At 39.6% G+C, this 50,935-nt stretch overlaps 1 protein-coding gene across 1 annotated transcript; it reads left to right on the top strand.

Annotated features, from left to right (window-relative positions):
- Positions 1 to 18,075: 18,075 nt before the first annotated feature.
- LOC108707171 (transmembrane protein 116) lies at positions 18,076 to 50,211 on the top strand. Its single transcript, XM_018244221.2, has 11 exons — positions 18,076 to 18,369; positions 25,030 to 25,076; positions 27,351 to 27,414; positions 28,618 to 28,749; positions 32,944 to 33,036; positions 35,069 to 35,118; positions 35,857 to 35,940; positions 36,515 to 36,650; positions 37,250 to 37,394; positions 45,882 to 45,958; positions 49,581 to 50,211. Exons 1-11 carry the CDS (start codon positions 18,292 to 18,294, stop codon positions 49,776 to 49,778), a joined length of 1,104 nt encoding a protein of 367 aa, XP_018099710.2. The 5' UTR covers positions 18,076 to 18,291; the 3' UTR covers positions 49,779 to 50,211.
- Positions 50,212 to 50,935: the final 724 nt, after the last annotated feature.

The following is a 50,935-nucleotide window of genomic DNA, read 5'->3' as shown; positions in this document are numbered from 1 at the left end:
TTTATTGGTTCGTAAATTATAGTATCACTATAGCCTTGGATATTATGCTTGTCCAAGAAATCATCCAAGCCACTGTCAAGGGTGGCGGCAGATGGGGAGATTAGTTGCCCAGCGACAAAACTTCTCTACTGCGGGCGACTAATCTCCCCGTAATGCCTTCCCGCCAGCAAGAATATGAAGCGCTAGCAGGATGGCATACAAATCCCCTAGGATTTCCGAAGTTGCCTAATAAGGAATTTAATGACAAATTATTTAATGGAGAATTGCATATAAAGTTACTATTAGTCTGTTTTTCTTGTAACAGATGAATTTCCGTAGCTGGTAAATTGTATGCCCCCTCTCTCCTACCCCATGATCCCTTAATGATCCCACTGCGCAGTCTACCCTAGCTTCCCCAGAATACTCTGTCTAGCCCTGCCTCTTAGCCATTCTTTTCCATAGCATAGTGGACCCCCTTCCATTGAGGTTCAATCCGTCATGACAATGTAGGGACCTATAGGATCTGTTAGGCTCCTATAGCTTTAAATCCCTACCTTTCTCCTTTATTTGCATAACCAGTAGTTATTGGCCATAGGGTGTAATGACCACTTCCTGCCACACTTCCAATTAGTGTTTGGAAAGGGGTGGTTCTTCCTCTTTGGCTCCTGGTGTCCTTCCAGCTAGGTGTTTCCCATTGAGCCTGGGTACACCAAGGTAAATAGTTGGGATTCTGCTATGGGTGCTTTTTCACATCTGTGCCAAAATCAAAGCTTATTGGCCTCTATGCTCCTATGGCATGTCATTTAGCAGGGCCATATTTTCAGTGTGGCACCTCTAAGGCTGCCTTTACCTGTACCCCTATATGTACCCCTATATATAGAAACCCAAATGGTACTGTGGAGGGCACTTGTTGCAGTAATTGTTGTGCCCAAAGCAACATCCCAGTTGAATTTCCATAGTGAAGCTGTTCTGTGGCTGCACATCTCAGGAGTTGATCCTTGCACTAAGCTTAGCTCTGGTGTAAGAATGGGGTAGATCATAGCACAGTGGGAGATGCTAATAGTTATTGACCCTGACGAAACCCACAGGACGGCAGATTCTGAATGACATTTGGGTGATCATAGAAGATTGGGGTTGGGTGGGTCAGACTGAGCAAGTATACTCCTCCTCTGCTCCGAAATATTCCCAGGAATAGAGAGAAGCAGGTACAGGTTGGTGCAGGTCCTACCCTGGCAACATTTTATTGGTTCGTATAATGAGACTTGGAGTGCTGGCTCCTTTGTTGTTTCCCCTGCTGTTTGCCTGCACTGAGTGGAAAGCAATTGGTATATGCTTTTGAATGTGCATAAAAATGGACACAAACTTGCATGTAATGATGCAATCGTATCAACTCGCTGGGACCACAGAATCAGGGGCATAACTACAGAGGAAGCAGACTCTGCAGTTGCAGGGGGTCCCAGAAGGTATAGGGGCCCCATGAGGCCGAAATAATGAGCAAGTTCAATCTCTATTGGTAGAACAGGACAACCTCCCGATATGTTTGAGGCCCTAACATTAATATGCTGTGGGGCCCAGTAACATCTAGTTACTCCACTGCCCAGAACAGACCAAAAACTGTTTAACCAGCACTTGGTTATCAATTTCAGTCTTGTTTCTTAGACTCCTTCCATGTAATCCAGAGTTTCTACTACTCAGTCCTCTGGCCTTTCTCAAATGCTTTGTTCCTGTTGCTGCCATCAGACAAGCCTCCAGCTAGTGTGAGGTGCTTGTGGGTTTTGATTTGTCCAAGAACTGGCTTGACAGTTAATGGTATGGTTTAAGATTTTTGCAGTTAGGGTTGGGTACGGGTTAAGTATTTCCTGACCCATACATCACTAAGAGATGCCACTTAAAGCACATGCCTGCCTTTTATCTAAAGTTATAAATGACTGCCAGAAACAGGCAGCTTCAATCATTAATAATGCCATTCTCCTCTGCTAGGTTTACACACTTCTCCAGCAGCTGAAAAACAACAGCAGAAAATATGTCCCATGTGCCAAACTGAGATTTTTTCAGCACAAGTAAGCAGAGCTGATGAGCAATTTGGCCAAATATTTGCGTGCATTGTAGTGGGTCGGGCAGAGTACCAAAGAATAACTTTTTTGTGGTTTTCAACTGAAACATACCAAAAAAAACATTGTGAATGTTTCCTTTTAGAGTTTACCTCAGGTGACTTATCGTTGACTTTTCAAATAGATAAAAAATTTTTTATAAAATGCTGGAAAATTTGTTCTAAGTTAGCAATAGATGAATTACATCATCTCAGAGCAGCTGGGCACAAGAGGTATAAAAAGTGTTTGAGCAGACTTCAAGGAAGCAACAGTGGGAAATTATATTCTTTTATGAAAATATATGAGAAAGGAGGTTTGTCCCAAACTCAAATTTTCTTTTGATAAAAATATAAGCTGTAGTTCGAATTTTTTCCTTGAATCTGCACATAGAAATCACATATAAGTATGACATCACTTACCCGGAACCTAATATACAGAAATAGCTGTATTACAGGAAGGACATCTTCATTACAGTCAATTTAAGCAAATTACTACATTTTTAAAAATGTTGCACTGGGGAAGAATGATACTTCAGGGAACAGATTTATCAAAGGTCGAGGTGAATTTTCTGATGAAAAAAATTCAAATTTCGAGCTATTTTTTGTGTACTTCGACTAGGGAATAGTCCAAATTCGATTTGAATTTGAAAAAAAATTAGAAAATTCTAATATCGAAATTTACCATGTACTGTCTCTTTAAAAATTCAACTTTGACTATTCGCCATCTAAAACCTGGTGAATTGCTGTTTTAGCCTATGTAGGACATCCTAGAACCTATTGGAGTCAATTGGTGGACTTTGAAAAATTAAATGTTTTTTTGGGAAAAACATTGAATCAAATTCGATCTTATGTGTTATTCCTTCGATTCGTACGATTCTAATTTGCCAGAATACGGACTTATTCAATCAAAAATGGACCTATTCGACCAAAAAAACCTTTGACTTGACTTTTTTAATTCGAATTTCGAAGTTTTTTCAATTCGAAATTCGACCATAAATGAAAAAAACTGCAATGCTTGCATAATTAACACCACTTATCGCAAGACAAATTTGTCTCATTGCACTTTAGTAAACATGCGAGCAGCGTTAATTTTGTCGCAAGAATATTCTCAGAGATAATGTGCAATGGGTTATAGACAATTTTTTAATAAACTGACACCTAAGGCTTATGTTACAGGGAAAGTGTTCTCCACCAATCGTTGTCTGCACTATTGGTATGGAGCGCTGTTGAATTTTTTCCTTTGGGGAAAAAACATGCTTAGTTATGTTAGCCATGGGGTAATTGGTGCAAAAGGCTGCATTATGAAATAGTGTGAATTCATGATAAAGAGTAAATTGATGTTTTACCAAATTCAGGTTGACAATTCAATTTTTTTTTCTCAAGCCTCCTACTTTTATGCACTTACTCATAAGATATAGTGTGCATTATTTAAATAACTTTAGGTAGGTCTTGCCTCTTGATTGTCTAAAAGTTTAGATATGTTAACTATTATAGTATCTGCAATGCTAGGGACATAGGCTTTACCAGATAAGGGCAAGGCTACACTCCTTACTCTCCATAATTTCTTGGAATTTGTCCTTTTTTTTCCCCCCGCTCACCAAATCACCTGCAATAACAGCCCAGTCACCCACTATCAAAAATGTTTCTGAAGCACCAATGAGGCTAAGACACTAGTTTATAAAACAACCAAGTTGGTGTCTCTGGGACAACAAGTTATTATTGCCATATAGCGATTGTCAAAATGCCACTACCTGCACTAGAGAACTGTGGATTGCACTGCACAGGTTATTATTGGTGGGGATTGTGGTGGGATGTGGCCATGTGTACTTCGGCCTTTCTTTTTATTGGGGCCTCATTCTGTTTGTCGGCTGGACCCATCACCCAGGGCACCACCTGACACATGGGCTAACAATTTGGGTGCCCTGGGGGTGGCAGGCCTGCATTCATCCTGTTGATATTTTTAGTCCCCTGACTACTCATAGTTCAGTAGACTTCTTTATGTGACATTGTCATTTTAATCTAATCAGAGACATGTCAGATATTCACTCCTCTAAAGTTAAAGTTAAAGTGTGGGTACATAAAGCAAATAATTTTTTAACATATATGGAGAAAGCTGCCAGAAAATTAACAACAATCTGTAGACAAGGCATTTTGTATTTCTACTAAGTACTTTAAAAAGATGAGCTTGCAAATAGGGTGAGACAAAAAAAGTTGGCCTAATAAGATTGGCATCAGCAGGTTTTTGGAGACTAATAATCCTTTGTTTTTACAGAGATGGAGGAAACAAAGGACAGTGTGTGGCTATTCAGAAGCAATTAGAGTGAAGTGAGTGCCTTGCTGTCCAAATGTGCAACCTTAATAATAATATTGCTGGGCATTGCTAATGAGTTGTAAACGTGAAATAAGCAGAGCCATCAATATAAAAAGAATTAGTGGTTAATTATCCTTTAATGAACAGAAACATATTCTCATCAGGTTGGTCAGTTTGGTGATTTTTCACCTAAGAGGAGCATTAGTCTGGGGTTTAAAGTAAGTGGTTTTATACAATGGGGGTTGTCTAAGAAATTAGCACTGCATATGATTTTCCTTCTCCTTCAACTTATGCCTTATTGATCGACAACACTCTAGAGTGAAGACTAAAAGGGTCGTTTAAGAATGGGTGTGGTGTTTGAGGTGCTGCACATGCATTAAAATCAGGTAACGGTTGTGGGTAACATTTTAAGAGTAGCAAATGTGTTACTTTCAGTGTGAGCCATTAAAACTGCAGAAGAGATTTGGCAGAAGACGCATCCAGTGGTGCTGCTTAACACAATGGAAGTGCAAGAAGTGTGTTGCAAGTAACAAATCAAATAAGTGTAACATTTTTGTCCATTTTAGCGTAACCACAATAGCAGCTGTAATATTAGTGACCCTTTATGTGTCAATCTTTGTGTGGCTTGTCCGACTTAGGCAAAGCGTTTCCCACAACCTTCTATGGAAATTGGTGAAAGGCAAATTCTCTTGCTATCTTGCTACCTAGCCCACAAACCATTAACCTGCACTACCCTCACCAGCAGGTTGCCATTGTAGGACCCATGCCCAACCTGTATCTGCATCTTCCCACTCAGTACAACTACGTCTGTGCATGCCTCTGGTTCTAAGATAGGGAATCTTTGGGAACAGGGAGGAGTGTACATCCCCATTCTGACATTCACACTCAATGGTCACCCAAATTTCAACCCAAACCTGCCAAACCCACGGGTTTCAACCTGCACATCACTGGTTCAGATGTCTCATATATTTGAAACAACAAATTGTGTGCATACTGTGACTACTGTTGATATTAGGAGGAAGCTTGTTGGTATGTTTTCCTTGAAGTCACATGCTTTTAACAGGTGAGTCATTTGTATAGAACAAATATATCTGATTGACTTAGTGTGGCAGGACTTTCCGCACTTTCATATTTTCATTTATTAACCAGTTTTATGTACAAGTCAGTTGGGTGTAGCACGGAATTTACACCTTTGCCATTTTTATTCTTTGTTTCCTTAGGGTATTTCTTTTTACACTGCTAATACCAGCAGCTAAGACATCCTCAGAGGTCCTTCCATCTTTTGTCTTTATAAGATCATTCAATGGATAAGGATAAGGAATATCCTTATATTTGACATTTGATTATCTTTTACTATGGAAGTAATCAGAATATCACTATCTCTACTTAAATGTGATGATTGGTGGATGTGGAAAGACTAGGTAGCATTCTAATTGCTCAAGAGTAGAACAAAAGAAATAGAAGCCCCTTTTGTCACACAACAGTATGATGTTTAGGACCTATAATTGCTCCTGCTCTGTTCACACATGGAAAACAATGAATACATACACGTATTACATAGTTGCTGTGTTGCACACCAAGCATAATATAAATAATATGATGATATATATATATAATGGCATGATGTTATTTCAGTGACAACAGCACATTGTAAGCTAATTTTCAAATCATCACCACAAGAGATGCAATAACAGGAGGTGCAATCCTTGTGGCTGCTAGGTCTCTATTGTTGAGTAATATGTCCCCTTGGGAACCCTACAAAAAATGTAGCTGCCACTTTCTAATTTTTCTAATTGCACCACCACTGCAAGTTTATATAAGGGTCCAGTGCTGTGACTTTGTCATTATGTTCCACTGCATGGGATCAAATGAGTAAGTGAAGTGAGTGAAGTGAGTAAGTGAAGCCTATTTTTTTCTATTGTGCCTGAACTCATGTCATGGCACCTCGCTGAACTGCCGAATGCAGGTGAGATGCAGTGTGTTGCCTTTCACTGAACATGAAAGACCAGGTGTGACATTCTAAATAGCAGAAAAAATGTCTGAAAAATTCACAGTTATTAGTGTTGAGGGAATACACAGGAACTGTAGATCATTTGAGGTAGAAAGTCAAAGTTTATTGAAATGACCTGCATGGATTCTGCATTCTCAAGACTCAGAATACAGAATAAAGAACAGGTTGGGGGGTTTTATACCTCTTTCTATGCAGAAAAACTATGCAGAAAAACAACATTGTGGGAGCCATACGTAGGCTGAGAGAAACCTTAAACACCTCCCAATAAAGCCCCACAACAATTACACCATAAGGGTGGTGTCTCTACTGCGGGTGACTAATCTCCCCGAAATGCCTTCCCGCCGGCAAGAATACAAATTACCGGTGGGATGGCATACAAATCTCTTTGTATTTACATGTGTAGTATTAAAGTAACTGCTATGTCACCTTAAATAAACAACTTATTTTTGGTGTTAATGGTATTTTTATGTTTATTTTCTATACAGCACATTCCATATTAATGATGTGGACTGGAGGGGATTCCAGACTTGTGTTCTCCCTTCCCCCATTACGTTTGCCTTTGTGTTCTTTGCATTTCCCTTCTTCTGGGTCACTGGTAAAAGTCAGAGAACAACCTCTAAATTAAACACTGGCATGTGCAGAACACACTGAGGATGATAAATAATATTCTTTTTTAAAATTATCTGACCTAATTTTTTATTATAGACGAAGGCTATGAAATACCTATAAGATATATCCCTATATATAAAAACTCAAATAAAACAACTTCCCCAAAGTGCAAGTAAAGAGAATACAAGAGTATAAGGAAGTGTATTAATGCTAAGTACACAGGCAGATAAATGGGTATTCAGAATAGTTGTCAGCTATAATGGACAACATCCTATGGTCCTGACATGTTGGTCAAGTCCAATTTCCAATTGGAATCATTTCCTAACTGAGCATACTCTGATTAGATCTTTTGGTAAATGTATTTGGTCAATGATCTGATCAAGAGTGTGTGTGTATAAACATTGACCAAGCAGAGAACTTGGCTCCACTGACAAATCCAGTTGTTATGAAGACTGAAAGAAAATATCTGGTCTGCCAATCTGACCCACCTTATGTATGGTCATTCTGCCCAATAATGCTTCTACCTAACTGCTTTCCATACAAAGGATAGGTGGGCATGCTTTCTCAGGGCACTTATTTAAAAGATGTTTGTCCTATTTGGCCTCTCAAGTGGTGGGCCAATATACTCCTGATACCATCGTTAGGCCCCAGGGTAAACATTTCTCATGTGGCCCCTTTGCAGAACTTTAGGGAATGGACCATGAGATAGGGATTTGTGTCCTCCCAATCAATATGTTATTCTTCTTCTTCAGAAATCAATTGGGAGGCCATCATTACTTACCAGTATATAACGTACTATTTGCTAAAACAAGCTAAGCACTGGAAACTGGGACTGGGGCAAATCATCATGTCACAATATCAGTCTAAAATTATAAGATAACTGCCTAGAACTTTCCTTTGGCCAATAGTAATTTTCATTACAAGGAAGTGGTTATCTGATATCTACATCTTTGTTTATCTTTGTTTGCACATACTGCCTTCAAAGTTACTGTATATCAACAGCTATTAAACAAAATCAGCAGTAAATTGTCCAGAAAATTATCTGATTACTACTTTGGGGCCAGAATAATTTCCTCTTGGGGTTTTAAATGGATCGCTGAATTTATATTCACTAAATTAAAAAAAAGATAGAACATATATTTTTCTTATCTTTTTCTCTTGCAATCTGAATTTTAGAGGGGGTGTAACTTTAGATGATAATGAAAGCCTGCTTAGTAGATTGATCCACTGCAGAGGCCTTCCTCCTGCCTGCTGAGCCACAGTGGGGGAGTGGGGAGCAATTAACTGCACCATTTGCAGTACCTGCAAATTTGAACAATCTAAAGCAGCTTCAGCTCCTCTTCTCTGCAATTGCTGACCCAGAACTAGGTCCAGATCAGCTCAAGCTGCACATAAACCTGGTAGAATTTCACAGATAATCTCCCAGCAAGAGATGGCAGCTTTTCACCAAAGATATTGACTCCACATACAGATATGTGGAGCCAATGTACAGGGGCTACCATGAGACAAGATCAGAATCTTGCCATAGGCAGCACCCTGTATGTTATTAGGGGCAGCAAAAAGCAGCTCCTTGTAACTTTCAGAGAGAGAATCCCAGTAATTCACCTGGAAATTAGGCTCTTCTAGTGCAAAGAGCACAATGTGACCACCCCCAAACCCCTACAATACTGAATTTATGAGGTGGGGGTAGCATCGGGACTGCAATCTAAGGGTGGCCTGTGGTTCAGAATTGACCCTGTCAATGTATGTATGAATGTGGCCAATGTGAACTAAATACATGCATTTATAAAAGTTATTTGCAAATGTAATTGTTCTTGAAAGCAGTGTTCGATAGTCTCTGCACTTCTGGTTCTGACTCCTAAACAAAGTGCATCAATACTGGCAGGATGGAAATGAACTTCATTGTTTCAAGGCTAAAATAAACACTCCTTTTAATTGCAATTACATATACAAATGACTTTAAGGGTCAGGGCACATGCTCAGGTTCGGGGAGATTAGTCACCAGGTGACAAATCTTCTTCGGGCGATAAATCTCCCCAAACTGCCTCCCGTCTGCTAGAATGTAAGTCGCCGGCACTTCGTTTTCCGAAGTCGCCTGAAGTTTCTTTGTGAGGCAACTTCGGGCAGGGTTCCATCCCACTGATGATTTACATTCTAGCCTGGCAGGAAGGCATTTAGGGGAGATTAGGTGCCTGAAGAAGAGGCGATTTGTCGATGGGCGATTATCTACCCAGAATCTTAGCATGTGTCACCACCCTAAAACCACTGAATTTATTTTAATTGTATATGCTGTAGAACTGCAATTTCTTTCAATGTGTAAAGAAATAGTTTTTGGGTGGAGATCCTCTTTTTTTTTTTTTTTTTTTTTTTTTAAATTTGTTTTTATTAACTTTTTTCAAAAAGACATACAAAGTACAGAAGAAAAGAGAGTCTTACAATTGTCTACCAAAGGTTACATAGTAGGTACTACAAAACAATATACATGCATTAGCTTCAAGAGGAGCAATATCACCATGCCTAAGTCAATGCTTGAAATGAGTGAGTAGCAGTGTCAGGCAACTCAAGCCAAGGGCCCCATATCTTTAGGAATTTTTCCGGGCACCCTCTAGCCAAATACACTGCCTTCTGCAGGGGGAGAATTTCGTTTATCAGTCGTTTCCATCGACTTAAAGAGGGAGGGGAAGTATCCTTCCAAGTCAACAAGATGGCTTTCTTAGCATAATAAAGTAATTGCAAATAAAACAATCTCTGGCACTGGGGGAAAGTAAGTGGTTCAGTGTGACCCATTAGGCATAGCTCCGGGGAGCGAATATTCGGTAAGTCAAAACTAGACTGAATAAAATCTAGTACTCTCCCCCAGTAACCTTGAATACTAGGGCATTCCCAAAACACATGGAAGAGAGTACCAACCTCTACCCCACATTTGTAGCAGGTGTCTGGCGTTCCCGGGTAGATCTTGGCAAGCCGTTGGGGAGTAAGATACACCCTGTTGAAAAATTTTAACTGTATCAGTCTATCCCTATTAGACATGAAAAGTTCTGGAATCTGCTCTATGACACCCGTCCAGGCCTCCTCATCCAGACCTGGGATATCCACTTCCCATTTTAGGCGTAAACGGTCTATATGTGAGCCCAAGGATTTCTGTAAAATAGCATAAAACCAAGATATGGCTTTTTGCAGCCCTGGCTGCCTGAGGTATCGTTCCAACGAGCATTGGTTTAAGTTTAAAGGACGAACCCGAAACTGGGCCTGGAAGGCATGACTCAATTGCAGATAGCGAAATATCATATTAGTAGGGAGCTGGTGCTCTGTTCTCAAGGTCTGGAAGGGTTTAAGCTGCCCTCTCTCTACAATTTGGGTCAAGTATTTGATTCCCAGAGACGCCCAAAGCCCAGAATCGGGAAGCCCCCTAAAGTGCTGGAGGTTGGGATTTTCCCATAAGGGGGTGCCAGGTGACCAGGTGTCTTGGTGGGGGTACATGTGCTTAATATATAGATTAAAAATTTTCATCACTGGGGTCATAGATGAAGTCTGAGGAAAAACAGAGTTCCCTCCTCTGTACAAATGATTTGCCAGAGCCTCAAGTGAGGTGGCACATGCCGCTTCCGCCAAAAGGGCATGATTATTCAAATCAAACGTCAGCCACCAGTGGGCATAAACCAGTTGTGAGGCGTGGTAATAGAGTAAAAAATTTGGCAACGCCAGGCCTCCCCCTGATACAGGGGCCTGGAGGGTTGTCAAACTGATGCGGGGGGCTCGATTCTCCCAGAGAAAGGAGCTGGTGATTTTGTCCAGTTGTTTAAACCAGCTTTGGGGTATATATGCTGGGGCATTATGAAGCTTATACAAGAATTTAGGCAGGAATACCATCTTAACAAGGTTCGCCCTTCCCACTAGGGAAAGCGGAAGGTTGGCCCAGGTGGTGGTTTTCCTGCGGTACTCTTGTAAGACAGGGTCTAAGTTGTTAGATATGTATTCTTTGGGGTCTCTATGAATAATCACACCTAGGTACTTAAAGGAGCAAGTCCATTGCAGTGGGGAAGGAGTTCGAGCCAGGGGAGGTATCTGATCTATTGGAAATATTGTAGATTTCTCCCAATTTACCCTAAGCCCAGAGTGAATACCGAACTGGTCAACCACTTGCAGGAGCCTAGTTAGCGAGGCCCCCGGATCTGCCAGGTATACCAGCATATCATCGGCATACAAGGACACCTTCTCCTCCAGCTGACCTAATCTAAGACCCACTATGCCCGGATCTCTGCGAATCCGAATGGCCAGTGGTTCTATCGCTAACGCGAACAAAAGGGGGGAAAGAGGGCAGCCCTGTCTTGTGCCTCGATGAAGCTCAAACGGGTCCGAGAGGTAGTTGTTGACTTTTACCTGCCCTGTCGGGGATTTATACAGAGCTTTTATCCACATGACAAATCTGTCACCCAGACCAAAGCGGGCCAGGACCTCCCACAGATAAGGCCACTGGACAGTATCAAAGGCCTTGGCCGTGTCTAATGAGACCACAACCCTCTCGCCCCCATTGTCATGGTTGGCTTGAATATTTGTATACAGACGCCTAATATTGATATCTGTCGCTCTACCTGGCATGAAGCCCGTCTGATCCGGGCAAATCAGATGGGTGGAGATCCTCTTTAAACAGAAACTTTGGGAGAGGGAATGATCATGAAACAAATCACATGTGGCAAATCATAATAAATCTCATGACAAATGGCATCCTTTCAAAACTATAGAAACCTGTTACCTTGCTTGAAACAGAGACTCCTTATTCCTTATCTGTCAATAAAAATGACTCATATAGCAAGGCTTTGTACAATACAACTGAAATACTGTGTCACATGTGCATACAGCCAGGATTTATGCTCAAAGCACCATAAAAGTTTTATAGGTCATAAAAATGCCTTTATAGACTGCTGCAGCCACTAAGTAAAAGCAGCAGATACCCTCCCCTGAACTACTCATCCAAGTGTGTCATAGCTCTGTTATTTTACTACTCTAAAATATTCCTATACTGTAGGTGTCTTCATTAGTTTCATGATGTAGAACTAAGGGAATTCTATGCCCATTTATAGATGTTTGGCAAGGAGATTATCTAATACACAAGGTCACCTCATACTTGTCATTGTAGTTTATTTTCGATGCAAAACAGAATCTAAAGGAAATTCTCCTGGGGTAACCAATATTCTTCTGCCACTTCTATTCCCTATGGCATCCAGCATGAGATACAATGATACACTTTGCTCATAGTGAAGGATGACAATCACAGTGAATAATTTATTAAAACTAGGATATTCTGTATAAAAATAATAATGAGACCTTCCTTAGTGATACGTTAGCAAACTGCTGCCAGTTGCAACTTGATTTGAAAATTCACTTTGCACAGCACACTTGCTTGATATTTAGTTTGTTTATTATTAAAGCTTCAGCACATGCATAAATACCAATGTATATACATGTGCATAAGTATGTCTGTGGAATAACTTATGCCTGTGTATTTTCTGTACATTAGTGGCTTACTGGTATGCTGTTGTGCTCACAGGGTCTTTAAGTCACTGAATGAAGAGCTACTGAGACCTGGGATTAATTCCACGTTATCATCATTATAACAACTATTTATTGTCATATCAAATCACTTGTGCTTTCTATAATTTAATTTTGCATATCTAATGCCAGACACGCATGCAATTAGCAGAGCTATAAAATATGTGACCCATTCTTATAAATAGGTTATACCTTCCACAAATCTCTTCCACTAACGAATGAATGAATGGAAAGCATAAAATGGCAGGTCGCAACACTTGGTGCATTTATGGTAATGGGAAGCAGGCATTTGACAGGCATTTTGATGGTCAGACAGATTTGAAAATCCCATCAAGTGGGGTTAGCATCAGCAAAGTGATGGGATCCTTTTCCAGTGGGCCTGCGAATGCATCTATTATAAAGGTGGTGTAATGTATGGTTCCAAACGAGCAGATCTTTCCCTGATATGCCCATCAAAGGCAGGGGGATATCGGGCTTATCTGATCATTAGTCCAGGGTAGGACTGGAGCACAGTGGGCCCACTGGTTCCACACTTCCGGGGCCCTCCTGCGTGCATGCGCGAACACCGTCAAAAACGCCAGCGTGCAGGCGCAAACACTTTTGTCTTGGGGCTAAACAGATTAGGAGAGAGGGCCTGGGCCCACCGGGTTTTTTCGGTCAATTTACCAGTGCTTTGGGCCCTAAATTAAATCTGCTGTGGGGCCCAGTAACATCTAGTTACGTCACTGTCCCAAATATACAGTAGGTGTCCAAATCACATAAAGATCCACTCATGAGTGGTTCTTAATGTGCATAGCTACCTTAACAATATGATTATAGCCTGCACTACAAAAGGATATTTGCAAGTCCAGTTTTCTTAGGGTTTACATGGAAGTTCGGTGCCTGAGGTGCTGGGAGATTAACTATCTTGACAAAGGCTACAAGTAATTGATGAAGCAATTTCCTCCTCTACCCCATTACCAGAATTGTGGAAGAGCTTAATAAACCTATTGTCTCCACACACAGACCTACTAATGGTTTCTTTTGTTCAGCTTACAGGTCCAGTTGTTAGATATGGGAAATGATCACATAAGTGGATGGCCACATTTTACCAAATCAATGGTTTTAGCCATGGCACAGACAATTAGATTGCTACAAAGATGCAGGCCATTCCTACTCCAGGTTAGTTGATACAAAACACATGCAGTTGGTCGGATCAGCATGACACCATGCGGGTCATTTCTAAACACTGGGCAGTAATTCATGGCAACCAATCAGATGACTGCTTTTACTGTTCAACATGCAGCTATATGTAAAAAATATCAAAATATCAAAAAAATGTTTTAATAGAGATGCACCATTAACTGTTACAAATCTATTTTTAACAGCCAAAGACTAGAAGTGCACAGTCAGCTTGATGAGCAGTGGTTTATCTGCAGCTGATTGCATTCATGTTCACCAGTGCATAAGTGATGCTTAGGGGCTCACCTGCCTAAGTTACCCCGGGGCTAATAGTATGCTGGCTATTAAAGGCTATGGTTCACTAGCCCTATGACCTGTGATAAGTTCCTTCCTACTGACATGATTGGAAATCTGCCACCAAGTCATATCATTTTAATTGTCCCTTCAATTAAGGTGCCATTTGCTCACTAGTAGAACATTTATAGATACACATAGAAGGACATGAATTAGACTATAGTTTAGCAATTCTGACTGAACTGTATAACTATTCGGCCCATATATCACACCTGATGTGATGATGAAATACTGGCAAAATGGTACCACAAATTGGAAAACCAAACCCAACAATGACACCCCTCTCCCCTTTACCATGTGTGTATTATAGTCATTAGGTGATCAAGAACTGTACAAGGCCACACCTCTGCACAAATCTACCTTTATGGTGATCATATATCAGACTCTGTGTGGTCAGCTTTAATAACAGATACAAGACTTTATAATTTGAATCTGATAACATTCTTCACACTTCTTTATGGCTAATGTCAAATAAGATGACTACTAGTTACCAGGGTCAGACTGCTGGGTGCAGGGCCCACTGGGGATGCACACCCCTCCCCCCAAGGGCCACCGCCACCCGCCCTCCCCCAAGCAAGTGTAAATTAAACCTACCCTCAGTGTTTCTGGGGAGGGGGTTCAGCAGCCTGGGGGAGGGCCGGCAGGGCCCCACAGGACTTTTTACCAGTGTCCGGCTGGCCCATTCCGACCCTGCTGAAATACCAACGGCTCACTTTAAATAGATCCGCAAAAAAGGCAAGTCATTTCTTTATTAGTGACATTAATTTATGCGAGGTGTTTTATTGCCAGTTGTTGGCTCAGTCTGCTTCCCATTATTTGTTTTATATGTCTGTAAATCACTGTGTAATTAATGGCAAATAGAGTAGGATTTTTAGCAACAAGGTGAAAACACATGGTGTAATCACCACCTTTATGAGAGATAAACAAGCAGTAGTAGCAGCCTGTAATGTTAATCTACTAACGTTGACTTCTTTTTAAGGGAAGTGGCACCTGGTTAACAATTCCTATGGCAACCTACAACAGTTCTAATCTTTAAATTAAACAGCTGGGCACAGTTTTAATGACTGTTAGGGATTGTGTTAAAGCGGGGAACCAGCTAATTAAGCCAGGGCTGGGAGAAAGTAAAATAGCCAGGAGACTGTTTACTCTATGGCTAGAATGCAAATAGAGGCAGAATATAGTTGGGATTGGCACATGCCACTCAAGTAGCTTAGTACAGAAATAAGTCTATATGTATGTGTTGGGGAGGCCCCTTGGAAGACACTCTGTTGCCAGCTTTTATCGGCCACCTTTACTTGCTAAAAGGAGTAACTGCATAGTTTTTTATCCTGGTGTCCCGTCGGCACAGTCCGACGCTTCTCCTTCTATATTATAGCACAGCTGTCACTTAGTACTTAGCAGTCTTTAGCACTTTTGACTCACTTTCAAAGCACTGGTGTAAATAGATTTTACTGTGCCAACATTGAATACAATTTAAGGTTCCAAAACATTGGTAAATTGACTTATTCTACCAATATTGAAACTGCCCGGTCTCTGTACACTCATAGGTGCCTCTACAATTGCAGGGTCTGCTTCCTCTGTATTTATGCCCCTGTTTAAAAGTAAGGACACCCAGTTTTATAGCAAACTAGTATTGTGAATAGTTGCAGTCTGCTAGGGGGAAATGGCAAGTGTTTTTTAGATTAAAAGAGAAGGCTTCATTTCCACAGCTCTAAGTCAGGGCAATATTGATGGCCATGGACCCTAAAACTTTTTGGATTTGGTTAAATTGAATCTGAAATGTATATCAAAAATCATCATTTTTACCAGCTAGGCCGGTAAAATACCAGCCAGGTGGCAACCATATGTGGGTCCCGAGGAGGTGCAGGCCCTGGTGCAATCGCACCCCCTGCTCAGCTGGTAGTTCCGCCATTGCTGGACAAATGTACACCTATTAGATTAACTTCATATATCTGTATTCATTATATTAGGAATACATTAGGCATGGGAGCTGCAGCTGAACACGATCTTCAGAACAGCAGGTTGAATGTGAGTGTTTTTGGGGGTGGGGTGTTTGTGTATTTGAGGGGTGGGTGTGCGTTTCTATAGCCTGTAGACCTAATTTGATTTTCAGGCTTCTTGGTGATTTCCAACTTTTGTTTTAATACACAGCATCATAACATTCTGTGAACTATAATCTTATCAACAGTGCCCAGTGAGGTCATCCATTTTTATGGGCACTCAGTGTATCACTTACTGAAACTTGTTATAAAAAAACAAAGTAGCTCCTACTGTACATAGTACATTTACATGGTCATAGAAGTTTACTTATAAACAGTCATTACCCCTAATCTATTTTATAAAAGAGGGTACACTATGCCCTATAATAAACAAAAGGCCATGGCAATCCTTTTGAAATATTTTCTTTATAGACAAGGCAGTGCGATCAATCATACTTGTGTATACGAGCCAGGGTTACCAGGTTGGCAGTTTTACAGCCAAATTGGGCTACTAATTTAAAGCTTAGGCGAGTTTTAAAAGTACAAACTAGCCTAGGTGCATATTTAGGCTAATTTTTGGCTGTGTTGTACTTTGGAAACCAACCAAAGTTTTTTTTTTTTTTTCTTGCCCAAATGTGCCAAGCCTGTCTCCCAATGCATGTTGGGTAGTGTCGTTCTTATTTATAAATTTGCCAACTGCCAAGTTTAATGTATGACTACAATACCCAGCATGCAATGGGACTGACTTGTGTAGAAGTCGGGAGTTACCAGATTTTGGGGCTCTGTTCCCCAGTCTCCCGTCACTATTAAGCATGCTCGCATTTTTCTGAGACTTTCCTCAATTTCAGAAAGTTTTGGGGCAAAAATTTGCTGGCCACCAAAATGTCAAGAGGTTGACCAGTTTTACCAATATTTATTGAAATTATATATGTATTGGAGCCTTATGGGGCCCCTATACCTCCTGGACTCCCCTCTGTAGTTATGCCCCTGATGGGCGAATCTGTCCCATTTTGCTTCAGGGAAAAATTTGCGAAACAGTAAAAATTTGGTGTTTTTTTCACATATATTAATTTAATTTTTTTAGACTTTTTTTCCACTGCGCATCTTGTGCTATTTTCGGGCTACTTTTGAAGTGCCTCTTTGCTAGTGTTTTGGACTGGTTTTGTAGCTGACTTTGGCTGGTTTTGAAAATGAAGCTGGCCATAGATGTAAAGATTTTTAAAAGATCTTTTCGTTATCGTGAGACCGCGATCATCTCGAAACGCTCGTTTAAATGTACGATTTGTCCATCAACTAAAAAGACTGTTTCGGGTGATATTGCCAGGAAAACTGAGGGTAGCTGTCTGCTCGGCCTGCAAACATAGATAGTTTGCACTGGGACCAATAAAAATGTTTTAACCTGCCCGATTAATTTTCTGACAGATGTCAGACGAAAAACCATAAAACTGGCCATAGACACCCAGATCCTATCGAGGATTCATACGATTTTCAGATCGTGTGTGGTGAGTGCCGACATCTTTCGTCCGGCAGAGATCGGTCGATAGGACAGATTTGATTTTGACCCGACCAATCCCGCCGGAGCCCATTGCGCATCGTAATCGTATGTTCAGATTACCCCGATATAGCCATCCTTGTTAATGGCGATGACGCCCAACGAGCGGATCTTTGCGTCTATGGCCACCAAGTTGTATGATCGTTCGATTCCCACTAGCTTCACACTAATTTGACGGATTGGTCAGATTTTGCTAAAATCGGTCGTTCACGAAAGAAAAATCTGGTATGGTATGAACATTGTCAGGACAATAATTCGGAGCCCACACAAAGTCCGTCATATGGAGTCACAAAGTCCCCGGGAGACGTTAGGGTCGCTGTGGCTGACAGAACACATGGCTAGAGAGAGACAGAGCGAGAGTGCAGTGTCCGTGCGACAGGGAAGCTGAGGGTGTAACACGAGAAACTTTATTATGATATTCAGTCAGGAGGCGGCCAGAGAAACAAAGGATTTTTCCTCTCACGCTGCCTATGGGCATTACCACCACGTTTTGCAGTGTGGGGCGAGCTCTAATAAACGCACAACCTTGTCCCCTCCCACTTGATAAATATAACACACTCGCAGCATCACTGCCACAAGCCGCTGCCCAGCTGCCGGGCACTGACACAACTTGCACTCGCTGCTCTCACTCTAGTGGCGCTTGGAAACCCAACTGTCGCGCTGCCGCATTTTTTTAGCAACTTCAGCTCTACCGACATGGACTTTCTAGCGACTGCGACCGGGGCGCCCTATATTGTGCCTATCAATGATTCCTCCGCAGATAACATGTATGGGGTGAGTACAGCTGACAGAGGAGCTTTTATAGTGGGACAGAGGGGCTGCCAACTCCTTCCTTTCAGCAACATGTTCTCTAGCTATTGTTTCTCTGTCTGTCTGTGTATCTGTATGTATGTATGTATGGTAATATATAGTGAATAAAGTACCCCCTCTTGTAAAATATAAGGATATTATTAGTTACCGAGGAGTTTCATGACCATATAAAAACACGAGGCCGAAGGCCGAGTATTTTTATACAGGTCATGGAACTCCGAGGTAACTTCTAATATCCTCATATTTTACAATTGGGGGTACTTTATTTATTATAATACACAAATTTTAGTAAGTCATGTGACAGAAATGACATCACTACTCACCGTTTATAACTGATGACATCACTACTCACCGTTTATAAGGATATAATTTACAGGATATTCATGGCTTTTGTGTATTATATGTGCATGATGTATGTATATAAGTATGTATAGTTTAATTTCTATTGCACGGCTTATGTACACAGCACTGTACAGCAGAACTATAACTAAATAGAATAAACAGGACAATAATAAATACAATAAAGAGTAAGAGCTTAGGGTGAGGGCACACAGACAGATTCGGGGAGATTAGACAAATCTCCTCTTCTTGCCTCACGAGGAAACTTCGGGCGGCCTCAGAAAACGAATCGCACCGAGTGATATCCCACCGACGATTTACATTTTAGCCGGCGGGAAGGCGGGGGAGGCAGTTCAGGGAGATTAGTCGCCCCAAAGAAGAGGAGATTTGTCACCAGGCGCCTAATCTCCCCGAATGTGCCTGTGTGCCCTGAACCTTAGTGTTGCACAGAGAAGAGAATGCAGGTACCTGCTCCATAGAGCTTACAATCTAAGTGTGTATGTATGTTAACATATAATTGTGTGTTTAGTACAGCAGTGATCCAGGCTACAGGCTTTGCTGGGACACCATCTGCCACCCATTAGAAACATTCCCTTTGTTCCCCCCCCAGCACTTCAATAACTGTTCTGTCCCTCATCTCATCCTGGTTTTGTCCTCTGAGCAATCAAAACCCTTCACTTTGTGGATGATTAATATTAGCAATGAAGCCGCAAGAGAGCAGCTTTAGTGGGTATGAGGGAGCTTTGAAGAGAGAGAAGAATATATTGGAATAGGGTGGACAAATAATGGAACAAATAACCTAAGCTACAAAAGAGCAAAAAGAAAGTATAGCACCTCCATGCACATATGGAAACAGTCCCATAACTTCACACATATGTAGATTTTTCGGGAAGCCAAGTCAAGAACGCCATTACAGTTGATATTTGCTACAGTGCTTTTAAGGTTTTAACCTGGGCTGGGGAAGACATTTATCCACAACAAAGAAATGATCTCCATGTCACTTTAGTAATTGCTAATTAGCAGCTAGAGATCATTCATATATGAGACCACAGGGCTTTACAGATTATTACACACAACTACTTTAAGGGTAGAACACAACAGGGGATTTTACCTGCGATTCCTTCTGTTCCCACGCGATAAGACTAATCGCAGGTGTCACGTGGGATGCGCTGAATCTAATGTAAGTAATACAAATGTCGCATGTAGAAGCTGATTGCATCTGACACGACATGACTCCTTGCGAATGCTGTATAATGCGTCTTCATACTACAGTCGTGTCGGATGCAATCAGCTGCTGTGTGCAACATTTGTATTACTTACATAAGATTCGGCACATCTGACGTGACGCCTGCGATTAGTCTCATCACGACGGAAGGTATCACAGATAAAAATCGCCGTGGAGTTCTACCCTTAAGGTTTATTTTTGAATTAAATGAGCAAACATTGTCTCCAATGAAATGCCACTTTGCATACTGCTTGCTCAATGCCTGGGGTAATGACAGCTGGATGGAAGCAGCGTGAGCACGGCTGGGAAAAAAAAAGCCAAAGTTCATTGAGTTCAATGTGTAATTTATAATGCAGAATACTGAACTGTGCCTGTCAAATGTGCTGAATTTGTGCATGTCTAAACTGCATTTCTAGTCTGCCGTGTAATGAATGAAATGCAGATCAGAGTGTAGGGCAAGTGCATGGAGATGTGTGGGGGGAGGACATTGGCTGTGTTGCAGGCTGGGCTTGAATGATGAGATAAAGAGAGAATAATGGGAGGGGGTCAGGATAAGAAAAGGCACAAGGGCAAAGTATAGAAGACCTGGCATACTGAAACTAATTAGTTTATGTTTTACTTACTATCCAGTTGTTACTCTTATTGTTATGGGTTAGTTACCAACCTATTCCACAGCACTTTACTGTATTTGTCCTGCCCCAGTAGAGCTTACATTATTGCCTAGAACACAACCTATGGATATTTTGGGGGCCTAAAATTAATTTGCTGTGGGGTCCAGTAACATCTAGTTACGCCACTGATCTTTGTTTCTCATTGTTCACATTTTGGTTGCAGGCTGAGAAAAGGGGATCTGCTCCCATCTGCTCCTCTGTGTATCTCCACAGATTGGCACAGCATTGACCTGTATGCAGGTACACTGAGCGGATTTTGTGACAAAATTGTACCCTATCCTAAAGCTTTTTTTTTACAATAACACACTCAGGTCAGTTTGATCAGGTGCCAATTAACCTGCTCCTATGTTTTTAGAGTTTAGAGTGTGGGAGGAAATGCACACAGACAGGATGAACATACAAACTCCTGGTAGATAATGATCTGGTTAGAATCAAACTCAGGACACCAGTGTTATAGCGGTGCTGCCACCATATTGCCTGAGTGCATACCTCCCGATTTTTGTGGGGCAGTACCGAATTTGCCAGCTCAGCCTGCAGTCCCGGGTTTGTTACTATAATGTCCTGACATTCTCTTTGATCTCCTGCAGTGAACAGCCAGAAAAAGTTTCAGGAAAAGTTTCTAAAACGTAATTGGCTTTTGGCAGAGAGCTCAAAATACGTGGCAGGTGAACTTCAATACTTTTGTAACAATTTAAGATAAGCAAAGAAACAATTGTAACTATTTAAGACAAGCAGGTCTCTTGGGGAAACTGTGATTTGCAGCTTAAAGGCAATTCACCTTCATTAGCAAAACTGTAATAACACATAAAAACCACAGAAATGTGTTCAAACTTTCATAACCTGCTGCTTTGTGCAGCAAATCTTTTCGTCCCTCATTTTATTTCCAAAATGTTGGGAGATATTTGAGTGTATATCACAGATCCTGTTCAGCTTTGTTTTCATACAATGTAATAGCATAACAACAACCAGTGCTAGTTTTAGCCCAGTGCTGTCCAACAGTTTCTTTCTAATGGACATTCGTCTGATATTTCATGTTTGTGGGCCAGATTATATAAAGAATTACAACAGAATTTAACAACCTTGCGGTGTACTTGCCCATTACTTGGAGATTTGCTTTTCTTTTCTTTATCTTTCTTTTATATTAGGGCTCCCTGTAGTCCTTTCTAAATGTTTGTACAATCTACGAAGACATTCTGGAATGTAGTTAGGCCGGCTCACTGTCAAGTGCTTAGCAATGCTGTGTCCACACCGGCATTGCTGCTGCAGTAACTACTATATGTCCATAACTTTCATTTGTCACTGCACCAAGTTCTGGCATGTTTTAAGCAGGGTTTAACCACTTAAGACTGCTTTGGATCTTCATTTATTAAGCAGATTGTCTTAGAAACATACAAATAATCTATATCTCAGCCGTTAAACACATCTGAGAGCCCGTATTTGTCAGTTAGATACAAGATATAACATGTAGTGTTTAGGAAAGTTTAACTAAGGTCTTTTTCAGTCGTACTATAGATGATTCATAATGTAGGTATTAAAAAAGGATATACATCGTGTACCCTTAAAAGGGTGGATCACCTTTAGATTAACTTTTAGTATGATGTAGAGAGGGATATTCTGAGACAATTTGCAATTGGTTTTCATTTTTTATTACTTGTGTTTTTTTGTGTTATTTAGCTTTTTTATTCAGCAGCTCTCTAGTTTGCTATTTCAGCAATCTGGTTGCTAAGGTTCAAATGATCAGAGCAACCATGCATTGATTTAAATAACAAACTGGAACATGAATAGGAGAGGCCTGAATAGATGAGTTGTCAAAAAAAGCAATAACAACAAATATGTAGCCGTACAGAGCATTGATTTTTTAGATGGGGGTCAGTGACCCCCATTTGAAAGCTGGAAGGCAAATAATTCAAAAACTATAAAAAGATAAAAGGATGACCAATTGAAAAGTTGCTTAGCATATGCCATTCTATAACATAATAAAAGTTAATTCAAAGGTGAACCACCCCTTTAATACTTGCACACAAGGATACACAAAATAGTATCACTGTAGGTAGTGATACGGCAAGCCCTTGAGTGGAACCCACAAGGGAAAAGAAAAGTTGGCAGGCCAAGACAGACATGGAGGAGGTGCATGGAGGCTGAAATGAAGGCAGCCGAATTGACATGGGCTCAGCTGAAGAAGACCGCTGCGAACCGAGTTCGTTGGAGGAGTGTCGTTGAGGCCCTATGCTCCCCGCTGGAGCAAACGGACTAAGAGAGGTAGTGATAGGGCTTCAAACATCAGTGTCTGGCCTCACACACCAATTATTTAACTTCATTAGTTAGTGCTGATGTTACAGAATACCTGGAGCTGTATATGCATAGCAGTGTCGGAACAGGGAATTCTTAGTGCTTTGAACTGCAGACTCAATGAAAAGCTTGTAAAATAGAATCAGCCTCAAGACCGGTTACATATTTTAAGGGTGAAGATATTTAAAGAATATAAGCTCTTCACTGAATTCTGCCCTGATGTCCTATGGCCTATGCTCATACATATCTGTGCGTCTGCACATTTCTTTCATGATACAATGCACATTTTGATATTATTTACTCCATTTGGCTACTGAATTTGACAACTTTGCGAAACTAAAGTGAATTTTCTGTGGGTCTGATGAAACAGAATGACAATTTAAAAAAAGAAAACAGCTTGTCAGGGATTGTGTGCTCAAGTTCTGAGATGGCCATATAGGTGGCCATAGATGCACCAAAAATATTGTACGAGATTCGGTGTGTGTATGGTGGCAGATGAGCCAACTATTATCGACAGAAGACTTGGATATTTGTCAGCTCGTCGTTTGGGCTGGCAGGAAAATTTTTGATAGGGCACCTTTGAAGGCTCCTGTTACTGCTGAACTGTATACAGATATATACAGATACAGGTAGAATTCTAGTGTTTCTACCTGTGTATCTGACGATTCAGCTCTAATACGTTTGTATTGAAAACAAACTATATTTCCTGTGACTAACGGTTGCAGGAATGATCATAATGGTTAAATCTTTGGCCACTTCTAGGCACACTCAACCCAGTGAGTATAACAGAAGGTGATTTTGTGTTGCACAACTTTTCCAGGCAAAAATAGAAACTTCAGTGGAATATCTAGAACTGCCTGTGACTTTCCATGTTCTTCTTTGGGGATTATTTGGGGATTATGTGGTTTACAATATAACTGTTTAAAACAAGCAGGTCTCTTGGGGAAACTGCAAAAAGGGCAATTCACCGTCATTAACAAAAATGTGATAACACATAAAAAACACAGAAATGTGTTCAAACTTTCATGCTGTTCAAACTTTACTGCTGCTTTGTGCGGCAAATCTTTTCGACCCTCTTTCTATTTCCAAAATGTTGGGAGATATGTGAGTGAATATCACAGATCCTGTTCAGCTTTGTTTTCATACAATGTAATAGCATAACAACCAGTGCTAGTTTTAGCCCATTGCTGTCCAACTGTTTCTTTCTAATGGACAGTCATCTGATATTTCATGTTCCACTTCAGTGGAATATCTAGAACTGCCTCAGTGACTTTCCATGTTCTTCATTGGGAATTATGTGGTTTACAGACAAGTATCAATGGAGATTACAGACATCAGGGTTCTTGCCTAGTACATGCTTCTGTCTACAATAAGAGTGAGTGAATGAGTGAGTGAGTGATTAAAGCTTAGTAGTATTAGAAGAGGTGTCTTTGAGGGTCCAGACACTGATGCTGATTACACGGGGCTTTCCTTAAGATGGCCATAGACGAGCAGAATATCGGACGAACGATTGGTCGGTGCCCTTTCCCGACCTGCAATTAACCATTCAGATAAAATAAAGCAAAGAGCATAAAACAGCCGATGTCCTGCCCGTCACAGAAATTGTGCAAAATTATGCCCGACAAATTCTACTGCAAAGCTCACATCGATATCGTCAGCAGTACATGCAAAGATATTATCCAACAGAAATCTTTTAAACTGGTCGATTTTCCAAACGACTGATCTCCATGGGACAAAAAATGTGGTAACTCTCCACACACAGTCCAAAAATCGCACAAATTGAGGTTTCGTAGGATCGGATCTTTGCGTCTATGGCCAGCTTTAGAAGACTATAAGGGCTCGTCTGACATATCTATAAGGCCTTTTGTCTTCTAAATTCTTTGATAGCTGTTTTGGAAAATGATCTGTGCATGTAGGAAATTATTACACAGTGCAAGCATGATTTTTATAGCCTTGGGTTCTTGGGAATTACACTTCTGAACTTTTTCTCAATCTGTAGAGCAATAATAGTTACTGTTCTCCTTTATAGTGAAGTTGCACTTCTTAATGAATGTAATTTCCTTCTTTTCCAGCACCTAATATTCCTTTCTCTTTTTCTAGATCTACAGTGCTGTCAAATGGACACAGTTTGTCACTACTTTACTAAGGTATGCAACAATATTGTCTTGTCCGATTTGGTTCAGCCAGGCACAGGGATTCAGCCGAATGCTGAAAAAAGCTGAATACCGGATTCAGTGCATCCCTACTTTAAATGTAATGCTTTGAACCTAGGCAAATTGTGATGTTTCCAAAATGTGTTTAACTACAACTCTTAAAATCCCACTAAAGTCTATTGGAGCTGTCAGGTACTGCTGTAGTGCTGGTCCATGTAGGTGAAACAATAAGGAAAGCAGACATTGCCATTGCTGCTGGTCCCAGGAATGTGATTTTGCAGGTGTTTTGGATTTTTTGGGACCCTAGTAACTTTTAGTTATATCATTGATGAAAAAGGCAACTCTCTTGCCTGAAATGATCTTTTAACTCAAGGGAGGGAGAAGCTACAAAGATGAACAATGATACTGGGCTGCAAGCAGGCTGATATGGTTCTTGCTGATGTCAATAGAATACTTAATTTGTGCAGTTAGCTGCACGTGTTCTAATAATGCCCATTGCCCATTTTTCCTTCTAAATCTTCATCTGCTCCAGAATGTATTGCTGGCATTGTGGTAGGCCTACAATGATTGTATTCTTTTTGTATTTTTGTATTCATTCTCTCCTAACTCAACCTTTTTATTCTCCTAGTCTTTTATATCTACTTATTATATTCTTCCATTATTATGCATTTTTCCCCCATAAAGAAATGGAGAATGACCATGAAATAGGCTAAATGGTTAGAAGCAAGAGGCCTTATGATACCTGGGCCCACCGGGAGTTTTCTTGGTATCCCAGTGGGCCAGTCCGACACTGTACTAAATAAGGAGGTGATTTGAGGCATTTTGTCCCACTCCCTTGGCATGAGGACATTATCAACAAGCCAATGAGGTGGTTGTCCTGATGGGATTTATTAACCTGCCCAACTGATATTTTGACAGTTTTCGTCCAGCTACTGGTCAGACAGGCCCGTTGGTGTTCCCCATACACTGGTCAACTTGCCCCAAAGGATTGAGTCACTGGCTTTTATGGCTGTGTGCGGCCACCTATTAACACATTAGCTGCAGCTAGTCAAGAAAGACTAGTGTCTTGTTCATTTGATAAAATCATCAGAACGGCTAAATTTGAGCATGAGGATTATTCTAACACTTTATATAGTAATATATAGTGTTGATATGAGTGAACTTCCAGCAGTGACAGCAGAGAAAAGATGCTGGGAAATGTAGTTTGCATCAGTTGGAATTCTTTAAGCTTGACATGCCTCTAATTCTAAAATTGACTAATAAATGTGGGTGCCCTGAGGGAAACTAATGGACAATGAGGCTATAGTATTAGTAAGGGGGTAGCTTCAGCCAGATTGAAAGACTAATGCCTAGTACATAAATATTGACATCTGGGCAGATTGTTTTCCAGTTGGCTTTTTGCAGTGATCTTGTGATGGTCTTAAATCTGGTGTGTCAGAGTGAATCAATAATCCACATTTTACCTTATACTGGCTAGATCATACAGACAACACACTAATAGCACTGTGATAATTCAGCAAATTGTGTTTGCAAGCAAGGGTTCCATCTGTCATTCGCTAATGTGTTTTGAACAGTGGGAACCGTTTAGTCACAGTTCCAGGGTGATGTTCTTTAGCGGTGAATTACCGCGGGAAAGTGATTGAAGCTTGACTAGAAGGATGTATAGAGATCCTGTTACATTCACAAAGGTATTTTGAAAAGCAGGCCTCAGTCCATGTACACCTTACACCTTTATTTTATAGTATTATCGGAGTATCTATGGCCACCTTTACACTACACAATTTAAATGACTAAATATGGACTGATTTGTTGATACAGTCCTTTTAAACTTAACTGTATTTGTAGGTCTTTCTAACAAGCAATTAGGATAGTAAGATTGTCAAGTAATTTTCATTTACTGCCAATCTGACAAAATTAAAAATAATCATCCTACAAGTGTGTTAAGGGGTAATAAGCGCGTTAAAACTCTGCCAATGTTCTCAAGGTTTAGCCTGTGGTATCCAAGGCTACTTTGCTGAATGAAGATACATGCTCTACTTATTCAGTATGAGTGCCCCTTTCTCCCTGGCAAACATTTGGTTTCTTGTTGTATTTTTATTCTGAGATAATTCATACCAGAAATTGTCCTGTTATTATATAAATATATTGAAGAAATACAGTTCCATGAAGCGACTGAGGTTTCTTCTTATATCATCTCCTTATATCACTCTGTCAGACTTGTAATTGGGTTTATTTTTCAGCATATTAATGTGGGCCTTCTCTTCTCAGCGTTTTAGGTTCTGGATCGGTCATTGGGTATGCAGTGTTTCAAAATGCAGTCAAGTCTCCAGAGGTGAGAAGCTGATTAACAATGAACAGATAATCACTTCCTTGCGGCAAATTGTATGCATCATGTTATTGAATATTTGTTTTGTTAAATCAGTATCTCTTCACATTGGAAGACTTCTGTATATACATTTAGTCACATTATAGTAGTTATTTATGCTTATGGGAACACAGCCTCTCTGCCTTAAGGAACAGTAACACCAAAAAATAAACACATTTTAAAGTAATTAAAACATGATGTACTGTTGCCCTTCATTGGTAAAAGCTATGTGTTTGCTTTAAAAATACTACGATAGTTTATATAAATAGGCTGCTGTTTAGCCACGGAGACAGACATTTAAGCTGGCCACAGACGCAAAGATCCGATCGTACGAATCAATGTAAGATCGGACTTTCCCATCTCCTGACCTGCCACTAACCATTCAGATCAAAGTCTTACCATTCCGACCAAATAAAGTAGTTAAAGAACAGATCAGCCGATGTTCTGCCCCTGACAGCAATCGTACCATAGACAAAGCTAGTGACAGCCTCCCACTGAAAATCGTACGATCCGAAATACACGAAGAGATATTATCTGCAGCCGACAGAAATTTACTAACCTGTCCGTTCAACCAAACAACAATCTCTTTAATTTAAAGCGCTTTTAAGAGCCTATGCCAACATCAAAACAAAGGCCAACAGTTATAATAATATTAAAAGTGTGTTATGAAAAGGTTTAAAACATCACTGTGTAACACATATTAAAATAATTATAGGCATGATATATTCTTTTTAATGTGAAAATGGAAAAGCAAAAAGCCTTTTCTGAAATATAATGCACATTTCGTCTGCACACATAACAGCTATGGATTTGCTTAATGTGTTCTAATACCTATTCTAGAAATACTCACATTTGTAGCCTTGAAATCTGCCATGCAGAATTATGTGCTAGAATACATGCAACTTTGTGCAGGAAAACTCCAGCTATTTAGAATAGAGCTGTTGTCTGTAGAGCATGCGGGGAGTTGTAGCCCCAGCTTGTTGTATATGTAGGACACATATTAAGTTCAGGTCTGCACCATATCTACCAGCACAGTGTTCTGCATCGAAATACTAACAAAGTGCTAAATGTATGGGCTCCATAAGAAATCAGCCCTATAGTGATGTTGACCAACATAGATAAACATTTTCTAATCAATCAAACTCTTATTTTCCATATTTTATTTTCCAGGTTCGACATCTTTTCTACCTCAGCTTGTCAGACCTTCTTCTGGCCATATGTTGGCTTGTAGGGGCAGTTATGTACAGGAAAACATCTTTTAACAAAAACATTGCCTGCTACAACCTCCAAATATTAGGGCAGGTAAGTGTTCATGCAGGCTGAATGAGGGTTGTAATATACCTATTTTATATTGCATTATTCATGGCAAAATAGCAAAGATAAACACATTTGTCACAGCAAACACTGTCATACCCAGAAGCAGTTAGTCCAAATGTTATGACCCAGAGTCGGTACCTTTTATTTCACTGTTTAAATATTCATAAAGTGAATGTTCCAGAACATAAATGTTTAAATAAAAACCTGTTTGTTAACCTTGCCTTTGAACTCAACATTGACATTTAAAGCCATGCTTACTGTAAACTTATAATTGCTGAAATATGGCCAAACATGAAGTGACGCTTGGGAAACTTGTTTTGCCAGCTCCATGTCAAAAAAGAGTATAGGCAGTCACATACTGACCTTTCTGCTGTTGCCTATTGTTTACTCTATTCTTAGCCTAATTGCAGTGGATGTCGTGGATAATTGCTTGAAGGGATATTGAATAAGCAGAATAATAGACACACTGAGATAAGAAAATGTATTCAAATTAACTAATTCTAAGCCCAGACATCTGTGACACAGTGCCTCTGTGCATCATTTTTTCTTAATCGGAAAGCTTACTATTTTTTTTAAAGAGATATTATAATTGCAACATTTTCCTTTTTAAATAGTTTTGTAAATGTTATGCACTCCTAGTTAGTGCTGATCCATTCTCTTGTACTAAATATATTCTGTTTTATTAAACATACACATTTAAAAAACATATACTTTTTATCTACACATATCTATGCTAACCTTTCTTATCTAAGCTACTCCCCTAATTAATTCTGTAAGGTCAATGACACAGTATTTGCATTTCGATATTAGCAGCAGAAAAATTATTGTGTTGACCACAGCCTTGGGGTGATGGCGCACGGGATGCTTTGCCATACTTAGGAAATTATCACCCCCAAATATACCTTAACAACGGTAGAGTGCTTCCACCCCTGATCATGTACCCTTTGTGATACCAGGTGCTACACTGGGTACATAGAGAAATAGAAATATACATACAGGTACATAGAGAAATTCCAGTGGCACACTGAATGCTGAAAAAGTGTAAAATGTATTAACCCCAAACACATACAGAAAAAAGGCAAAGTTTCGGACCACTCGGGCCCCTTGATACAGGGCCCTGTATGTGTTTGGGGTGAATACATTTTACACTTTTTCAGCATTCAGTGTGCCCCTGGAATTTCTCTATGCCCCAAATATACATTGGGACGATTGTAAATTGCTATTTGAGCAGTTTTTAGTGTTTCTCTTCCGAAAATGCTGGTATAACATTAACCTTACGAATAAGGTTAATGTCATAAGGAAAGCCATGCAAAAGTAATATCACTATACCATCTTCTCTTAATATTTCATTGGAACAATGCTAAATATCTCAGAGAAAAGTATTTGTGTTCATTAAACCAGACCTTTCCTCCCTGTTGAAGCCTAACCCAAATCAAATATATTTTTGTATGTGCTGCATTTTGCTTGGGGCCTAAAATTCACCCTTCTTTTTCTATTGAGATAAAATCTCCCTGGTGTTTGCTTGAATAGATCTCTCTTTCTGAAAGTTCCTTTGTGTCAAGAGATTCCAGATGTCTTTTTAGGTTTTTGTCAAGAATTGTAAAGAAGACTGTTAGGGACTGACAATATGGAAACTCTGGCAGATGCCAAATGGGCTGCTGTAGGCTACCGGAGTGGTGCTTTATATTATTATTTATATTATCCGTGGGCTTATTTTGATTCTCAGTTCGGACAAAAAACCCTTGCAAGCTCAAGTCTGATGGCATTTTATGAGTTTCAACTTTCCAAAAAATTATAAGAAATACTTACAGTTTGCACTGTATACATTTAAATCCATGGTCACCATAGCTCACACAAACTATATTACTGTAATATTATTATAAAATGTCAGCTAATAATTAGCATGTTAAAGAATTACGTTGATAAAAGGCTAAATGCTTCACTGCAAAGCAGCTTTTCTTTATCTCCTTTGGTTATGAAATGCAATATGTAAATCACTTATTATAATAAGTCAACAGTCTTGTTGTATTAACAGTAAAATAACATTACTAATGTTATTAAACTAATGTTAATAAATAATAAGTGCAATTGACTGTATAACTGCTAGGTACCACATCTATCCATACAGTTTTAATACAGTAGCATTCTTTAGATTTTAACACATTGAATAACAGTAAAATGGAACATTGTATGAGTGCCTGAGGACACTGACTGATTTATTGGAGTTTATAGAATGAAATGTCTTTGAGCAATGGAAGAAAAACATTTGAAAATTCTTCTAGCTTAACTTTTGCTAGAGAAATGTCACAGACCATATTTGTCGTTTGTCACTCTAATTTTTTCAACACAGAAAAATGCCCACAAAAATCATTGGTTAAAAAAATCTAGAATCCTCAACAGCTGTCCATAATTATTCACTGTGTGGAGTGATACATTTACATTTAAAAAAAAAAAACATGCATTTTTGTTGAGAAAATGTCAACAAGAAAACACGTGGAACTATAATTTATACAAGAAAACTTATTAAGCTTAAAAACAATAGTAATATGACATAGACTTAACCTATGTATGTAACTAAGCGTATCTTGAATGTAAAAATATAGATAATTCAAAAAAAAAGAATGGCTACTATGTCAGTTTAATAGTGTGTAAATGGTCAGTACCTTGGTGCAGGTTAGCACTGATGCCATGCAAAACTGGGATTAAAGGTCACCCCACTTTTGCATGGATTTCTTCCTGTGGATACTCCATTTTGCACCCACACTCCAAAAACATACATGAAGGCTCCTGATAAAATTACCCATACTTTGTGTGAATATGATAGGGACCTTAGATTGTAAGCTTCACATTCACTGATGTGAATGATGATGTAAAGTGCTGTGCAATATACATAAAGGGTTCTGATACTGTACCTTTGTAGGAGCCCCTTGCCTAAACATAAGGTGGACATACACGCAGAGATCCACTCATTGGCGATATCCTCAAACGAGCGGATCTCTCCCCGATGTGCCCGCATTGAGGTGGGCAATATCAGACCAATCATTGGGTGCTTAGGGTTGTCACCTCACCCCTTTAAAACCAAACACATATGGATTACACAGCCTGCATAACTAATTAGCAATTAATTAAGATGCATGCTGCAGACTGGACTGATTTATGTGCAGCCTTGCATCATGCATCTAAATGAATTGTTAATTAGCCATGCAGGCTGTGTAATCCATATGTGTTTCGGTTTTAAAGGGGTGAGGTGACAACCCTATGGGTGCTTGATAAGAGGACAGCTCAAAGTTAAAAAACGACAAGTTAAAAAAAAACGTTTTTCACAGAATGGCAGCCTAAAGCTGGAACTACACAATGCACTGAGAGCAAACGGATGCGACGAAAATAAGCTAAGAAATAGAAATGTCGGATCTTGTCGCTGCATGCATACGACACGAATGTGGGATGAAGACGCAACGTGCATCGTTTGCATCTGACAGACGCGTTGTGTCGGATGCATGCGTCAACAAGGTCCGACATTTCTATTACTTACTTTATTTTCGTCGCATCCTTTTCCTCTCAGCACGTCGGATCTGATGAAGGCTCATCGTGTAATTCCAGCCTAATAGATGGTTTTCCTATCAGAGTATGTTTCATAGCCTGAGCACAATTTACCAGTGCACAAGTACCAATTAGCATCCGTTTGGTGTGCAAGTTGCAAGACCATTTTTTTCTTTTTTAATTCATATAATTTTATTGAATGAAGACAGAAGTGTCAGCACATATACATATCAGCTTTCACGTTCCATTGTACATTACATTAACAGGTTACATATTGTGAAGATACTAGAAACACATAACTGATCGGTTTTATACATTCACATTAGCAAATATGTCATAGCTGTTTTAATAGTCATTTTGTGTGTCAGTGGAGCTCACATCCTCTTTCTCCACTCCCTCCCACAGGGTTCACATGCATATCCTTTCTTCATATAGGAGCATTAGCACTTAGTCACTAGTGTTCGAGAATCAAACAAGTTACCCATGCGACGGTGGGCCCTTTGTGGCCTTGCTGTGTATGTCAGAAAAGCTGTTTTATAGAATATAGAAACTCTGCAGGGCTGAAATGGACTTTGTGGAACAAGATTGGGGGGCAGATAAAAGGCATTTTTTACCCTAACCTTATTTTTTTCCCAACAGATGTTTTATTTATCCACCTTTTTCTACACATTAAACTATATGTGGCAGCTCTTCTGCAATGTGAAGACAAAAATGGACCATGACATGAAAAAGGTTAGTTCAGTAGCAGAGTTTTGGGAAATGCAAAAAGGCACTGTGTTAGGCAGCAATGAGTCACTGTTATATCTTTATATACAGGTAATGCTCTTCTTAGTTTCTGTAGCATTGTGGATAGAAAGTATTAGAGAAATTGCACTAAGTTCTTTTATATGTATGGAGCAGTTACAGATTTATTCTCCACTTTTAGACATTTAAGCCCATGTAGCCCTATAGCACTAATTATATTAAAACAAGCAAACCAACTCAATTGCCAACAGAAATGCCTGAAACTTTCCATAACAAAGAGCACCACGTCTTAAAGAAATAAAGGCAGGTATAAAATATAGTAGCCCTGAAGAGACTTCCATTGTACATCCCAAACTTCACCAGTGTGCCCAACCATTACAACCCTGTTTGCCCTACCACTTAATAATTTATGTTAGCACACAAGGACAGACCTACAATCTAATCCATCTATAAAAAAAAAAAATCCCTGCTACGCGATGTCACAGACCAGCCCTCACGGCTTTTAGGACAATTACAGGTGGTGACCCTATTTTCCTTGCTACTGTAAATTTTCAATTTTCCTTAAGTGATCGGAAACATTCAGATCTATATTACTGTAATATTATAATACATGATTTAATTTCTTAATGTGAAACTCCTTTCCTATCAAGTACAAGGGCACTCTTTTACTGCAAGTTGATCCTTTTATTTAACCACAAAGGACTGTTCTGCAGTTCATGGTCTGAGGTCAAGGTGTAAGTGTGTGAAGCAGCAGGGTGGGGCATGCAATAAACAACAGAACTGCTATGGGAGATTAGCATAGGTTTACAGAAAGAAATCACATACCAGGTGCTCTTCTCTCCCCCAGTATTTTGTGAGGATTCAGTAAATCATTGGGTTGAACTGTTTCCCTTAAGGGTGATGGTCAACAGGGAGATTTTTCGCCCCTGCAATATTTGTCGCACAAACAAAGCAACACATAGATGTCACCATGAGCGATTTCAATTATAACTGCCAGAGAAACATTTTCGGGAGATTGGGTTGAGTGCAGAGGACTTCTTGTATATGTCTCTGTGATTGTTGTGGTCACAACCTTATTGTTTCCCCCTGCTCAATGTTTTTAAAAATTAGTGGTGAGCACAACTTCCCCTTGTTTGTTATATTTTCGGGAGATTTGTAGCCTACAGTTGTGCTTTTTTTATCATGGGCAAAAGGGGCATTTCTGCCATGAGGCAGGGTTAGCACTTTGCCTCAGGCAGCAGTTCTACAGACGTTACCAGGGGTGGCAAAAAGCCGCTCCTGGTAACTTAGGGAAGCCCATTTATCAAAGTCCGAATTTTTCCTCATTATTTTCTGAAAACTACTCCAACCAAATCCGCACAGTTTTTTCCCCCTTTTAATCAATACATTTTCCTGAAAATTTCCTGTGTGGGAAAAAAATAAAAATTCTTGAAAAATTTGGATCATACAAATTTTTCAGATTTTCCTCACGAAAACTCAGACTTTTTCGGATCTATGCCCGAAAACCACTAAATCTTCGGATTATTGAACGAAACCCAGCACAGTTCAAAATATCTTTGGGACTTCTCCCATTTACTTATGTGCAACCTCGGCAGGTCTGAGATGCCAGATTTTCGGATTCTGACTTTTTCCATCATCGGGGTATAATAAATCCCGAAAAATACGAGGTGTTTTTTTCACAAAAAATTCGGATTTTATTATAAAAAAAACACGTTTTTTTTTGGTTTTTGGCATTTGGACTATAACCCCCGTAAGAGTAAAATTTCCAGTAATTAAACCAAATATTTGTTTTTTCTAGTGCAGAGAGTGCATTTTCGTGATGCACCCTTCCCCCCCAGAGGCTATGTTAAGGTAAACGCGGGGGACAGCATTGAGAACGCCGCCTCAGGCGGCTTCTCCATGTTCCTTTCCTGGCCCTTATGGTGGTGAATTGACATCATACAAACTCGTCCAAATGAAAAGGTTATTTTATAGGATGCACTATAACAGTGATAACAGATTTCCTCTTTTTCTCTTACAGATCTCAGACAGCAAATGTCATATGAGGAGAGCACTGACAGTTCTCTCAAGGTAAAGCACACCACATTCTGTCAGTTCTTCTCAATTAGGAATATTAAGGATTCCAAATATGTTCTGGGTTAAACATTAAATCCAGTGTACAAGGGAAGCATTCATTCCCAGTTTGACATGCACAGTATATACAGTATTGCTATTTTTAAACCGAAATATATTGATATATATGTGTATCTTGATTTCTCCTATCTATATTTTTTTGGAATTTTGGTTTCTACTTTTTTTTAAACAATAATATAATATTAAACACCTTTTTTTAATCAATTCGGGCTTTTAGAGGTTTTTAGATACTTTTTTCACATAGGAATTGTCTGAAAATTTTATTGGTTTTAGAGGTTTTCTTATTTTTTTCGGATTGTTCAAAGCTTCTTTTCATTCATGTTTTTAAAATTCCGATCTGTTAATAAATTCCATGCCATTTTTGGTTTCAAAAACCTCTAAAACCACTAAAATGAGATTTAGTGGAGACTATGGATTTTTACCATGGAGCTTGCCAAAATGTTTATTTATTTGGTCATCTGGTTTGGACTGTTTTGTCCAGCCATTCACTAAGACTACTATTATAGTTTGGCAAATGTTCCAAATGTTCAGACTGCCTAAAGACTGGCAGCCTTGTGCACCCATTTTAACTCTCCAAATAGCATGACGTGTATTTAATTTGCGGTCTACAGTAAAACTGCCATTCAGTCCTCGTCTAGCTCTTATGTTATTCTTTGTAATTTTGCCTCCTTTCAGTTTGGTACCTGTCCTTCTCAGTGTTCCAGTGCTCTGTTTTGGCAATAGCTATGAATGTTATGGAAATTCCACTCACCCACACAGGTAATCCCCTTTTACAAAAATTGTGACATTAAGGGGGTATTTACTAAAACACGACTTTTTCTCACTATAATTAAAAAAATTCAACCAAACTCCCAAACCCAAATCCCTTTAATATACCAATATTCTCAAATAAATCAGTGTGAAAAAACATTGCAACGAAATTGTGTGTCAATTCAAATTGTGCAACCTTTTCCAATTTGACACTCGAATTGTACAGCTATTTCAAGTTCACACCAAAAAACTCAAATTATTCTGATTATCAAACATAAGCCATCGCTAATAACCCGAAACTATAGAGAATCCAGAAGGTAAAAAAAACATGTTCCAATTATTAAAGGCCATTGATGTCTACATTATTTAGGTTTTAGCTGGAGTATTTTTGGATTTGTAGCAGCTTCAGAGCATAATTAATTTTGAAACGTTTGAGGGTTTCTTTCCTTTTTTGAGCTTTAATAAGCTATCCTTTACTGTTAAGTCACATTATGAATTTGAATTTATTTTAGAAAAAAGTAGATTTGGGTAAATCTGAACCCTTAAAAGTATGCTGAACATCTTATCCTGTTATATTTGGTAGCTGTTTAGTACTGAATATTGGATCACAAATTACTGCTGACCGGCATACTTACAACAGCACCACCTGCACAGTCATCTACTACTACAGCACAGTGGTGTTTCTTGCCATGTTCTGCCTAGCAGCTGTTCTTATTCTGGTAGGTTAATATTTTAGAGTTTATTATACTAAAATTACATTCATTTTTGGGGGACTCTATACAATGAAAACTAGGAATGAGAAAGTGTTTCAGCAACAAATGATAGTGTGCAGCCTTATTTATGAGAATACTGTAAGTATATCTATTATTTGGAACAAAGCTAACCCAAGTGAGATTATTATCCTACACTGCCCAGGCATGCAGAAATATGCAGAAGCCCTCACCTCTTTGACTCCAATGATCCTCAGTCAGCACGCTATCAAAGTTTACAACATCTCTCGATGTTTACAACTGTCACAGAGAAGCATTTTTTGCATTTTAATTGAAGCCATTGGAAAATTTTGGTCACTTGCAAAGTTTTGATGTAATCTATAAATGGACTTGGAATGGTGGAATAACAAGTGTATCACATTTTTGGCAAGCTGGAGGGGGAAACTGTTTGCTGTTTATACTCTGAGCCGTGTTGGTAGAAACCTGAACTTTGTTGTTTTTTAATATGGCAAAATGCAAACAGCAGAAAGTGATAGAGAGTAATTTGCTTTAATTTGCAAGACTGATATTCCTGGTGCCTTATGACTGTATACCGTGTTTCTTCATAGGTCCTGGTGGGGTGCACCCATATTCTTTGCAGAAGGTATCTGACAACGAGGGGACCGTTTGTGTTTCAGCAATGGGCAGCAATAAGCGTGGCTAAACAGAACCTCTTCTTTATACCGTTTATCTTCTTCGTGTGCTGCATACCAGGTCAGTACTCAGTATGTCCTAACTAGCTGCTTTAGTGTTCTCCAGATAAATGCCTATGATATATCTGAGTTACTTTTTGTACTAACCAAACTTTATGTTTATGAAATAGCCTCCAGCTACTGCGAATAATGGGTTTGTAGTTGGGAAGTGGTGACTTTCCTGGTTCAGAGATAATTTCAGAGAAGTGATCCTGAAGAGGAACTAAGAAAAACAAAGAGCGTGACTGGAGAAAAAAGAGAAGGGAGAGGCCGATTATTAGCATTTTTCTGCATTTCTTTTATTTGACTGCATGTAAACTGGATAGGTCACTTCAGGAGCTGAACAGAGAAGTTCAAGGCTATGGACACACAGGCTGTTGTCAACCTGTGTATTTTTGCAGGCTGAGAGAAGCAGATAGTGCCCCTGTCCCATTGATTTGAATCAGCCTGTGTGCGGTCACACATAGAGGAGCTGAAGCTGAGATCAGTGTGTGACTGCACAATGGCTGATCTGATTCAGATCAATGGGACAGGGGCACAGCCTGTGTGTCCATAGCCCAAGTGTTTTGTCTTTCTTTATGTTCTCCAAGGACTGACTGTGACAACAGTACGATATTATAAACTCCCCTTGCAAGACACACAGGCTAGCAGCAGAGTAGGCCGATATTCTCAGCCACTTCCCAAAAATAGATGGATCAGGTGGTGCTTGCATTTAGATACATAGGGGCTGATTTACTTGAGGGCAAAGTGGCTAACGCTAGCATCAGTTCTCTAGTGTTACCAGGGACATCGCGACATCTAAACGGGCGCAGGTGTCACATCGTTAGCGAAAGAGATAGACACTATGGGTCATTCGTACTCTTATCGCCAGGCGAAAATTCGCTCTGGCGAATGAACAATACTTTGCAAATTCAATGAAATGCGGATTTTACTGAACGTAAAATCCGGGTTCCCCCATACTTTTGCCAGATTTGCCTTCGCCAGCTCAGACCAGATGAAGTGCACTAGAGTGCATAGATCTTCCTCAATCTTCTGTTACTTGCATCATATTTTTTAGTGGAGAAAGCTTCCAAAAAAAGTCCAAAAAACGCTGACGTGATAGCCTGCAAAAGTCCTTAAAATTTCCCCCATACATTTTTTAACATATGGAACATAAACTATACAGTGGGCTCATGTGTAGGGCCTTATAACAACTCTGTTTTCTTTATTAAGGTTCCCTGGGTATGAGTTTGCTAATAGACATATAGGAAGAATAATTGCTCATGATAAAAATGAACATAGTGCGTATATGTGTGATAGGGATTTTCGATTGTAAGCTCCACTAGGACAGGGACTGATATATAATTTCTGTAAAGCACTATGGCATATGTCTTTATAATTAATAGCCTTTGAAAGTGTTGCTAATACATAAGCATTTTCTCCCACTATTTCACTTTGAATTGTATAGCATACTTCCATACACACATCACCTCCACTGCCGCACATTGGCATTCTCTGCTGCTCACTAAGGTTATACCATATTTGCACTCTTCACCTTGGTTAATACCTCAGTAGCTCTCATAGCATTTCTCCCAGATTGTTACGTGTATTTATATCACTTCACACGTACCATCAAGCAAAAAGCTCAACACTGGGTTGTTTAGTGTAAAAAATAAAACTGGGTAAATACAGAGGGCGTGCAAAATAAAAAATGTTTTCAATATAGTTAAGCTGGCCATCAACATCCAGACTTTAGTCTTGTGTCCAACGAATGATCGCGTGTCGCAATCTTCCAACCTGCCACTAACCATTCAGATTAAATAAAGTAGAAAAAGTATTTTTACTTTTCTGTGCTCTGAAGGATATCGAATAATTCAAGGCTTTACAGACTAAATTTTTGGCTAACTAACTATATTACCATTTTTTTATATTGAAATGTAACACATCCTATTGTTTTACCTTTTTTACACTGTACTATTCCTTTAAGGAGTAGCAATATTCCAGCCACCACTCTGTTTTTTCATAATCTTGTTTAAACCTGTTGAAAGGTCAAAGCTACAAGCTCAGCCTAAATATGCGTTACTCAGGGGCGCGCGAGTTGAGAAACTCGCCTCAGGCGGCAGCGCCGGACAGGTATCCAGGGGCGGCAAAAAGACGCTCCTGGTACCTTTAAGAGCCGAATTTCCGGTTTTTAAAGAGAGCGCAATTGCGTTCTTCGCATTAGTGCTCCTGCCAGCGAGGAACCGCCTCAGGTGGCGCATTAATTAGAATCGGCGCTGGCGTTACTTATTTGAACTTGTAACCTTTAGTACCTCAGTGAGTTATCTGCTAGCATATAATTGTTCTTATACAATTCTCAAAATGGATCCATGTCTAAAGATAAGATTGTTGAAAAAGTCAACATGGTTTTAACATAATGCTCAAACTCCATAGTTTTGTTTAACAATGTGTAATAATGTTGAACTCTGAAATGGTAATGTTTTTATGTAATAGTGCCTGTTATCAGTTCCCAACCAGCAGCTTTTGCAGTACAGGCAGTCCCCGGGTTACCTACGAGATAGGGACTGTAGGTGTGTTCTTAAGTTGAATTTGTATGTAAGTTGAAACATATACATTATTTACTTATTAAATGCAACTTAGACAGATGTCTGTCTTAACATAGTATGTATTTTTACTTTTCTGTGTTCTGCAGGAGACAACACACAGCAGAGGGGAGGTGGTTTATTAAGCTAAATGCAAATAAAAGTCAAGCAAACCATAGTATGTTACTGTAACAGCCCCCTTATGTAAGTGTAAATTGTATGTAAGTCAGATGTACTGTATGTAACTGGAGGACTCCCTGTATTTAACGATTAGTATAAACATGGCTTTAAATAATAATAATAAAAAATTGAAAGCTTGCAAAATCCTGGACATATAGCACACTGTGGTTTTATTTATTAGCCATGATTTATACAAGGCCAACACATTTACATGTGTTTTACAGGAATAGCTTATTATAGGGTTAGATTAACTTTTAGTATGATATAGAGAGTGATATTCTGCAACAATTTACAATTGGCTTTTATTTTTTATTATTTGTGATATTTCAGTTATTTAGCTTATCATTCAGCAGCTCTCCGGTTTGCAATTTCAGCAGTCTGGTTGCTAGAGTTTAAATTACGCTAGCAACCATTTATTAAGATTAAGAAGCTGGAATATGAATAGGAAGTTTCTGGAGAGCAGAATGAAAAATACCTATAGAAGAGTATTCTGCATACTATTTAACTTTATTCTTCTGCAAAATATTAACACAACAGTACATATAACTACAATAATAGTTTATATAAATGAAATCTAAGTAGTATCGTAATCACTTGGTGATGTTACTACCATAGTGTAATTATAAAGAACTACATAAAAGCAGGGTTGGAATGAAATCTGTAGGTTATTTTTACATCACAGTAGAACAGGCTTATTTCCTTCCCTTAGTTTATTTTCTTTGACTTTTTTTTGAACAGTTTTTGGCTGTGTTCAGTGTCGGACTGGCCCACAGGGATACCAGGAAAAGTCCCGGTGGGCCCAAGTGTCAGTGGGTCGTCATGCTGATAAACATTTGGCCTATATCATGATCTCATATCATCATCTTTCCCTATTTCTATGAGAACAAAGAGACTAAATAGATGGAATAATAGATTATAGTATGTAAAGAAAAGAGACTAGGAGAATAGAGGTTGAGTGAGGAGAGACTAAAATTACTGATAGTGGGCCCCTTGTCTAAGATTAATTGGTGGGCCCCTGGTCAAAGGTTTTTGGGTGGGCCCCTGATGTCCCAGTACAACACTGGCTGTGTTGAGACATAGCTAAAAAGTGAATAACCAGTTGGCATATAAAAACTGAAGAACTGCACACAGATGTTTTCCCCTAATTATATAAAAAGCAACTCAATGTTGAAATTGTTTAAATACTTACAGCCACAGGGACCTATACAGACCCTAATCTGATTGTTGAACAGATGCCCAAATTTTCTTATCAGGCTGAGGCATTAATCTATTCAGCCACTGATCACGTGTGCCAATATAATCATCCACAGGATTCCTAGTAGCTTATGGACAAAAGTCAGTTTTTCTGCACCAGTATTTTGATCCAACTTTATTCTCTGATGCCAGAGGTAGGAAGTCAAAACAATCATTCATACATTCTTTTATAATCAGAAACAATAGATATTTTGTTAAATACTAACAGGCAGCACTTACTTTATACAATATTACAGTTAACACAATCACAATGTATATGTAAATCGCTAGCGGGATGGCACTCAGCATGATTCGGGCGACTTCGGGAAACAAATTGCGCCGAGTGCCATCCCGCCGGCGATTTACATTTTAGCTGGCGGGAAGGCAGGGGATGCATTTTTGTAATGACAAGTAATAGACGGGAGCTAACAATTTTGGCCATTTAACACTATGCTTAAGCATGTAGTGGGTGAAACTAATTCTACCCTATGTGCCATAGGCTTAAATTTATTGAGTTTCTAGCTACTGTTGTAATAACCCCCACCTGCTAGTATAGCTTGGAATGAGTGTGAGAAGTGATAATATTATCAAGAGATAAGATTAACTACATGGTATAAAAAGAAGTGACTGTGATTAATTATTTGCTTGCAAACTCCCTCGTTATCATTCATGGCATGTTTGAACAAACAGCGGCTCTGTTAAACAGGAACCATTCTAGCTAAGTAAATGAGAAGGCAGGAACTTACAGTTTGCTTTTGACTGAACACAAAATAGCAAAAAAAATTGTTTTTAAGCCCAGGGTTTGAAGTGTCTGATGACTAGAAACTCATGGGAGCAGGAAAGTACTGTGTGTATTACACCAACACATTACAGACAACATCATCTGGGAGAAAGACTTATTTAGGTACAACTGCACAAGAAAAAGCTACTAATTTATTCTATAGTAGATGTGCAATAAACTCAGGGACAGGGTCGGGCCAAGGTATTTTGGCACCCTAGGCAAGGGCTTCAATCAGTGCCCCCACCCAGTCCTGATTACCATTTCCCAACTTACCATTCATATTGCCCCATGTACCTGTGCCAGCAGCCATCATGTTGTCCCCATTTGTACCTGTGCCAATGGCAGTCAATCTATCAGATTGCCCCAAATCCCCAATCTGTGCCTGTGCCAGCTTAACCCAAAATATCCATCATATTGTTTCCCCCAATCTGTACCTGTTCAAGCAGCAGCAAGAAAATCCACAATATTTCCCCCAAATATGTACTTGTGCCAGCAGGAGCCAAAATATGCACAATATTGCCCCAAAATATTTACTTGTGCAAGCAAGAGTCAAACTGAGAATGAATGTGAGCGGCCAGACAGATTCTCCAGACGTGGATATATCCTATCTTATTCAAATGGAAACATGTTGCTTGATTTTAATGAGCAATACATAATAACATTTGATACAAGAAATGTTATGATTGTTTGGTTTTCAGTAAGCACAGTTTAAGCACATAATAAAATCTGTACATTGCTGGCCAGTCTGAGAAATTGTAGTGTCATGGTAAACTGCTGTCTAATGCAAAACGCCCAACCATCTGGGTGTGACTGCCTAGTTTTCTAAGCAATGACTTTATGAATTCTAGTAGGTTTTATATAATCAGTGTAATTAAAGGGGAGGGAAAGAGATAATCATTGGGGGTGGGCATAATGCTAGTTAAGATTGCTTACCTGTACCCCATTCTTTGCTCCTGTTTAGTAAAAAGTGCATCAGCCTTGGGTACTACTGCAGGAGCGCCACACCACCATCTTCTTCTGGAAGAAACTGCGAGGGCACTAATGACCCCAGTGTAAGGGGCCGATTCATGAAGCTCGAGTGAAGGATTCGAATTAAAAAAACTTCGAATTTCGAAGTGTTTTTTGGGCTACTTCGACCATCGAATGGGCTACTTCGACCTTCGACTACGACTACGAATCGAACGATTCGAACTAAAAATCGTTCGACTATTCGACCATTCGATAGTCGAAGTACTGTCTCTTTAAGAAAAACTTCGACCCCCTACTTCGGCAGCTAAAAGCTACCGAAGTCAATGTTAGCCTATGGGGAAGGTCCCCATAGGCTTGCCTGAGATTTTTGGATCGAAGGATATTCCTTCGATCGTTGGATTAAAATCCTTCGAATCGTTCGATTCGAAGGATTTAATCGTTCGATCGAAGGAATAATCCTTCGATCGTTCGATTGCAGTATTTGCGCTAAATTGTTCGACTTCGATATTCGAAGTCGACCGATTTTAGTTCCTAGTTGAATATCGAGGGTTAATAGTGTAGGAAAGGGTTAAAGACATTTCCCTGGAGAACAGTACTGTGGTTCTGGCTCGGGGTTTAGATAATTATAACTTAGGAACATATTCTGTGTACTGCAATGTGAATAAATCAAGGAAAGTGCCTTCCAAGTTTTTGCATGTAGTGGGCACATTATCCAATTTGGATTTCAGTATAAGGATGTTATACAGTAATATAAGGATGTTATACCGTGTAGCTGTCCTGTACAGTATTACATTATAGGAACACATGAAGGAATGTGGGAAAACAGATTGGCTTGCTATTTCCTTAAATTACAGCTGTATATTTTGTAAATTTATCCTAAATCTGGCCAAACACAGTAAGAATCAGTTTGACCAATTATTTAGCTGGAGGCATATTGTTGATCTGCCTATAGATCAGGATCTGTGGGATCCCTCTAAAGTAAATTAAACAGAAAGCTTCATAGATTGACCTGTGTGGTAATCAACAGATAAAATATCCAATCTGGTCTAATATCCTGTAATAAAATTACATGGGCTAATATGTGCGATCTGGCAGTTTGATCAAAAATTGTGTGGCTCACCTGGTATTGCCAACTTAAAGGAGAAGGAAAGGTTAAAACTAAGTAAGCCTTATCAGAAAGGTCCACCTAACTATACTAGTAAAACCTCAAAGTAGTGCTCCTCTGAGTCCTCTGTCAAAAGAAACACTGCATTTCTTCCCTTCTATTGTGTACACATGGGCTTCTGTATCAGACTTCCTGCCTTCATCTTAAACCTCCTTGTCCCAGGCGTGAGCATGCTCAGTTTGCTCCCCCCCCCCTTCTCTGCTGTAATCTGAGCCCAGAGCTATAACTGAGCAGGGAGAGACACAGGCAGGAAGTGATGTCACACCAAGCTAATTTGGCAGCTGCTATCCTAAATAAACAGAGAGCTTCTAGAGCTTTTTACTCAGGTATGGTAAAACATTCTACAGAATAAATATATCATTCTAGCTTGCACTAATGCAGCTAATCTATTGGCAATAAAATGCCTCCGTAGCTTTCCTTCTCCTTTAAAGGGGTTATTCACCTTCCAAACAATTTTTTCAGTTCAGTTGTTTTCAGATAGTTTACCAGAAATAAAGACTTCTTTCAATTACTTTCCACTATTTATTTTTTCAAAAGCTATGTTTAAAGTTTAATGTTCCTCTCTCTGGTGTTTCAGTCTGGCAGCTCAGTAATTCAGGTGCGGAATAAAAACTGTTACAATTTTGCAACATTTCTCAGCAGCATCTCTGGCATATTAGCAACTATTGTATCAATTCTAACAGCTGCCTGTAATGAAACCCAGAGATTCTGCTCAGCAGGGACAAAAATAAGAAATGTATCAACTAAATGTATCAATTTAGAACAGTTTAAAGTTTCGCTGACTCCCCCTCCCAGAGCAGCTTTAGAAGGTGAAAAATGATACTTTACGCTTCAATATTAGAAAAACAGTAACACATAGAATATAGAAAGTAATTGGAAAAAGTTGTTATTTCTGGTGAACTATCTGAAACCAACTAGGTGTTTGAAGGTAAACAACCCCTTTAAGACAAAAAAGCTTATGCCACAGTTAGTGGGGTATCTTCTCATGTACTGTATGTCTGCTGGCTGAGAATTACCTAAAACTACCAGTGCCATGTTTAATTGCCAATAGCCTATCATTGCCAGTACAGATACTTTTTGGCTTGAAAAAATTCAGAAAAAGAAGTAACTGGGGTGCCAGGAGTTGGCAGTTAAACTCAGTGGGGGTCATTTATCAACACTGGGCAAATTTGCCCATGGGCAGTAACCCATGGCAACCAATCAAATGGCTGCATTCATTGTTCTACTTGCAGCTGGCTTTAAAAAGCTACTCACTGATTGGTTGCTATAGGTAACTGCCCATGGGCAAATTTGCGCAGTTTTGATAAAAGATCCCCAGTGACAGGCGGCACATTGGGTTTGAAGTGCTTCTGTCTTGGCACAAGTTCTCTGGCAGAGAAACCACCACTCATGACATTAGCCTAAACAGATTAATTTGGGTATGAGGTGAGTAAGAAAGCAAAGTATATCAGTCCAAGATGTACAGTAAATGTCACTATTCAATGGCTTATATTGTATGGAAGAGCAGCGCAGTCTGAGCAATGAGATAACCATAAATAATGGTATTTGGCTTCTATTCATATAGAAAATTACTCAGAGCAAGTGTTTAACTGTTATATTTCCCTTTATTGTTTCCTGCAGCTGTTTTACTTACTGCCGTGAGACTGCACAAACCCCAAGAGGAATATGATGTCTTCACCATACTCTATTTTATTCTGGTGAGTCCAGTATTTTTATTGACTTATTGAGGTGAAGTGTAGTGCCAAACTTGTTTGAAATCAACTGAGAGTTGAAACAGAAGCTCTATAACAGTGACAATCTGGCACTATACTCTGTAATGTCTGCCTGAGAAACACCAAAGCCTCTAGTATTTTGGGGCATATTAACCACCACTTCAGCAGTCACAAAGTCACCTCTTAGTGATATATATAGTGAAACCCAAGGTGAACTTTAGAAATGCAAGTCTGACACAGCTTTCTGCTAGCCAAGGCCTGTCCCTAAAGGACCAAATAGACAGTAACATAATGGTATTTCATGAAAGGAGTAGTTTACCCCAAATTAACCTTTAGCAGCAGTATCTGACTCTTAAACAGTGATGGAACTACCGAGGTGGGGGGGGCTGCACATCCTGCACCTGAGCACTGCCAGGGCTTGTTATGCTACTTCCCTTAGGGTTGCTGAAGCTGTGTAAGGGTTTGAATTACAGAATCCAAAGATGAATGGTAATCCATAGTAACCAGTAAACATCCTTCTAAACAGGTGGCCAGTAAATGCATCCAGCAGTGGCGTAACTATAGTGCGCTGGGACCCCCTGCAAAAAATCTTCAGAGGGGCCTGGCGCACTCCGATCCCCATCCTCTTACCCAGTACCCATCCAGCCTCCACCTCACCCACTCCATTTCCCGACTCCGCCCTCTCCCGCCCAACTTGCGTACCCCTTCCTCGCCACAGCTAAGAGAGCAGCTGTGGAAGAGGGTTTTTTATTATCTATAGAGGAATCGGCCCCCCTGTTCCCCGGGTCCACCCTGTGACTGTGGGCTCTGCTTCCCCATTTGAAAGCTGGAAGGGTCAGAAGAACTATAAAACTATAAACGAGGATAAAGATAAATGAAGGGCAATTGAAAAGCTGCTTAGAATTAGCCATACTATAACATACAAAAAGGTTAACCACCCCATGGGGATGTAATAACAGGCACAACGTTTGCTACTGGTCTAATCACCTATAAAATCCAATCAGCTGGATGCCAGTGTTGTAACTATAAAGGAAGCAGAGCCCACAGTCACAGGGTGGACCCGGGGAACAGGGGGGCTGATTCCTCGAAGAGATATCAGTTAGAGGAGAACAAAAGTTCCCTCCAGCATAACCCCAATACATGCCCTTTTTCCACACCTGTGAATAAAAACCAGAGCAGTGCAGAAAGGCTGGTGGCTGCCATCTTGTACCACTTGATGTTGGTTTCCCAAACATTAACTGTGTATGATCCTGGTTGGGGATCAATGGGGTCAGGACATTAACTGGCATGAGAGGGAAGTCTGTCTCTCTGCTTTTTATTCACTTTATGTCAAGAGGGGAATATTGGGGGTCTGCTGTGGTACAGTTTAGGAGAGGACCTAGTGTTATTAAACCACATCTCCAAACCATTTTTCTTTAAAATACTATTGGACCAAATAATGTGATACAGGCAGGTCATATAAAACATGAGCTTCTTCCCCATTTCCTTTAAAAAGGGAATAATTTAACTTTCATTGTAAAATATAAGGATACTAGACATTTCCATTGAGTTCCTTACCCATACTGTATATAGGGACCCTTAACTAAGGCCTCATTAGAGCTGTTGGCATAATAAATAATTATGTACAAGTATAAGGATAGTCACCAAGGAAGACTATATAAAATCATATGGCTGAAGGCTGATGAAGGCTTTTTATACAGATCATAGAATATCCTCATGTATTTTCAACAGGGGGTACATTATTTATTATAATATACAAGTTTTCAGGAGTCATGTGACAGAAATGACATCACTAAGCACCAGTTATAACTGATGACATCTCCAAGCACCGTTTATAATAATAAAATTGATGTGATAATTCTGGCTTTTGTGTATAATAAGGATTTATTGTACCCATTGTGCAGCTTCAAGGCATTAGTCTGCAAATGATGTGATGCACAGAATGGAACATTGGAAAGCATCCCTGTATATCCAGCTTGTTTCGCTAAAATATTGGTTTCAGTGAATTGGCGGCGTCTCAGAAATCATTTAATCCCTCCACAAGTCACGCAAATTCATTTCCAGTGTTAATCATAACAGGGGAAAATGTTAGTCATACACAGCACAGCTGAGGGGTTTGGGCCACATACATGAGACAGCAGCAGTTGTTGTTCAGATGTTCTTCTAATACCCACATATCCAGTACTTCTGAGAAATAGATTTTTTTTTAAACTACCCTCACATTTTCTTTGCATTATGTATGCCTCATAGAAGAAACAACAAACTTAGCTAAATCATAACCATAAAGAGCAAAGCTGCACTTAAAGGGAAAATATACCCACTTTTTGGCATGATCTGAGTCAGTTGGGCTTTTGTAGAAAAGATGCATAAACACTATCTGAGCTTGGAGTAAATAAACATTTTTACAACAACATATAGGATTCCAAGGAAATCATGATATTTGACTCAAAGAAACTGTTCCCCCCCCTTAGGCTTACAGTGTAATGCAACCCCATCCTTATTTTGTTCATGTTACAGTGATGGATTATGGGACTTGAATTTCCTTCTTCAATCCAACAAATCAAGTAGAATAAGGGGTCCGGTTTTTACAAACACAGCCAAGTTTTGCAAGGGCTGAGAGGGTCAAAACTAGTTGCCTGTTAAGAAATCCCAATAGGCATCTCCTTGAATGGCACAGTGATTAGCCAATCACCGATCACTGTCATAGCCCTGTCCCCAACATCATTCAGTACACCCCCTGGCAACATTCGGCAGTCCACTGACATCATCCACACTTTCTCCTGTCTGGACTTCATGCAACGGAAAGGTGGCAACCATAATAAGGGGCAAAGTGTAAAATCAGATCTCGCCACTAGAAATTCCACCATTCCCTATTCATTTCAATGGGAATTTTAAAAGAGGTAATTGTGCTCCAGAGTGAAGGGGGGCTGATTTTCGAAAGAGGGTTTGGAAGTCCTGGCGAGTCAGAGACAGACTGCCCTTCTAATGTTAGGGGTCATTAGTGCAACTTAACACTTAGGGGCACATTTACTAAGGGTTGAATTTCGCCAGGTTTAAGGTGGCGAAGTGTCAAAGTCAAAGTTTTTTAAAGAGACAATACTTCGATTTTCGAATTGGTCAAATATTCAAAGTTTTTTCAATTCTAATCTAATTTTGGCCTATTCGATGGTCGAAGTACCCAAAAATTACTTCGAAATTCAAAGTTTTTGAATTCTGAAATTCACTTTGAATTCACTTTGACCCTTAGTAAATGTGCCCCTTAGAAACCCTTATCCAAATAAATAATAATCAATGTATAATCATATCTTTGATACTTCGCCACCTTAAACCTGGCGAAATTCGACCCTTAGTAAATGTGCCCCTAAGTGTTAAGTTCTGATGACTCAAAAGGTCTTTTTTGTTACCCATACAAACTAGTGTCTGGACTTTTTTTGTTTGATATGTTAAATTGTCCAGGTTGTGGACTAGGTCGCAGACAGGTACAGTGCCCCACTACAGTTTGTGTGTGTGTGTGTGTGTATATATATATATATATATATATATATATATATATCTGATTTGTTATTCTAACACCAGACTAAAGTCACATTTTAATGTCTTTATCTAGTCCTTAACAGCAGTATCACAAGGCTTTCTTAACTGCCTGGCATATGGCTGGACCCAAAGGATGCTGCGCTACATGAAACAGAGCACTTGCCGTGACGTGGACACACAGACCCCTTTACTGTGTTCACAGAAGAAGTTCTATGCCAGTATACGTGTCTCAACAGAAAGCACATTGCCACAGAAAGTCTCTGCTTTATGACAAGACTGTCTTTCTGCATGACTTCTGGGTGAGCCCTGACATAGTTCAGTTGAAGCAAAAGACGTAGAAGTGCAGGGGCACTGGAGATATAAACCAAACTTCAAACATTCATACAGACCCTTGGTTTATTACTGAAGAGTGAAGACATTTTCTGCCAGTGGTTATTCAGTCTTGGATTTAAGGCCCAGGAGCTGACGGTACCCTATTGTCTTCATCGCCTTCATCAACACTAGACTGGAGTGTTGTGAACTCTTTCATAGACTACGGAGCTGTAACTGACTGTGTATCTGTGAATACATTTCTATGGGGAACCTACAAAGCACTACATTTGAGCAGATGTCTAAAGTACAGATATTTTATTCTCTGCTCCGTCAATCATTTTATTATGTATAAAACTCGAAATCTTCGAATTAAAGCTAATGATGGGACATTATTATCATTCTCCTTTAATTTTATAGCACTGACATGTTATATACCGCTTATGGGATTATACGAAATTCATCTCAGTTTTTGCACATTCTGAACTTTTAATCACTGTCATACACAACACACACAATAAGATCTGTTTTATCAGGGGCCAATGGATATTTTTAACATGTGAGTATTCGGAGGAAACATACGCAGACACACGGGAGACATACAAACTTGTTGCAGTGTTGCAAGGCGTTATTACTACCTACTGTGCCATTGTGCAGCCATGTGGCTGATAAATAATGTTCCTGTAAAACATTGTCAGATGACAGCAAGCCAGACATGAAATAGAGAACTATGTCCATCACTGTCTATTGGGATTGGTGTGATAGAATCAAGATTAGGCAGAATGGAATCTCTTTTGGTCAAATTACAGATGGATAGGCGAACTTTCTTTGAGACCAGGATGATAAATGATGATGGTATTTGGTCTATCAGGTTTAGCGTCAGAATGACACACTGACCCTAGTGGGTTCTTTGACACCTGGAAGGCATAGGCATGGGATCAGAATGGATTATGGCCCTAGTCATTAAAGGAGACGTAAACCCTAAAAATAAATATGGCTAAAAATACTGAACTTTTTGCACCAAAGCCTAAACTTTCAGCTTGTCAATAGCAGAAATGATCCAGGACTTCAAACTTGTCACAGGAGGTCACCATCTTGGAAAGTGTCTGCGACACTCAC

Source organism: Xenopus laevis, chromosome 1S (genome assembly GCF_017654675.1).
Source record: "Xenopus laevis strain J_2021 chromosome 1S, Xenopus_laevis_v10.1, whole genome shotgun sequence".
NCBI classification, from domain to species: Eukaryota; Metazoa; Chordata; class Amphibia; order Anura; family Pipidae; genus Xenopus; species Xenopus laevis.
Note: the sequence above shows the minus strand (reverse complement) of the source record. Positions and strands in the feature narration are given on the sequence as shown.

What these genes read in the sequence shown, in the direction of transcription:
- LOC108707171 (XM_018244221.2), top strand. Translation starts at nt 18,292, where the DNA reads ATGGACTTTCTAGCGACTGCGACCGGGGCGCCCTATATTGTGCCTATC. An exon ending in TTTGTCACTACTTTACTAAG is followed by an intron (nt 25,077 to 27,350) that starts GTATGCAACAAT and finishes TTCTCTTCTCAG; the next exon opens with CGTTTTAGGTTCTGGATCGG. An exon ending in CCATACTCTATTTTATTCTG is followed by an intron (nt 45,959 to 49,580) that starts GTGAGTCCAGTA and finishes GTCTTTATCTAG; the next exon opens with TCCTTAACAGCAGTATCACA.